General features: G+C 54.2%; 13 protein-coding genes and 1 non-coding gene across 14 annotated transcripts; 8 read left to right on the top strand and 6 right to left on the bottom strand.

Annotated features, from left to right (window-relative positions):
* Positions 1-2,430: 2,430 nt before the first annotated feature.
* On the bottom strand, positions 2,431-2,987 carry B0T15DRAFT_495237 (ankyrin repeat protein; the record flags this gene model as incomplete). The annotated part of the gene is made up of 3 exons (XM_062867086.1): positions 2,431-2,619; positions 2,662-2,906; positions 2,975-2,987. The coding sequence occupies 3 exons, from the start codon at positions 2,985-2,987 to the stop codon at positions 2,431-2,433; spliced, it is 447 nt and encodes a 148-aa protein (XP_062720578.1).
* Positions 2,988-5,600: 2,613 nt separating this feature from the next.
* B0T15DRAFT_253298 (tetracenomycin polyketide synthesis O-methyltransferase TcmP) lies at positions 5,601-7,187 on the top strand. The gene is made up of 2 exons (XM_062863213.1): positions 5,601-5,898; positions 5,963-7,187. Exon 2 carries the CDS (start codon positions 6,101-6,103, stop codon positions 7,016-7,018), a length of 918 nt encoding a protein of 305 aa, XP_062720577.1. The 5' UTR covers positions 5,601-5,898; positions 5,963-6,100; the 3' UTR covers positions 7,019-7,187.
* B0T15DRAFT_558808 (uncharacterized protein) lies at positions 7,188-8,608 on the top strand. Its single transcript, XM_062870486.1, has 3 exons — positions 7,188-7,550; positions 7,640-7,792; positions 7,867-8,608. Exons 1-3 carry the CDS (start codon positions 7,419-7,421, stop codon positions 8,467-8,469), a joined length of 888 nt encoding a protein of 295 aa, XP_062720576.1. The 5' UTR covers positions 7,188-7,418; the 3' UTR covers positions 8,470-8,608.
* A 138-nt stretch (positions 8,609-8,746) lies between these two features.
* B0T15DRAFT_537615 (putative MFS transporter) lies at positions 8,747-10,063 on the bottom strand (the record flags this gene model as incomplete). The annotated part of the gene is given in 5 exon segments (XM_062869631.1): positions 8,747-8,824; positions 8,895-9,089; positions 9,176-9,532; positions 9,589-10,012; positions 10,023-10,063. The coding sequence occupies 4 exon segments, from the start codon at positions 9,907-9,909 to the stop codon at positions 8,747-8,749; spliced, it is 951 nt and encodes a 316-aa protein (XP_062720575.1). The 5' UTR covers positions 9,910-10,012; positions 10,023-10,063.
* An 8,544-nt stretch (positions 10,064-18,607) lies between these two features.
* B0T15DRAFT_576164 (uncharacterized protein) lies at positions 18,608-21,020 on the top strand (the record flags this gene model as incomplete). The annotated part of the gene is made up of 5 exons (XM_062871014.1): positions 18,608-18,667; positions 18,734-19,004; positions 19,071-19,163; positions 19,922-20,044; positions 20,090-21,020. The coding sequence occupies 5 exons, from the start codon at positions 18,608-18,610 to the stop codon at positions 20,713-20,715; spliced, it is 1,173 nt and encodes a 390-aa protein (XP_062720574.1). The 3' UTR covers positions 20,716-21,020.
* Positions 21,021-21,996: 976 nt separating this feature from the next.
* Positions 21,997-24,853, bottom strand: B0T15DRAFT_253258 (uncharacterized protein). The gene is made up of 5 exons (XM_062863212.1): positions 24,347-24,853; positions 23,900-24,266; positions 23,613-23,811; positions 23,304-23,528; positions 21,997-23,228 (listed from the first exon to the last, which is right to left on the bottom strand). Exons 1-5 carry the CDS (start codon positions 24,562-24,564, stop codon positions 22,306-22,308), a joined length of 1,932 nt encoding a protein of 643 aa, XP_062720573.1. The 5' UTR covers positions 24,565-24,853; the 3' UTR covers positions 21,997-22,305.
* A 750-nt stretch (positions 24,854-25,603) lies between these two features.
* B0T15DRAFT_399826 (uncharacterized protein) lies at positions 25,604-29,277 on the top strand (the record flags this gene model as incomplete). Its single annotated transcript, XM_062865027.1, has 8 exons — positions 25,604-26,001; positions 26,055-26,095; positions 26,141-27,616; positions 27,677-27,859; positions 27,949-28,008; positions 28,074-28,216; positions 28,272-28,329; positions 28,397-29,277. 8 exons carry the CDS (start codon positions 25,604-25,606, stop codon positions 29,275-29,277), a joined length of 3,240 nt encoding a protein of 1,079 aa, XP_062720572.1.
* A 5,408-nt stretch (positions 29,278-34,685) lies between these two features.
* B0T15DRAFT_253204 (uncharacterized protein) lies at positions 34,686-37,438 on the top strand. The gene is made up of 2 exons (XM_062863211.1): positions 34,686-35,283; positions 35,361-37,438. The coding sequence occupies exons 1-2, from the start codon at positions 35,029-35,031 to the stop codon at positions 37,365-37,367; spliced, it is 2,262 nt and encodes a 753-aa protein (XP_062720571.1). The 5' UTR covers positions 34,686-35,028; the 3' UTR covers positions 37,368-37,438.
* A 763-nt stretch (positions 37,439-38,201) lies between these two features.
* On the top strand, positions 38,202-38,273 carry B0T15DRAFT_t164. Its single transcript has one exon. It is a non-coding gene; the product is annotated as a tRNA-Cys (tRNA).
* A 156-nt stretch (positions 38,274-38,429) lies between these two features.
* On the bottom strand, positions 38,430-40,229 carry B0T15DRAFT_253185 (major facilitator superfamily domain-containing protein). The gene has a single exon (XM_062863210.1). The coding sequence runs from the start codon at positions 39,912-39,914 to the stop codon at positions 38,472-38,474; it is 1,443 nt and encodes a 480-aa protein (XP_062720570.1). The 5' UTR covers positions 39,915-40,229; the 3' UTR covers positions 38,430-38,471.
* Positions 40,230-40,849: 620 nt separating this feature from the next.
* On the bottom strand, positions 40,850-43,131 carry B0T15DRAFT_253167 (kinase-like domain-containing protein). Its single transcript, XM_062863209.1, has 3 exons — positions 42,152-43,131; positions 41,232-42,086; positions 40,850-41,156 (listed from the first exon to the last, which is right to left on the bottom strand). The coding sequence occupies exons 1-3, from the start codon at positions 42,881-42,883 to the stop codon at positions 40,989-40,991; spliced, it is 1,755 nt and encodes a 584-aa protein (XP_062720569.1). The 5' UTR covers positions 42,884-43,131; the 3' UTR covers positions 40,850-40,988.
* A 3,825-nt stretch (positions 43,132-46,956) lies between these two features.
* On the top strand, positions 46,957-47,255 carry B0T15DRAFT_495225 (uncharacterized protein; the record flags this gene model as incomplete). Its single annotated transcript, XM_062867085.1, has 2 exons — positions 46,957-47,025; positions 47,115-47,255. 2 exons carry the CDS (start codon positions 46,957-46,959, stop codon positions 47,253-47,255), a joined length of 210 nt encoding a protein of 69 aa, XP_062720568.1.
* Positions 47,256-47,773: 518 nt separating this feature from the next.
* B0T15DRAFT_253116 (uncharacterized protein) lies at positions 47,774-48,574 on the top strand. The gene has a single exon (XM_062863207.1). The coding sequence runs from the start codon at positions 47,946-47,948 to the stop codon at positions 48,492-48,494; it is 549 nt and encodes a 182-aa protein (XP_062720567.1). The 5' UTR covers positions 47,774-47,945; the 3' UTR covers positions 48,495-48,574.
* A 601-nt stretch (positions 48,575-49,175) lies between these two features.
* B0T15DRAFT_495223 (histone deacetylation protein Rxt3-domain-containing protein) lies at positions 49,176-52,385 on the bottom strand (the record flags this gene model as incomplete). Its single annotated transcript, XM_062867084.1, has 2 exons — positions 49,176-50,739; positions 50,794-52,385. 2 exons carry the CDS (start codon positions 52,383-52,385, stop codon positions 49,176-49,178), a joined length of 3,156 nt encoding a protein of 1,051 aa, XP_062720566.1.
* Positions 52,386-53,084: the final 699 nt, after the last annotated feature.

The following is a 53,084-nucleotide window of genomic DNA, read 5'->3' as shown; positions in this document are numbered from 1 at the left end:
AATGGTAGAACTATATACAGCTTCCTCCTCTAGGTGTCCCGTACCTAGATCTTTGGAACATTTGGAACAATTGTTGTTCTCATTGTTCCATCTGGAACAACGTTCCTTGGCGTTGTTCCCCAGGAACAATCGTTCTTGGCATTGTTCCTGATTTCCTCAGTCCCCATTGGTTCTTTCTGATTCGCAATGATTGGATACGGGCACCGCCCGTCGACCGTGCAGGTCGGCCCCCACCGGCCTCTGCAGGTTAGTTCATGACAAACGCCTCGGGCAAAGGGCAAGTACCGGCTGTTGATCCTCGACGGCCATAATAGCTACTACTCGACCGAATTCGAGCTCTATTGCCAGTAGAATAATATCATTACGCTTTATATACCTCCGTATTCCTTGTACCTCCTCCAGCCACTTGATATTAGCTGCTTTGGGCTACTGAAGCAGGCGTACGGTCGCCAGGTTGAGGACTTAATACGCGTATATATCAACTATATAAGCAAGCTCGAGTTCCTCTATAGCTTCCGCGAGGCCTTCTTCGCCTCGATGATAGGGAAGAATATCTAGGGTGGCTTTGCAGGTGCTGGCCTTATACCGTACGATCAAGAGAAGGTACTATCTAAGCTGGATGTAAAGCTCCGTATACTAACGCCCCTGAACTTGCAGGCCAGCATACTACAACCTTGGGTATTCTAGACGCTATACAACCCTCGAGAAGCCAACTCGCAGTCAATGCTCATCAAGACTTGTATTGCCAACCATCAAAATAACTCCCTAACTTCGATGTTGGCTGCTATAGACTAGCTTACCAAGGGTACGATGGCTATAATATACCAGGTGGCCCTCCTTTAGGCAGAGGTATCTTCGCTCCGCAAGGCTAACGAGGCGCTAAGCAAGCGCCGGAGAGCCAAAAGAACATACGTATAGCTTAGAGGATCGCTTGCAGTACAAGATGCAAAGGATCAACTGGACTAGAAGGCCGTGGTTGGGGAGGTGGCGCAAGAAAAGGAGCAGGATAGTGGTGGTGCAGGGGGGGCTCGTACGAAGGTTCGGTGCTGTGGTGTGTGCGGCAAGCCTGGCCATAATGCCCGTACGTGCCAGGAGGTTGCAGAAGGGTCTGATTCAGCTGTCTCTGATGTAATTGTAGTTGGTTCCTAGTGTTGTTGCGTTGCAATTGAGGATAGTTATTATAGAGTGGTGGAGAGTGTCTCGCTCGCTTATATGTCTCGCTCGCTTATAAGATACGTTATATTGTCATTCATTCCGTTTCCTTCTCAAACTATTGGCTCATCTATAAATTAGTTAATAGATGAAATAAGTTACCTATAGGTTTGACTACCTTACGAGCAAAAAAGCTACTATTATTGTGTCCATTTGTAGAATAGGACGAGATAATCATCAGTAAGGTTAACACACCCCCTATCATATATGACGTACGCCACCATAGAGAAGCTGACGAGAGGTATGAGATAGTTCTCGCCATCGCGGACGTAGGTTCCAATCGCTGATGTATAGCCTGTCATGGCACTCGCGATAGTAGGCCAGGCTAGTACCAGAACCATGATTTAACTGGTACACGTCATGGCCGATCTAGAGCGGAGCTCTCATCTTGTCGCAAAGTCTTGTGATATCCGATAAGTTGACGTGACAGAAGCTTCCCTCTCAATGAAGACGGTGAAGAACGAGTTGTAGGTGATTGGGTCGGTCTGCATGCAGCTCCTGAAATAGCCGGAAACGGCTTTCCACGAGCAAAAAACCAAAAAGGCCTGTCCACCTCGTCCTATGACCTAGAGGGGTTACTCGTAGTTAGTAAGGGTACTAACCCGATACATGGTGCTTACGCGGCCCTCTTTCCGGCTCTGCCGCCGAGCAGCTTCAGTCTTGTTTCCCTTCCGGCCACGAAGTGTCGCAACTTGGCAAGGGAAATCACCGGATTTTGATCCAATTGAGCCTTGTTGGCCATGGATAAAGAGGTATACAACGAAGCAAGAAGCATGAAAAGCCGCCAGGAGGCATTGAAGGTATGGGAGGAGTGCTGGGAGAGCTTGCTGCAGGATTCCATAGCACATTGACCTAAGTATATAGTTAGAACATGAAAATGAAATACCAGGAGGGCCGAAAGGACTAAATCAATCAACGAGGTGGCGTCTTTAGTGCCTGAACAGAACTTTTGACGTTGGACCTCTATACGAGCGCACACGTCGCGTGGAAAGGATAGTGGGTGCACGCGCCAACCCAACCAAGCCCTTTTCCGTAGACTAGTTGTCGCAATGGCTCACATTGGCCTACACCTACCAGACCGCCAAAAGCAAGGTTTTCACCACTTTTAGTTTCTGCATCATGCAACATCTTCAACATTAAACACATCTTCATGATCACCACTTCCACTCGTTCCTCCCACACTAATCACAATGCAGAAGGGCACATGTAAACCCAACCCTAAATGTTCCTTCCGTCACATGCGCCCTTGTCTACCAGGAACTTGACCACCTCCAGGTGGCCATTGTTAGCAGCAGCGTTGACTGATGCCCAGCCGGCGTTGTTGGCTACCTCAAGGTTGGCGCCCTTCTCCACTAGGAACTTGACCACCTCCGGGGGGCCTTGGTTTGCAGCAGAGTTGACTAGCATCTAGCCAGCGTTGTTGGCTGCTGTAACATCAACGCCCTTCACCAGGAACTTGATCACTTCCAGGTGGCCGCAGGATGATGCAGAGTTGACTGGCGTCCAGCCGTCGTCGTTGGCCAGTGTGATATCGGCGCCCTTCTCCACCAGGAACTTGACTACGTCCAGGTAGCCATTGTCTGCAGCAGAGTTGACTGGTGTCGAGCCGTAGCTGTTGGCTACCTTGAAGTCGGCACCCTTCTTCACAAGCAGCTTGACCACCTCCGCATGACTATCGTGCGCCGCAACATTGACTGGTGTCCATCCATAACAGTTTGTTACATGGACCTTAGCACCACGCTCCAGCAGGAGCTGAACTAACCATGACCGCCCATATCGCGCCGCAGAATTGAGTGGCGTTCTGCCCATGCCGGATTTTGCTCGATATCCACACCAGTGTCCAGGATCTTCACACAAGTTCAACATTTCCTTGAGCACAACACAGGTCAAGTACGGATCTTCCAGCACAGTTCACAATCCCCCCGGGTCCCAATTTCCGGATCCAGTGGGCCGCCACCACACTTAAGCCAAGTTTGAGGGCATAGTACGAGGGGCCCGGCGGAATCTCTTCGTCTTCTGCTTCTTGCCTTTCATCGTGCATGTCAAATCACGTTCTCCGAGCAGCCCAACAGGGGTGAGCCTCGTTCATGAATCCAACAATACGTTCCAATGTGTCCGAGTCTTGTTCGAGCAGTACGCCTGACTCCACATATGCATGCCAAGATGCTGCGGAGTAGTCTCGAAGAGCTGCCTGGAACGGTGATTCGTGGGTAATGGAGCCAATTTGCCAGGTCTGGCTAGACTGAACATACTAAAGGCACGACCTGGCCAGTATGGTATATTGAATGCGTTCGCTGGATGCTCGCAGATTCTCATTCTGCTAGATGCCTCCTGCGGGCAGGTTCCTGATGAGGAATTCCCTTACAGTAAAGTGTGCCAGGTGCACTGTATGGTTTCCCGCCGCTAATACCGGGTGCGAGCCACGAACTTCGAGAAGCGGCACACAGCACTCGAGAATTTCGGTGCCGATGTACTCTTCGTCAATAGTATCGGGAAGCTCGTACGTCAGGGAGGCCTCACCGTCCCCGTCAATCAGCACAGCTTCTGTAATTTCGCCATGGTCAACGGCCGTGGAGCAAAAGCTGCCCAGCGCAGCAGCGCTACCGCACGTTCGCTGTGCTCGAGTTTGTCCCAATTTCGTTTATACACATGGTCGAGTCCCGTCGGTGTGACCTCGAGGGCACCCTAGAGCTGCCCAAGGTTCTTCCATGCCTTAAGGTTTTGTTCTTGCATTTTGAGCCAGAGAAATTGGCCCTCGCATCGATCGGTCATAGTCCTAGAAAGGCTGTTCTTATCGTGTTCGGATTTTTTTGGCAGCTTCCAATCGACGATAGACCGCTCGAACGCAGTGGCATCGGCGTAGACATCTCCGGGTGAGATTTTGGTATTCGACAAGGCAGTTCGGATCGTCGCCTCGCAATACCTGTCAAATCTCAGATTCTTCGCGGCTGACAACCAGGACACGAGTAGTTGGCTTGATTGCACTCTTGACGTCTTGGAGAAACCTCGCTACGGATTTGCTATTGTTGGTCGGTGCGGTGCATTCGTCCAGGCCATTGACGACCAGGTAGCAGTCCGGCCTGGCTTGCAGGGCCTCGTGGAGGAGCTATATGATAGTCGAACGGGCCGCAACCTGATCCTTTGTAGTTGCCCATCTCTAGTAGGCAAGTGCAAATACTTCCGGCTATGACGCGAGCTGGGAAACCCAAGATCGCATAACAATGTAGGGATCATTGCGGCTCTCATGATCGGACGAAATGAAGAAGTGGGCGACGGGTTTATCCAGAACGGCCGACAGGTGTTCGACGATGCGTGAGGCTAGATTGGTCTTGCCAAACGCAGGTCGTCCGTAGATCCACAGTATCTCGGGCGTGCCCGATGGGAGATCCGGGGCACTCCATCGGGCAAATGCCGGCCGCTTGAGGATCCAGTCGCAGGTGCCCGTTAATCTCCTGTTGCGCGAGTTATCATAACGCTCATTGGGGGAATGCAGTCCCAGGAGCCAACTGTGAATGTCCCGTCACGTGTCGGCTGCCAGCATTCATTAGCTTGAGCCACGTCACGGACGCACTGTACTCGCCTTGCGCCTCTGCCAGGGCCTAGCGAAGCTCAATCAAGGTTTGGCAAAACTCAGCCTGCAATCCACGCTCGAGTTCTGTTGCTGTTGCTGGCACATTGCTCTGTGGATCAGTACCTCGTAAAGTCTCGAAGCTCCCATTGACCGTGGTCGAGCGCGTACTCGCCGCTTGGTCAGGAGGTACTAGATCGTGGAGTTGTTGCACCACCTTTCCAAATCGCGTGACTAGGTTAGTGAGATCTTGCTTCCTCCCTAGGGCCCAAGGCCGACGATACAACGCGGACTTCATCCGGCGTTTTACGTAGCGAGAAGAGGAGAGGCGGATTGCGAAGCGACTAAAGGCTCTTACAGCCGCGCAGCGCATAGCCCACCGTGACCAGCTTAGCGATATCCAGTTCCTCCAGTCTGACTATGCCGACGATACTAAGGTCAACATTGCCTATATCGAAATCATTATGTCCCATGGGAGGCATGATGTGATGGCGCCACACCGGTTGCATATAGTCTCAGAGGCAGCGGGGGAAGCCGCAGGAGTGGATGAAGCGGCGGGGGGGCACCCTCCTCACCGCTCTGAATGAATCATTGGATCACTCTATGAAGCAGATTTTGGTGGTCGAGAATGGCTCCACGATTGATGAAATCGGAATCGGGGGAGAAGGGTATGGTTGCGAACGGCGGCGGCAGCGTTTCGGGAGGTTCTAACAACGTCCAGCGGGGCCCTCGGATGGATGGATGGATGGAATTTATTTCGCCCTGAGGCACGAGGCCTAAAGGGCCTTGGCATGCTAACTACATCCGATTCGTTGACGTTCGGTCATCAACTCGTCTAGGCCCTCTGCTCTTTTCTCCTTTTTCCACGCCACCTGTTGCCTCTTGACTTGGTATTTAGCAGATCGACTTGGAGGCTACGTTCTCCAAGGGTTCAGCGTCCTATCTCAGCAGCTAAAGCGGGATCTGACATTCATACCTGCAATCAGGCTGCAACTAACCATTAGCCACTAGGGTGCTTAGGGATATCAGAGATTTGGTACAGAGGTACGGCGGCGTGCAGGCAAAGCCCTAGGTACCTTAATGAACGCGGGAGAAACATTTATGAAACGTCTTTCTAAGTTTGTACCCGCTGTCTTAAAGAACGAGCCTCGCAATTTGGTGGTGACTATTGACTTTTACGAGCCCAAAGCCCAACTTCTAAGCCGCCTCGGACTTCATATTACTCCGAATCCGCGACTGGCTAAGCGCAATGCTTCTTATTACCTATCCAATTCCCATCTCCATCCCAAAAAGCAGTCAGCAGTGGAATCACCTCGCAAAATGTCGCCTCCATCACCAGCCGCCCCGACGGCCACAGCCTCCTCCGGAAAGATCACCCTTACCGGCGCGCAAGAGACCCTCCTCGCGACGCTCTACGGCCGGGCCCTGGACGCGACCGCCAAGCCCAAGCCCGTGCTCGGCGACCGGTGGGCCGCCGACACGGTCCGCCGCATCGACTACGACTTTGCCGGCCGGACGGGCATCGGCGCGGCCGAGGCCGCCAGCGTGGCGCTGCGCGCGCGCGCCCTCGACCGCTGGACCGCCGACTTCCTTGCGCGGCACCGCGCCGTCACCGTGGTGCACCTCGCGTGCGGGCTCGACGCGCGCTGCCTACGCGTCGGGCAGGCCGCTGCCGCTGCCGCCGGGCACGACGTTAGATGGATAGACGTTGACCTGGAGGATGTGGTGGAGCTGCGGAGGAAGCTTTTCGCGGGGGTTATTGACGAGGGCGGAGGCGGCCTGGGCGGCGGCTTGGACTATGCGCTCGCGGCGGGGTCGGCGGCGGAGCCGGACGCGTGGCTCGGCCAGATCCCTGCTGACCGGCCGACGCTGGTCGTGTTCGAGGGGCTCACCATGTATCTGCGCGAGGAGGAGGGCCGGCGGCTGTTCGAAAGTATCGTGTGGCGCTTTCGGCCGGTCGGCGGGGAGATCGCGTGCGACGCGTTCGGCAGCGTCGCGATCAGGCTGCAGGGGCTCATCAAGGCTGTCAAGGACTCGGGCTCGGTGCTGCACTGGGCCATTGACGACCCCAAGCTGCTTGAGACGTGGTGCGACGGGTTGAGGTTGGTTGAAGACCAGCTGACTATCGAGATGCCCGGCATCGAGGAGCTCCCGCTGGTCTCCCGGATGCAGGCATGGGCTGTGGCTCGGATACCGTACCTGAGGGAGGCCGGACGGCTGCTCCGGTACGAATTTTGAGACTTTAGGGGTCCAATTCTATCGCTATTAAGTCTATCCCGAGAGTGCAATATGAAGCTGGTATGTTTGACGAGTGGAATCTTGGAACTTGAGCAGTGGCATAATGCCCCTTCTAGGCCAAACTGCTGCGTCCACTCATGATACTTGCCGATCTCGTCCGTAGCGACCGACGGCTTGCATTCTTTATAACGACAAACAAATCCTCGGCCGTCAGCGCCGGTTCCTTGACCCTGTTGGGGGGCACCTTCTTCCATGTCATAGCGATGGCGCCGGGTTCGCCGCCTTCACAGGGGGTGCAGTACTCGGAGCCGGCGTGTCGGATCTGTTGCAGTGCTAGTTAGAGCTCAGGGACTAGGCTGTGGAGAAGGGGATCGCAGCGCTGGTCATTCGGGCACTCGAGATGCAGCAGCCGCCGCTCCATCAGCCACTGCACCTTAAGCCGCACGCCTTTGTCAACAAGCTGGTAAAAGTGTCGGTTCGTGTGCTTGAGGAAGAGCGCGTCCGGGTAGATGAGGTGCTGGGCGATAAGGAGGTGGAGTTCCGGGGGCAGGGTCATGAAGGTTGTCTTCGGGCAGGGCCGTTTCGGACGGCGTAGTTCTGCTGCTGGTTCTGCGGTGGCAGGGCACATGGGCGTACGAGCTCTGGCTGTACATGGCCATGGCCGTGTGGGCCTTTGACAGGCTCCTGCGACTCGGTCGCGCCTTGAAGCACGGCGTGCGGAGGGCCCAGGTGACCGATCTTGGTAACGGCTACATGCGTGTCGACATCCGCGGCGTCCGCTGGGGTTCGGCTCCTGGCCAGCACGCCTACGTCTACTTCCCACGCTGGCCCCCTGGCGCCCGTTGGAGAACCATCCCTTCTCCATCATTCCGACTCCGAGCATTCCGAAACCCGGCTTGGCCTGCAGCTCTAAGGACGAGGAGAGCCAGAAGGGCACTACACCCGTCGTGAAGGTTGAGTCGTCGCCCGAGGATCGTCCCAGCGTTGGCATCACACTCTTTATTAAACTGTCGACCGGCCTCACGAAGCGGCTGCGGGCGCACGGCGGCCTGCTCACGCTCCTGGACGGGCCTTATTCCAATAGCCATGCGGGGCCTGTCCTGCGCTGCGACAAAGTCCTGTTTATTGGCGGCGGCATCGGCATCACGGGTGTCGTGCCCTGGGCGTTTCAGCATCGGAACGTCAAGCTCGTGTGGAGCGTTGCCGAGTCGGCGCGGTGTCTGACAGATGCTATCGACCTAACCGGGGTTGCAGACAGCGAGGTCAGGGTCGGCCGTCGCTTTGATGTTGATGAGCTGGTTAACGGGGAGGCCGGTGCCGGGTGGGAGAGGGCTGGCGTGGTGGTGTCCGGGCCTGGGTCGCTGTGTGACGATGTAAGGGCTGCCGTCGCCGTAGCGGGTAGTCGAGGCAACACCGTATTTGAGTTCGAGGTGGACGCCTACTCGTGGTGAAGACGCTGATTATGGAAGCTGTTATATGTTATATTTGTGCTATTGCAGTTTTCATAAATCCTGTATCCTGGGCTTGTTTTGTGAATGGTGTTGAGTTGGATATCTGTGGCGTTTATTCCACTCAATGACGAAGCCCAGCATCTATAGTACTAAAGAGCTCCATCACCCTTCCCTTTTTCAGGCACGATCTCGCTCACATGTCCGCGAAGTCCCAAACTATCCGCTATATAGGCCAGCATTTCCAACCACGACTTGATAGGTTCGGTTATAAACACATTCAGTCTCTCTTGTTATCGACCTTCGGCAAGAACAGCCACAGCCCGAGCATCACGACCAGCAAGGCTAGGATGATCGGCTGAAGGACCATGACGCCGGCCGCTTGTGCCAACACACCCACTGCGAACGGAAGCAGCGCCGCACCGCACCCGCCAAAGGCAGTATGCAAAGCCGATAACTGTGACGTGTAGGTGCTTCGGCAAGAGCTTGCTTGCTACGATGACGACGCCGGGGAAGAGGGGTCCGAGGAAGAACCCTTGTAGCGCGACGGCAACGGCCGAAACATAGAACTGCGGGACGAACCAAAAGAGGAACTCGAGGCCGATAGTAAGGGCGAGATAGACCTGAGTAGGTAGAGAGGAGTAGTCAATAAATGGGCGTCTACCGGGAGGGTTGTGGAATGTAATTTCAAGTTGAATGGGACCCTTACCGCTATAGCCAGGTTAACTCCTACCCGTAGAGTAATAAAGCCGAGGATGATTCGTCCAAGAGTAATGCCTAACCAGAAACCCGTAGCGGTTATACCACGGGCAAATTCACCTCCATTCCGGACCTGAATTATAAAGGTGACAATCCACCCTCCTAGCGAGACTTCTACTCCGATGTATGCCAGCAAGAAGATCGTATAGATCCACGAGACTCGAGCGCCCGATGAATGCCAGAGAGCTTCCATCAGCCCGGCCTTCTGACCAGTCTCGGCGATACGGTGCTTCAGCCGGTAGGCCTTGCCGGTTGCGCTCCAGAACGACCATGTCAGAGAGACCAGCTCAATGGCCGCGGCTCCGATCTGTTGGGGAGTCAGTTGCCGAGTTTTTCTCGCAGCGGGGGGAAACGGCTGCTAACCATGAAATAGTAGAACGTATACCAACCCAAGTGATACTTCTCGACGATCAGGGTCGCCACGAGAGGACTAAGCGTGCCACCAACTCCGTAGCAGGCATGCATACAGCCCAGCAGCTCGTTCGCGTTGGCCAGGCTTCTAATCCACGCGTTCCACGCCGAGTCCCCAACGCCATTTCCAAAGCCAGCGATGATGAATGCGAGTACCAACACCACGTACGGGGGATGGGTCGCCATGATAAGGTAGGCTGCTATATGGCAGGCCGCAGAAACCATCGCGATGCCGCGTTGCCCTATCTTTTGGTGGAGGACGTTGTTGGACATCGCCGAGACAACGTACCCGGCGAACGGTGACAGGAACACCAGTGAGATGACCACGAAGTCTAGCTCGTAGTATGATTCGAGCTGTTGCGCTGTCAGGGGGTATTCATGGGGGATTTCTCGCAGTATCAACTGAACTTACGGATGGCAAAAGGGCCTACGATAATCATCGTTAGCATCCACATGATACAAAGTGACGCCGTGGGCGTGGTAGTCAACTTACTCTATAGCCAGCGTCATTGGCCCCAATCAGAAAGAAACTCCAAAATGTCGAGAAGACACGTGCAATGTTCGACGCTGTAGGTCGGGGTTGGTATTTCACCATGTTTTCACTGTTCGTCAGCGTCACCTGCGCGGCCTCAGTTTTGGTGAGTCAATGGATGGGGAGAGCCTGGCGGCAGAAGAGGTTTGCGAGACGTCCCTGAGGCGCCAGATAGCTGTCGTACAGGAACTTGATCATTCATGACATCTGGTAATAGTGATCTAAGGTGTCAATGCTCTTAGCTAGCCTATCTCTCCGTTTATTATTTTAGCTATATAGTACCATCTTGCTAACTAGTATACTGAGTATAACCTCTCGCCTAACTAGTATATTACGACTATCGATAATAGTTAGATGACTAATACTGTAGACTTTGATTGGATTAAGCACTTCGACTTTTATATAGCATCTTGTATAAAAGACAAATACTAGTTGTAGATTCTTGATAGCTATAAATGCTACTATTCGACCAAATTTGAGCTTTATTATAAGGAGTATAATATTATCACGCTCTATATATCTCCGCATTCTTTGCACCTCCTCTAGCCACTCGATATTAGCTGCTTTAGACTATTGACGTAGGCGTATAGTCGCTAGATCGAGAGTTTAAGATATATATATATATCAATTATATAAGCAAGCTCGAGTTCTTCTATACTTTCTACGAGGCTTTCTTCTCTATAATAGAGAAGAATATATAGAGTAGCTTTATAGATGTTAGCTATATACTGTATGACCTAGAGAGGGTGCTTTCTAAGCTGAATATAAAGCTTCATATACTAATACTAATATCTCTAAACTCTTGAGCTAGCACTCTATAACCTTAGTTGTTCTAAACACTATATAACTTCCGAGAAGCTAACTCGTAGTTAATACTTATTAAGACCTATATTGCTAACTATTAAAACAGCTCTCTAACTTCGATATTAGCTGCTATAGATTAGCTTACTAAGGGTGTAATAGCTATAATATACTAGGTAGCCCTCCTATAAGCAGAGGTCTCTTCGCTCTAAAAGGCAAACGAGGTACTGCGCAAGCGCTAGAGAGCTAAAAGAATATATATATAGCTTGGAGGATCACTTACTATATAAGATGTATAAGAGGTACTAGGCTAGGAGGCTATAAGTAGAGAGAGAGTATAAGAAACACAGCTAGATAGTAGTAGTATAAGAGAGAGCCGTACGAGAGTTCAGTGTGATGGTGTATATAACAAGCCTAGCTATAATGCCCGCACTTGCTAGGAGGCTATAGGACTGTAACGAGGGCGCTCTGCTCAGGTGCCCTATTCAGAGCTCGAACTTACGACCTTCTGTATCTTCCTTTCTGGTCTTTATTGTGGGGCCGGGTCACGTGACCATACGCATCCAACAAAACTCTGTAATTCCTTATGCCTGCTAGCGTGCATTTCCTTTCCTTTTCTTAAGCTTAGATCTTCGATATTAGAGGTATTAATATAGCTAATTTAACCCTATTTATATTGCTTCACTCAGTATAAGAATCATCTAATTTAGCTATTTCTAATATAATTATAACGTATCTTATAAGCGAGTCGTACATATAAGCGAGTCGTACAGTTTCCACTACTCTACAACAACTATCCTCAATTACAACACAACAACACTAGGAACCAACTATAATTACATCAGAAATACTAGAATCAGACGATTCTGCAGCCTCCTGGCAAGTGCGTACATTATAGCCAGGCTTGCCACACATACCACAGCACTGAACCTTTGTACGAGCCCCTCCTACACTACCACTATCCGGCTGCGTTTCTTGTGCCATCTCCCCAACCATGGCCTTCTGGTCCAGTAGATCCTTTGTATCTTGCACTGTAAGTGATCCTCCAAGCTGCACGCGTGTTCTTTTGGCTCTCTGGCGCTTGCTTAGTACCTCGTTGGCCTTGCGGAGTAAAGAGACCTCTGACTGTAGGAGGGCCACGTGGTGCATTATAGCCATTGTACCCTTGGTAAGTTGATCTACAGCACCTAATATTGAAGTTGGAGAGCTGTTTTGATGATTGGCAATGCGAGTCTTGATAAGGGTTGACTGCAATTTGGCTTCTTGGGGGTTGTATGATGTTTGGAAGACCCAAGACTCTATAGTGCTGAGCCGCGAATTCGGGGGTGTTGGCGTACAGAGCCTAATATCCAGCTTGGAAAGCACCCTCTCTGGATCATACGGCACTAGGCCAGACCCTATAAAACCACCCTGAACATTCCTCTCTATCATGGAGATAAAGAAGGCCTTGCGGAAGCTATAGAGGAACTCGAGCTTGCTTATGTGGTTGATATGCATCTGTATCAAGTGCTCGATCTGGCGACCGTACGCTTGCTTTAGCGGCCCAAAGCAGCCGATATCGAGTGGCTGGAGTTTGTAGGAAGAGTACAGAGGCATACAGAGTATGATGATGTTATTCTGCTAGCAGTAGAGCTCGAATTCGGTCGAGTGGTGACTCTCGTAGCCGTCGAGGATCAATAACCGGTATTTGCCCTTTATCCGGGGTGCCGTATAGTAGTCGAAGTGCTTGATCCAATCCAGACCTATGGCATTGGTAGTCCAGCCATTATCGGTAGTTGCAATACGCCAGTCGGCCGGGAGGTTGCACTCGGTATACCAGTTGGCGAGGTAGTACTGCGCAGCTAAGATGATAAAGGGAGAGATAACTCAGCCGAAGGCATTGACTCCCTAGATTACTATTGCCCATTCGCGGTTACCAGCCTGGGCGAGTTTCGCCTTGCTAAGGCCGTCAGAGGTCATAACTACTATACCCGCAGAGATAATGCCTATTATAAACCTAGTCTCGTCGAAGTTATAGATATCGTCGTCCACGATACCGTACTTGGCCTTAGTGTTCCATATAAGTGCAAACTACTCGGCAATAACCTTTGGATCTTTGTACTTAGCCCTCTGGTAGTCGTACCGACGTGTCCAACGCATCCAGAGCTCTAGCTTGCGTTTGACGAAGTTGTAGGCCGAGCTTGCTGACAGGGGGCGCGTTGCGTATACATAATAGTTGGTTGGCCATATCTTCTATACCACGTAGTCTGGGTGGAAATGCACGTGCAACTAGCTCAATGATATATTGAACAATAGCCTCCTCTTCGGAATCTGTAAGCCGGCGCGAGTTGAGTGTGATATCGCGTCGTGCAGGCCGGCCAGCGCGTCGGTTAGAGAGAGTCATAGCTAGTACGTTGTAGAGCCTAGCTGCGGCTCGGAGGCTTAATTTTTCATCGTTTTGAAGAGCTTCAATGGCTAGGAGTATCCTGGCTTCCTTTGAAGTAGGACGCATATTGGGTTGTAGAAAAGATTGGTGTTAGGTGTAAGGAGGACGCGTTGTGGTGGAGACTGTACGACTCGCTTATAAGATACGTTAGTTAGTTGATAGCCTTGTTATATTGCTATTAAGAATAGTTATTATAGAGTAGTGGAGAGTGTCCCGCTCGCTTGGATGTCCCGCTCGCTTTGATGTCCCACTCGCTTATCATATATATTATTAGAGGTATTAATATAGCTGGTCTAATCTTGTTTATATTGCTTCGCTTATTATAATCTAAGCTTTACTCTTTGCTGCCTAAAAAGGCATTCAATATCTTACCCTTTAAGGAAGATAAATCAAACCGATTATGATATCGACCTACTGAATAAATAACTGATTTAGACTGCCAAGATAGGTCTATCTAACCAAATTACAAACTATCTTCAACTAGCTCACTATAGAAATATAAGCAAGATAGCCTAGTCTATAGATATAAATCTACCTAGAGAAACCCCTATAAAATGGGGTAGAAGGAAGAGAAAATGCTCAGTGCAATTCTCTAAAGCTATGACACCCCTCTCTAAAGAAGACTATAATACCAATTTAAGCCAAAAAGCCTCGCGCTATATAAGCATCTAAGCCAATGAATCTAAAGACAAAGTATATGACTATAGGCCTAACCTAATTAGTGATATCGAGAAATCTAAGAGTTGTATCATCCTAAAGCTCTAGGGTTATTATATCTAAACGATATATCTCTTAGATTTAGATGCTGATAATAAGATCTAATGTATCAATGATAATTAGAGAAGACAAAGAGGAAGCGATAGTGCTATTAAGAACATTGGTCTAATAAAGAAAGACCTATTCCTGGAAGGTTACTAGGGTATTGAGCACTAGCGAGGCTTTATAAGCAAGCTTAGTAGAATTAATGAATTATTTAACAAGTTCTAATATATAATAATCCTCTGCTACGCTTATACTATATAGGCTGTTAAATTATATAATATTATAACAGCTCTCTCTAATAATATCGACACCTTCTATAGTTAGTTCGATTAGGTAGACTCCGCTTAGCCTACTTGTCATGAATTAAACTAATAGGCCTAGGATAGTTGCATGTAGAGGACCTAGTAGGGCAATAGAACCTAGACCAATCGGTGTAAGGGACAGTTGACAGGTGTGACGAGCGAAGCAATATGAATAGGGGTAAACCAGCTGTATTAATGCCTCTGATATCGAAGATCTAAGCTTAAGGAAAGGAAGGGAAATGCGCGCTGGCAGGCGCAAGGAATTACAGTTTTGTTGGGTGCGTAAGCTCACGTGACCCGGCCCCACAACGATGAACAGAAAGGAAAATACAGAAGGTCGTAGGTTCGAGCCCTAAACGGGGCACCTAAGCAGGGCGCCCACGTCACAACAGAGGTAAGTTGATTAGTGAGCTCAGTCGCCAAGAAGACTAAGCACACTGAGCAACCTCTGCTAAACCAACTAGGATAGAAGAAAGTAAGAAAGGTGATTAGTATGATTACTAGGCAAAAGGGACTGAGCACACTGAGCACCTAGGGAAGTAGATAGTATATAGTCATTCGTTCTGGGGGATTCAGGGAGTTCTCTAGTGAGCAACGTTTCATACAAACAGTTCCCCTACTGTTGAAACAATTGCTTGTGCATTTGTTGTGAACCTCTTGGCTTCACCAAGACCTACAGCCCGACCAGCAATACCTTCGACCGGAGAACCCTTTCAGAGGCAAGACTGCCAGGGTTTCGTCACACTGCTATTGAAAACTAGGATGTTTGTAATATAGCTCTCTATACTTATAAATTACATCTAAAGGATTCTACGATTGAGAAGCTAAAGGCTAACATTGCCCATCTAAATGAACGAATTATTAACCTAACCGACCTAGATATTATGGTCTTTATACTACTATAGTAACTAGGCCCCTAATGCTATATCTAATATAGCTTAGAGTGCTATAGAGAGTAACTCTAACCAGTATAGCGACAAGGTCCCCGACCTATCGACCTTTACTAACAATGAGTCAGAAGATAAGCTCTCCTTTGAGGACAAGTATAATCTAATAAATCGACTCTCAACCAAGCACACATCACCTCGTGCTGCGGACAGCGGGCACTGTCTCAGCCGCCGAGGATAGGGCATTGAACACCTAAAGAGTGCCCTTCATGCCACTCTACTCACAGTATGGAGATGCTTTGAATATAAGTGTTAGTTGAGCTTGATTGAGCTAAAAAGCCCAATAATTACTCATCTCACACCGCCTTCCAAAGCGGGGTTTACGGTTATTGACACTATCCCCAGTTCCCACAAACACTAAGGTTAACCTCCATCCCGCTCCGATGAAATGAAATTTGCTCGCTTCCCAGTTCCAGTGACCGCGTCACTAGGCCCTCCTCTCTTCCTCTCCCCTAACACCCTCGCCGGGATCTTAGCCCCGTCTCTCCGCCGTCATCGACGCGGCACGAGAGGAAGACTACGACCAGTTGAACAAAGAACTTGCCCAGCGCCTAAACGGGCTCCTTTATAGAATGCAACTCCGACTAACATGTACGGCGAAGCCGCCAACGAATACTCGCCCGGGTTCACCCCGGCCGAGCTAGTTGAGAAGCGCCAGAGGGAGCGGGAGGAATGGATCCGGCTAATGGATGCGCCCACTCCGTCGGATTGCTCCACCGAAGGCAGTGGCGACTACCCGGCGAGCATGATCGTCGTCAAAGATAACGTCAAATCCGTAACGCATTCTACCGCCCTTTACGAGCGAGACCGAGGGCACAAACTGCCATCACCGCCCCCTTCCACAGACGTCGCCGAGCCCAATGCCGCGCAGAATACGAGGCGGCGGCGGGTTTCTGGCCGGGGCGAAGAGGAGGGAGAAGAGAAACGGCCGACGAAGCTTCGAAATACAACCGCCGCCCTGCCAAGTCAGCAGCTTAACATAGCCGACCCGAGACGATCGGTCCGCATAGCTGCTGCCACAACTGCACGTTCAGGACTGAGGCGATCGGCCCATATCGCCGCCCGCTTGGCAAAACTAAAAGGATGAGTTTCTTGCGAGGCCTTACGTTATATTGTTGCTCCGCTTCAGCACCAAAACCAGCGAATGCGGCCTTAGAGATGGACATTAAGAGCCCACGCGCATCCCCCATCTCCAGATGCCCAAACTGCCTCGCCGCCATAGGTCGCGGTCATGGACCCCCTACGACAAACGTAGAATCGTGCCTCTTAACACGCAAGTTTACAGGCGACAAGTGCGCCCGCTACGGATAATAGCGGATGGAGTCTACAGGGCAGAGTTGGGCCTCGGCGCCTGCCTTGCGCAATCCATCGACCCGCGCGTGATTCGGGGGGAAACCAAGGGGTCGCGTCTGCCGTGGAACGGTTCCCTCAGTTCCGGCGGGGGCGTGCCCGGCACCGTTCTAACAACGACAGTCCCCGACGATGGCCGGTCCTGCAAAAGCTCGAATCTGATAGTGTTGCGGGAACAGGTATTGAATTTCTCGTCGATAAGTGGACTAGTATACTGATACACCTAAGCACGAAAGAATGTCGCCGCTGCTCCCGGATCTAGTGGCGGACAGGTACGCGCCAGAGCCTTCGTTTGCCGGTTGGGCACTACGGCTGCTCGCGGGTTGGGTCGCCGGCAAGTTCCCTGGGTGGGTTGAGCGGTGGGTTGTATAATAGGGTGTTTACAGTGGTAATATCATACACCTGGGAATCGCTAGATTAGATTCGCTATCTACCGAGTCGTTATGCTGATTCGGTATGCCCGTATATGTGTGCGCAACTTTCTTCAACGAAGATGGCTCGTCGTTGGGAAACGACAGCACATGATTTGACCCAACTAAGCTGGTCGGCGGCAGCTGGGTCGACCGTGCGTTGCTAGAACGCCGGGGGCTTATCGTTATCCTAATGATAGGCGCGTGGTCGAATGCTTTCTCTCTGGATCAATTCGAGACCGTCCGCGGATGTCTTGAGTAGTCCGTCTAAACTAAGGCTCCACGGCATCTATGTACTCCCGTACACTACTACCAGCTAGAGCACAATATCACTCATACAAGGAGGTTCCACCTGACTATATCCAGAGGTCAATCCTATCTGAACATTCCGTGCATTGCGAGTTTTTGCCCTGACAAGCGGGTAAATTACATGCCCGCCGGTGACAGGCCGCTTGCCTGTGCCACACTCGCAGAGCCTGGCTACGGCGATGACCAGGAATCCTCCAAGCTCCACGGGATCGCCCAAGCCATTGCAAACCTCCAGGAAGGAGCGGACCCGTACAAGTTCCGGGACTGCGTCGATGACGTAAGTATGTCAAGACCTTTTGTACCAGTCGGCCGATTAATGTCTGGTCAGGAAGTAGCCAGCAACTGGTTCTGCGACTCCATCGTCCGTATAGCACCGTTCCTGCATGCGGAGCATGTGGCCACCGGTCTCAAAGCAGCGGACGGCAAGCTGCCGAATGTCTGGGAACTCGGCAAGGACCAAGCCTTTGTCCAAGAGTACCACGCCAAGCTCAGCAACAAGCGCTTCATCCACGGAGCGATTGCCACGGCATGATTTCGGGAGACCACCACTACATCATGCACCACCTGTTCCTGCTCGCCTACTTTGAGTCGGACCCCGACAAGGCCGTCATCCGGCCCAGCCATTATACAAGGTGCAGGTCAAGCTGACCCAAGATCTCGATTATTGACCTCATCATTGTCCACTCTGTCCACAATGGCCCGAGATCTAGTTCAAGCCTGACGTAACACGATTGTTTGACCTCATCATTTTCCCAGTCTTTCAGCACTCTTAGCTGATGATTCGTCTGTTCTACATACCAGGCCCGCGCCGGCAGGTCGCGGAGCGCCATCTCCTCGGCCTGCCAGTCGATAGTGACGTAAGTGATTGTGACTATGAAATCACTGTCTCGTAATTACTATATTACTATCGCAATACGGAAGTGATCTACTGTGTACATTGGGATGATGGGGTCTGGACGCACCGCGACTTCGTTAAGCGTTCAGCACGCAGTTTGCCGGTCTACGGAGGGTTATGGGTATAAAGCCCGAGACAACACCAAGTTTTCACTTCCCAACTCTTCACCTGTTAATTCCTCACTTGTCAGCCACATCCTCGACCAAGAAGAGATCAGAAACGAGACGATCGAATCAATATGAGTTGCGGCACATGGGAAGCCGGACCAAGCTCATGGGGGGGTAGAATCCCGGAGATCGTATGTGTGCTCGGTGTTACTTTTGACATTGCCGCCCGGGTATTAATAATCGACTATGGTGTCCAGCTCCCGACTGCTCTGAAAGTCGACCCCAAAGCCAGCCCCATTGACCAGGTGAAGCAGGCTTACGACGACATTTACTCAAGAATCCAGCAAACCTCGCAGTTTACTAGGAACAAAGCTATCGCATTTATCGAACTCCACAAATCTCAGAGGAACGCAACCCTCGAGCAACAGCTGGGCTCCAGTAACGCCCAAAAGATAGCGGCGACAGCCGCTATACACGGGCTAGTGGTTTCCGCTAATTCCATGATCGACACGCTCAATGCAATGTACCGTACGCAGGACGATGCGCGAAAGGGCGCATAGGTTGGGGATGAGAGCGACAATCCGTTGGCTGCAGTCATGGATGTTTCTCCGGAGGACTTCGCAGCGGTGTCGAGATTCCTGCAGTATGCGGACGCTCACAGCCTGCAAGACGCAGCCGAGGCCGCCGGTTTTATTTGAAAACCTTACTCTCTCGTATTGCGGTTCTGTTCTATAATACGCCTTGTCAAACTCTATGTGATAGATGTGATCTGTCAATGTCATTCGTTGGATCTATGTAGCTAGGTATAGTTTGTATCAGGTAGATTGAAATCAAGTCTTTTGTCTGCTCAGCAAGACGGGTTTCTGCTCTGCCAGTAATCTGGGGCCTGTGAACCCAATAGTGTGTACGCGTCTGTATAAGTTTTCTCTGGGGTCTCAGGCTTGTACCTATGCGAAGCTGTCCAGGTGGCCGAGGTAGTCGCTAGTTAGAATGCATGCATGTATCCCAAATTTTGCCTTCGATAATGGCGAGCTAGAGCCATATCAGATCCCCCCTCAATTTGACTCCGCCATTTACACTCCACAGCTTCCACGTTGACTATTTCCTTGCGAAGAAGATTCAGCGCCAATGGCCCACGGAGACTTCCACCCAGAAAATTACCCTGATCGCATTGACCACCGAGACCTCTCTCTCGTCTTGCATGAAGAAGTACATAGTCTGTCCGCCAATGCGCCTGTCCCTGGAACAGGGTGGTCTTCTCCCTCCTCCGAGCCATTCTTCCTGGATGACCTCCCACCAGTCTATCACCAACTCAAGATAGGGAGTTGTACTGCCAACGCAGTCGCTGCTGCACTACGCTTCGCCTACAGGAAATTAACGGGCTCGAAGTACGAAGAATTCGAGCCCCTCTCGGCTATGGATCTATTACCAAGCTCGGATACTAGCAAATCTTCCCGGGCTCTCGGACGCAAACGAAGATCCTGACGACGCGGGCGACCTTTCTCTGTTGATACGCAAAGATACAGGCTGCTCTTCTCGCTCTGCTGTCAAGTGCCTGCTTGATCAAGGTGTGTGCATGGAAGAATTTTGGCCATATGGATCACCATCTTCAGACGCCGATTCGGGCTTGTTCCATGACGTCGATACAACGCCCAACCCATGCGCGCCCACAGATCTGGAAAAGGCGACCTTCCAGGAGAAACTCATTAGCTTGGCCAATACTACTCCCCAAACTACGAAAGGGATACTGCAGGATTCACAAGGGCCACCCAACATGCGAATAGCCTTCGCTCGCATCTTTGACGAGGCAGCGAAGGCTCGGATTGAGAATCCCACCAAAATGACTGATTCCGACTGGCAAATGATCTACGACCAGCCGGCGGTAGTGCTGCTGGAACAGAACCTCCGCGACGGCTTTCCATTTATTTTCACCACCCAGCTGGTGCTCGGGGCCCGTTTCAACAAACACGAAATAGGCCAAGACGCCGTATGGGTTAAGCCACCGATCGAGAACGTGATCACAAGAGGCAGACATACGATGCTAGCTGTCGGCTTTGACCCAGGCCGGAGACTGTTTCTTGTGCAGAATTCGTGGGGTCCCAAGTGGCCGCTAAGCTACAGCGGATCGGACGAGAGGCTGCGTGGACGGTTTTGGATGCCGTATGAGTGGTTCGAGGCAGCGGTCGATGGGAAGCCACTCACATACGATTTTTGGGTGCCTTGTACTATCCCTTCCTAATGTCCTCCTATTAACGCTCAATAGTGGACTAACTAGATTGACTTGATGAAAGACAAGGACGGGGTTATGTTCCTAGAACTGCTTCTTTGTTCATCTCAAGGTGGCCCCCACGATGCCGCGAACGGGTCATGCCGTAGGGGGATCTGCATCGTGACGGCAGATATGGCCGCAATGCTTTGGTGGGTGTGAGAGGAATCGTACTAGCGTTAATGATGTACTAGCCTGGAAGGTGCTCTTCTGATGAAAGTGGTTGGTTCATACGGGCACTAGTTTGCATACACTTCGTTGTCGTTTTGGTTTCTTCCTGACCTACTAAAACGAAGCAACTCTCTGCTAGCACGTCTCTTGCCGCCGACGAGCAACCTAGTTTCCGCGACGAAATGTATAGTCTTACTAGCGAGCTTTCTCGTCTCACCATCGACCTTAAAGCCGGGTCTCTATATAAGCGAGCTTTCGATGCGATCATATGTTATGCGGAAAAGGCTCGAGGGCGGCGAGGGGGTGCTGCCGGCCAGGGCAAGCCAGCCGACCCTGACCCCCGCCCCGGCCACGGCCCCGCCTCCGCCGGCTGTTCGTCCGCACGGCAGCGACGCCGCGCAGGTGGTATCCCCTTCCCCCTTACCTCCTTTGCTGTCGACCCCTCGCCCTCGCCTCTGACGCCCAGCCCCCCTCCGCCACCTTCCGCGGGCCCGACGGGGTTTGGTCTCCCCCAAGTCCAGGTCAATTGGGAGGGAGGCTGGGGTTAGACGCGTCGAGGCGCACCTGTGGGTTGCCGGAGCTATTTTCCGGGGGATTCGAGGTCCCTGTTGGAGTTAGTTTGGGAGGACATATCCAGGGAATATCACTGATGCATTAGATACTAGCTGGGCATGTTAGGTCCCTGACAGGTGTTTTCTCTCTTGTTTTCTCTCGTGTTTTCTCTTTGTGCTTTTTCTTGTGCTTTTTCTTGTGCTTTTTCTTGGGTTTTCTCTTGGGTTTTCTCTTGGGTTTTCTCTTGGGTTTTCTCTTGGGTTTTCTTTTGGAGTTAGGCGTTCGGCTGCTGGAAATTGGAATGGCGAGAATTGTTATACCCTAACCTCACGAGACCGTTCTGGAAATATTATGAACCGTCTGTTGACTGACCATCCTTGGGCAGTCGTTTGAAACAGACCGGATGCAGTAGCGTGCTTGCTTGAGGCTGACGATGGCAGAGAAAAGCTGGCGGTGGAGGTCAGCATGACATTGTCCCCATTCGAATGTCTGGAACTGACCGGAGGATTGCGGCATGGAATAATGCAGAGGCTCCACGAACCCAAGATCGTTTTGCTATACATCTAACCTGGTTGAAGGCACTTCCTGGCACTCGCCATGTCCCACCTCTCACAAGCACTTCGACTCGAGACGAGCTGCTGGTGCCGTTGCTGCCATCCTCAGGCCGTTTTCCCATGTTCTACATTCCGCTGTCCGGAAATTGCCATAGAAGCACCGAGATACAGATCCGCCCCAAGGCGCCGCCCATCCCCCAATTCAATCAGCTTAACCATCGTGTTTCAACAGTGGAGAACGTGAACCTAGCAGATAACAGGTCCAGATTCCGTATAAACCGGCGCCCTATTCCTTGTCCTTGTCCGATGCGCTGTAGCTCGACAGATCCTTCAGCTTGGCAACCTTGTCTCCGAAGTTCTTGTCAAACTGTGAATCCGCGAAACCAGACATGACCCCTGAGATGTGGCTCGGCATTTCGAGCTTCTCACTCTCTTCAAAATTCTCCTTGACCTCAAAAGAGCGATTTGCAGCAGTTACGAATACCTTGATCAACGCTACGACGTCGGCGCTGTGTACTAACTGGTTGATTTCAGCCACGATCTTCTTCGTCTCGGCCTTGAGTTCGCTGATCTCGAACCAGTTGATGCCGTCGATGATAACGAAAAGCGGCTGGCCCGCTGGTAGGGCAGAGACCAGCTTGCGGAATAGACGTCTCTCGTCTTGCAGACGCCATTTCGGTGCTCTGCGCTGAAGTCTTTCCACCAGTTCCTTGTCTAGGCAGGTGAGCTTTCCAAATTTCCACTGACGCACGAGCTGCGTCAGGAGGTCGTGCAGGAGTCCGCTGCTCCCCGGCCGCCGCGCCTCCGAGAGTGAGTTGTCACGGCTTGCTACACCGCAGAAATGGCTGAGAACCACGATTGAGTCGAGGGACGAGAGACTTCTGACCAGCATGGCGCAGAAGAATGAGATAGGCGTGATGCGATCAAGCTTGCTATTTCCATTGACCAGTAGTGTGGTTGAGCTCGATGAACGGAACCATTTCCCGATTGTCTCGTTGGACATCAGCCACTTGGACCTGTTCTGGTCCTCCCTGGTCATGGAGAACCCAGCTCGTAGGACTTGCTGGGTTGACTCCGAGCGGCCATCTTCTAGGGCGTCCCCTGTACCCCTCAAAAGCCGTAACAGCTCCTTCTGTGAAATGTATTCCTCCGGTTGGGGAACTTCCTCTTGCTGAGCACGCTGGTAGTTCCTAACAATTTCGGCAAGCCCTGTATCGTTCCGTGTCTCAGTTACAGTCCGGGCAACGTAATGATCAAGAGGACAAGGGCAAATTCACTACTCACAGGAGGAATTCTGGGCCTGACCCCGCAGAAAAAACAGAAACCCGTTCAGCAATCTAGACATGTCAGACTTCATGTCGACTATGCCACTGGCAATCTCGGAGAGCCTTTTGCTATCGCAGAGTTTCACTACTTCCTCTACCTTCCTCGAGGACTTTCCCACTTCGGCGATCTTTCCCTGAAGCGGGTCGTAGGAGCTTTGGCGGAACAGTGGCCTCAGCCACTCGACTAGTACCTGTTAGCAGAACACATTGGATTGGAATTGTGCGAATGGAACAGAAGGAAACGCAGGACGCGCGACGACCGACATACAGGTATGGTCTTTCATCAGCCAGAAGATGAACCCTTCAATAGCCAGCAAGATATTGGTGTACAGCTCGTTGGTCGCCAACTGGAGCTCGGGATCCGTGCTGTACAGCTCCGAGTACTGGCTGACGATCCCGATCTTCTCCGGAAGCTGCTCAACGAGGTCGAAAGCTTCTTCACGGAACTTTTTGGCGGCTACGCAAGCCTTTTATACGGTTGAGAGACGCCATGTGAGTAATGGTGTAGAGTAGCTAACTGTAGCAATCCCTACAGAGGTAGTAGTAGGATCTTACCTGGATGATGAACTTCAATCCTCCACAGACGACAGAGCCATAGTCAGTGTTAGGGATGAGTTCTAGGAAAGGCTCAACTATCTCCGCTTTGTTTGCAGCTGATCTAAACCACTTGCGCACTGTTCCGATACCCTTGGGGTTGTTGTATTCGTCAGCGGCCTTGCGCAGCTCATCGAGGACATCGTTCCAGCTGTGCGCCTGGGAAATGTTCGAACGGATCTTGGCAATCAGTGTCTCTTTACTAGACAACCGGTTTTGTCTTGTCCGGCCTGCCGATTTGGCAATTGTCTTGTCGTGCTCCGCATCCCAAACATTTAGGATGTTGACAAAGGCCTCCTTTTCGGCGGTTGCTGCTTGCTTGGCATGACTGTTTCGACATCCACCAGTCTCAGTATGCCAATGCTCATCGCATTCAGATTTCAGCGTCTCCTAAACGGCACCACTTACTCTGCCTTGATCTGCCTTCCGCTGTCGAACCGGTCGGCCACTTCGTTGTATTGTGTATCATGATTCTGAAGCTTCGGCAGGACATCCACCCACAGCTCCGGCCGGTACAGAGCTGCCAAAGCGGGGTCAGAAGAGAGGCTATGATCAGGCGGGAATCCAGAAGTAGAGTTAACAGGAGCCTCGACGTGAACTACTAAGGCAGTCTGTTGAGGCTCCATCTTGGTTCCTCCGGTGTGTGTGAAGCGATGCCCTCTTCGCAAGTAGCTAGGTCAAGTAGCGGTAGACCTCCAAGTCTTGACTAAAGCCTGACTTTGTAGAACCACACCTTAGGCGGCCAAGAAACCAGCGGACAGACGAAACACGGCTCGGCCTTCCATGACAACAAGCGCCCGAATCTCTCGAGCGGCACGCGGCAGCCCAGCACCGCTGCAAGATAACCAAGCGACCAATGCGCAACGAATATCCGCATTCGTAATCTGCTGCGAGAACAGTGAGCTGAAGCCGCTGTGGTAGCACGGCAGGCAATGCAGAGGGCCGATCCCATATTTCCATTGGGTCACTTACGAGGATAGCGGCTCAAAATTTGGGAACGATGTGCAAAAGCGGTCACCGAGAATTCCAACCCGCAGCTCCAACCGTTACACAGATGCAATATTGGGCTTTGGGTGGATAGAAGACACGAAGATTGGTTGATGTCATGCACTGGAAAGGAGGGGATGATTGGAGTACCTCCCGTCCCGAGGTACCTCGGAGCGCAACCCATACGCGGCTCCCCGGTAGCTCCTTCCTTCGACGTCAACAGGTAGGTTCAGCTAGGTACGCTCTAAGACTCCGAAATCACCGGGTTCTCGTTGCCGATTGGACGTTCCTCACATCCGAAACACCACCTGCAGTGAACGATCATGCATCCGACATATCAATATCCAAGTCCGGTAATTGTATTTCCCGACTTGCCTCCCGCTCTAGGCGCCAAAGTTCCCAACATCATTCCTTCAGTATCGCTCCCTGTCTCGCGTCATCACAGGTTGAGTTCAAGGCAATGGGGCTCTCGAGATGAACACATTTCCAACCTTGCTCTTGACAACAAAGAAATCAAAATAATTGACATCAATGATCAACAAGATGGCTTCGGTTACACTTCAAGTTCCCGTCCTGACACCCGAGGAGCCAAGCTTGCTAAACGAGCTCCTCAGCGAGACCCCGCAGCCACGCAAGCCGGCCCTTAGAGACGTGGCAGATGCGCAAGACCAAGGAAAGATGGCGTGTTCTGAAGAAACAGCTGTGCCTTCTGTTCCTGAGCCCGCAGGTTCCGCAGTGAATCTGACGGAGCAGTCCCAAACGAATGGAGATCCCAAGGCTGGCGATTCCTTGAACGACGGCGAGCCTCCGAAAGATGAATTCCATCCTGCGCAGGAACAGTCCGAGATTGACGACGAAGACAGGGTGAAACAAGTATTGGAGCGGGCCTGTTCTGACTTCGTTAATACTGGGAAGTTTAGTGACATCTATCCGGAAGACCATGAGGGGCGGTTTGCCCAATTTTATTATGAACGCAGTCGGCGTTTGGAGCACCACATACCTATACGGCAAAGGGTCAAGCGGGCGCGGGATCTCAGCTTCATATTTTATGCCTACATGCGCTTGATGGAGGATAGGTAATGTTCCTCCCCACTCCTCGCTTTGGCGGCTAGCCAACCTCATAATTTAGGATCGTTGTCCTAGAGCAACGGCAAAGGAACAATGAACCCAGTACTCGCGACCACTCAGCGGATCGCTCCACGGGGAATCCCACAGCGGAGCATGAAGACCACAAAGTGCCGGGAACCATCATCGGTCTGAACAGAACAGCCTGGTCAGGATTCAAGAGGAGGTACGATGGCAAAAGAGATGTCGCTGAGGAGCACGCCATAGACGTCCTCGTAGGCGACGCTGTCATCCCTCACGAAGTCTGGAGGGACCGCTTGGCGCGAAACCATCCGGAGCATATCCTCGACAGGTTGCGTCGTCTCCAAGCCTGGGGTCTCAGTGGTCCTTTGCAGGAGGTCCCGGAGCAGCAGCAAGACGCGGCCGACGCCAAGGCTCAGAAGGAGGTTGTGCCGGTCACGGGCGACTCTTATCCACCGGTTCCAGATCGCATCCGCATCAACGGCGAGCCACTGAGACAGCTGCTTGAAAAGGCCCTCGAGCTGGACTTCAAATCCTCCGGCAGCCCTGTCGTCCTGCTGAGGCCGTTCAAACTGCTGGTTCACAATGAAAGCCAGATTCGGACGCTGTATGAGCAGCTCGAGCAGAAGTTTACGAGTGGTGGGAACATGACCCAGACTGGAAGCGAAGCAGCCCCAAACGAACAAGGAAAAGGCCTACTCGACACTTACGGCACAGAGCAGGCATATAAGGAGCTAGGCTGTCTGATTGAGTTCATGGATGAGGGCCTCAAGGTCCTTCGACACCTCGAAAATGCGTCCGTGAATAGGATTGCCTTCTCCGAGCTCTGGCACATTTTCCAGCCCGGCGTCGAGGTGATAACAGCGCAGAAGCCAACCAGTGCCTACCGCGTGTTCCACGCCACAGGTGGGCGACCATACCTTTCGCCGCCGGAGGACAAGAATGAGGAGGAGGAGGATGGCTTCACGAAGCCGTATAGGATTCCCGACAAATCCAGTGACTTCGTCGTTTATTGCTACCAGATCGACTTCGACGGCACTAAATTTGGGCCAGTGAGCCTTTCGTTCAGCATTCAAAAGTTCGACGGGCTTCGCGACATCACGACGCTGCCCATCTACCCGCTAAAATTCGCCAAGGACTCGGTGGCGGTCCGGGAGACCCTGCTCAAGAATGGTACCACATTCCTTGAGGTCTGCGGCGGGGAGCATGTTCGCTACCGCGGCCCCAATCTACACGAGGCAGAAGAGATCGACAGCGAAATTGTGGTTGACTTCCACGCGGCGCTTTGGGACAGCCAGGACAAGGACAAAGACACCTGGAAGTACAAAATCGAGTTTGGCCTTCGCTCTCCTGCCAGCGCAAAGCAGGCTGAGGTTGTCATGGTCTCCAGCGGCGGCTGCAAAGAGACCAGTTGCTGCGAGAATGACGTTGTCTTTAGCGACCTGACGCTCGACCACCAGCGCATGGAGGACTTCCTCACGGATAGGCAATGGCTGACCACGGATGTACGCTATCTCAATGATGACCGCAGCCGGATCCCCAAGGAGGACATCATCCTGTTGCCACACCGCCTGTTCGCCTTCGTGCTCAAGGAAAGAAAGTGGGGTGAGTGAACTGGCGGTTCAATGTCTCGTAATGGCAGATTGTGCTAACTGTGTTCAACAGCTGTAGTTGACATCAACAACGTTACCAGAGTACCAGAGCCCACAGGGGAGACATGGACCTCGCTTACCCTCCCGAGAGGCCACAAGGAAATGGTCTACTCGCTTGTGCAGTCTCACTTCAGAGACCGGAAGCGCTCCACCGATGATGAAGACGACATGCAGGCGGACCTTGTCCGGGGGAAAGGTAGCTAGAAGCTCATTCTGCTCTCCGGTTCTTACCATTTCAAGACCCTATTGCTCGAATTGAAGCTAACGATGCATCTTAACCTCTAGGGAAAGGTTTAATCATTCTCCTTCACGGGGCGCCCGGAGTCGGAAAGACCTCCACTGCGGGTAAGGACATGCAAGCCAAAGTATCCCCAGCGGGTGGTCCACTACTGACTGACATCCTCCCACAGAATGCGTGGCTGAGCTGTGCAAGCGGCCACTGTACCCCATCACATGCGGAGATCTGGGCATCACCGCTGTCGAAGTGGAGTCCCGGCTCAAACGCATCTTCATCCAGGCTCAGAAATGGAAGTGTGTCTTGCTCCTGGACGAGGTAAGAGTATCGCGGCAGACATTGCCGTAACTAGATTGGCTGACGCAACGTGCAGGCGGATGTCTTCTTGAGCGAGAGAGAGCACAACGTCAAACACAACAGTCTAGTCTCAGGTAAACTAGCACCCACTCTCCCCTCCTTATAAGCTAGCAGCATAACCACTAATGCACGACACCACAGTCTTCCTACGCGTCCTAGAGTACTACCAAGGTATCCTATTCCTCACGACAAACCGCGTCGGCAAGATGGACGAGGCTTTCCGCTCTCGCGTGCACATCAGCCTGTACTACCCGCCCTTGGATGAAAAGTCCACCATCGAGATCTTTGAGACGAACCTGAAGCGCACGTCCCAGCGCAAAAAGGACAAGCTGAGGATCCGGAGCGACGAAATCCTCGAGTTCGCCAAGTATCACTATAACGACAACGAGCAGCGGGTGCGTTGGAACGGGAGGCAGATCCGAAACGCCTTCCACATCGCTGTCGCTCTTGCGGAAAACGAGGAAGCTGAGCGGGCCAAGGGTGGCCACAAACCCCGCACGCCCAGGCTACGTGTCAGGCATTTCCAGATGGTCCAGGAGGCGACGAGCAGATTTGACGAGTATCTGACGTCGGTGCTGGGCATGTCACAGGCCGAGCGGGCCCGGCAGAGAACCTTGCGCCAGGACGACTGGGAGCAGCAGCGCAACCGCAAGCGCCGGCACGAGCGCGAGAGCGAAGCCACCCGTCGCTCCACAAAGCGCTACTACGGCGATGATTACACGTCCTCGGAGGAGGAAAGCGACGATGATGATTCGGACGGCAAAGGTCGTGGTGATGGTGCTGGTGGTGGCAAAAGTAGTAAGCGGTCTGACTCTGAGACGCCGCGGCGGAGGAAGAGGAAGGGCCGAAGTGTTAGTGAGAGTAACAATAGTGACGGCTCCGAGCAGGAGCTAACGGTACAGGAGAAGAGGGACACAGACGGGAAGGACTCGAGGGACAGGGACAGAGGTGCGAAGTATAAGGAAAAGGACAGTGAGCGTGAGCGGGATCGGGATCGAAGGTCTAGCAATCGGATGAAGTAAAGGGGCGATAGCTTCCAAGCTTTGGGTATGGTAATGACGCTAATGACCACTCTCCGTCAAGTATAACATTGAATGTTGAGCTCGATAACATACAATTGATAAAATCACTGGACGCTGATTGCCCGTTGTAACCGGAGTGCGGGTAGTAGCCTTATTTTCACAAACAAAAGCAGCAGACAACGACCGCAATATCACGCTTCCAAGGTCTCCAAGTGGCATGTATAAGTCGACCACCCCCCATTCCGCCCACCCCCCATTCCGCCCACTTTGTAAGTCCACACCGCTTTTTCAACCCAACCACTTCAACTTACCACAACTCACTCAATCTCTGGCCAAACGGCCTTTTTTTTTTTGGATCAAACTGATTGCCAGTTCAAGATGGCTTACTTAGAGCAAGATATACAAGATGCAGTTGAGCAATATCGTCTTGGGCGCCAGTCATTGCGAAGCATCTGTAGTGAGTTCGGCATCCCACGCTCTACTATTTGCGACCGCCTTCGTGGTACTCAGACCCATTCAACTGCGGCCGAACCGCAACAGACACTTAGCCGAGTATAAGAAGATCATCTTACGCGATGGGTCTTAGCCCAGGTCGCTCTAGGTGTCCTACCAACCCATGCGTAGATCCGGGAGTTCGCCAGCCGGGTTCTATAGGCCCAAGGAGCACCCGAAAAGACTATCGGGAAGAGCTGGATCAACCGGTTTATCCGAAGGAACCCGGTCCTCTATACCTAGCGAGGCTATAAGATCGACTTAGCCCGTATCAATGGCGCTATTGACTTGGTTATCTATAGCTGGTTCCTACTTCTGAAAATCCTAGCCATCAAGGATATCTCACCGGCTAACCGCTGGAACTTTAACAAATTCGGCTTTATAGAAGGTCAGGGTATCAACGGCTTGGTAGTTGGAAGTGCCTATATACGCATAGTGCAACGGAAAGTCCCTAGTTCGTGTATATAGACCTCCTTCTTAGAGTACGTCTCTATAATAGGGGTATTACTCCCACTAGCTGTTATTTTCAAGGGTAAGAGTGTTCAATAGTAGTCGTTTCCTATTGCCAAGGACAAACTAAGGGACTGGCTATTCACTGTAAGTGAAAAAGGCTAGGTAAATAGGGTGGTTGCGTTAGAGTAGCTACAACGGGTCTTTATCCCCTAGACCCAGCCGCAAGATCCTACCCAGAAGCGTCTGTTGATACTAGACGGCCACGATAGCCATATAAGCACGGAGTTTATATATGAGTGCTTCAGCAACAATATCCAACTACTCTTTTTACCAGCCCCCACCTCCTACGTCCTCCAGCCGTTGGATTTATCAGTGTTCTCCCCCCTAAAGCACACCTACTACAAGCTCCTTAACCAGTTAACCAGCTGGTTAGAAACTACAGCATTAGGCAAGCAGTTGATATTATAGTACCTCGTCAAGGCTCGCAGGGAGGCAATTACAGCTCATAATATCAAAGCTGGGTGGAAGGCATCCGGGTTATAGCCTCTTAGTATAGCGAAACCACTGATAAGCCCTCTTTTGTTGGAAAATTCGAACCAGGCGCTTGGAAAAGACGATCTACTACTACTACCATAGACCCCGGCATCTAGGCTACCTAGCCATACTACAACTATAGTTCAGGAGGTCGAATTCCAGACACCACGCAAGAAAGTAGACATTCGCGGTCACCTAACCAACCTGGCTATCCGGCGGCAAGATCTTTCTACACGACGGCTTTTATCCAGGAACGTTGAGAAGGCATTTGACGAGAAGGACTTCCAATTGGCTCAATTGCAACAGGAAAACGAGGCTCTGAAGGTTCAGTTAGAGGCAGCCCGGCCGTCGAGAAGAAAGAGGGTGGTCCCGGATCCGAACAAGCAGTTCGCTTCCATTGAACAGGTCTACCGGGCTCAAATTGAGGCTGGCCGTATTGAAGAGTCTGGCATTGAAGAGAGCAGGCCAGAAAGCCCCGAATCAGATGCTTCCTGTATTGTGGTGGGTTGAACAGACTGTAATAGATGGTGTTGAAGAAGATGGGTGGTTTAGACGCCAAGACTTACAAAGTGGGCGGAATGGGGGGTGGGCGGAATGGGGGGTGGTCGACTTACGCCTACCGTATCCCACCGTACTTAGAGTCTTCGACTATACGGCACTAACCGTCGCGGACTCTGCATCACCGCCACCAGGTTTGCGACAACCCCAGCTGAGCAACATATGCGGTAGGTACGTGGATTCGAAAAAAAAAAAAAAAGGTATCGCTGTGATCTCCCATATCAATATGGTGCTATCTAGGCAACGCATCCTTTTACCCCGATACTGCTTTGAGCGTTCTGGAAGCGGGTCGTTTGTTGGTGACAACAAGGCAGGAAGTTCGACATGGTCGTGATCTCGGACAGTCAGCCCCCTTTGGCAAGACTTAGGTCAGTACCGAGTAGAAGCATGGGATTACTGGTGAAGCGTAAAGCCTGCGATGGCGAGAGCCACTTCCCGTACTCCGACACTACCTTTTCCGTTCCGCCTGAGCGGATCAGACGCTCTTGCGCTCTTTGGCTATCGCTGCGAAGGGAGCCCCAGTGGTACCTTACAGCAACACCCATACCCAACTTACTTGGCGAGATGACCCGGCTTAACTTCTGGGCTAGAAGATATGCCACACTAGAAGTTGATCTCCTAATCCGACGCCCGGAGCTGGCTCTCTGACCCCTGGCGGAATGGAACGGTCTCCCCACAGAAGGTATTCCCGTGGCTTGATCTAACTCCGATGAAACTCGATGACGGTTGTTGAGCCTATCAGTCTCGCACAGAAGGAACTTGTATCGGTCGTATCGAAGCGATTACATCTGAAAAACTTCGGATCGTTGGCCGATCAACGGTCATCATCAACTTAGCAGCATCGCATCCCTACGCCCGGTCTGGTTCCGTGAAACGCCGTGCTTCAACTTCAGGAGCCATAAATAGCGGCATAAAGGCCGAACAAACACCGAATGCGCATTGACAACTCAATGAATTCTGGAGCAGATAACATCCATCGTGTATCAGAGGACGTGGACTCCGGCGGCTTTCAGCTAGAAAGCTTCATCTTCAAAACGGTATAGCTTGGTATGTAGATCTTGGACCCATGCATGCTATGATGAGGCATCGGTCCTGCTCTGACAATGCGGCTGCTGCCGTGCTGGTGTGGTATGGTGGTGTGTTGGTGCGATGGTGCTTGTCGTCATAGTTCCACCTTCTGTTTCAAACACGATCTGAGATTCATGCTTCCAGAACCCTTCTTGTCTTGGCAGGGGTGCCTAGGGATGCTGCCGGGCACGGTGTTCATCGGTTTGGAGCCAAAACGGCCCGGAACTAAGTGGGTCCCGGTGACGCCGGTCTTCGGAGCGGCCGCCCGGCTTGTGTGGAGCATTAATTAAACTGTCAATCAGGTGTTCGCTCGGTCTGTCGCAGTAGCCAACATCAGGTAGTGTATGACACGCAGCATGTGATGGCATTCCAAACCGGTGATAAGGAGTTCTGAGTGGGTGTGGAGTGAGTTGACAATTCTGAGTCCTTGGGTTTGCCATTTGGCCCCGATCCTGCACGTAATCAGCGAGAGCCGGGCGTTTCAACGCTCACCGGCTGCGTTCCGTCCCTCGTGTAGGTAGAAAAGGAGAAGAAACAAACCAAGATAGAGAAGATCCCGGATCCCGGTGGGCAGCAACGTGTCACTGCGACAGCCAACACAGACAACTCATCAATTGGTGGTCAATGGTCATGCACCGCTGCCCCACGCGCGAGCCACCAATTGAAGCCCAACCCCGAAAGAGCCGAGTGCGCTCAGCCATTGTGACCGACGACCGTGGGCTGTGGAAGTGGGGAGACAGGGAGGTTCCAAATTCCCATCAGATCGGATTCGGGTTGCAGCGCCTGAGAAACGGAATCCTCCCAGCCGGTGATTGCTGTCCACTCGAGCGCCGTCGCCTCACTCGTAGGCCTGTCCAGCCAATCATGGCAGCCGTGGCGGTCCTGCAGCAGCAAGGGATGGATGTCCTTACACTCGACGAGGCGACACATGCATGTCCCAGAGACCGATTTCAATGACCACTCCATCGAGCCTGCAAGGAAACCAATCTGTGCAGTTGGGGTATGTTAGCGGACGATAGAGACAAGAAGCCCATAGCTTTGGGGTGCGTCAGTTGCTGATTTGGTTCTACATGAGGTGCACGGAATTGGAGGTGATCGAAATCGGCTCTCGATCTTGGACGTTAGCTTGTCACTTTAGAGGGATTACTGCCTAGATGTCCCTCATAACGTTCGGTGAGTCGTATGGATTTTGATTCACCATCGAGCCTACACAGTATTCCGTACACATGTGCCTGTTGAGGCACGCACGGAATCCGTACATACCAGTAGTACTGGACCTGAAATCAACATGGCAAGCGGAAGTTTTTAACGAGCGGAAGTTGCGAATGGGAACTGTGGGGCACACTACCTTCCCAAAATTACGTCTTGTCCACCGGCGTAAGATTGCAATTAACTGTAGCCAATGAACTCGGCGCCAGACTGGCAGGATCCTGCGTGAGCACCGCGTGAGCACGATGAGTCCGTGCGACAGGCGCAAGCTTTACTGGTTGAAGATGAGTGCCCGCTGGTCCCATCTCATTTCGCCCACTCAAGTCGCGGCTCAAAGCCCATTGACGGAGCGCGCAATTGTCCCCCGCGAGCGAGACGCCGTGAAACGCCAGGCCCTAATAAGGGGCCTGACGCTCCATGGGCGAGCGAAGCTGCAAGCCGCCGAAAAGTCCTCGGCCAATGGCCCAGTTCACTACGCAGGAGCTCTGCATATCCTCCAAAATTGGGCACAATGGCTGCCACATGCACCGCCATCGGCGGGAGCAAACAACCGACCTATGTAGAATTGCATCCGCAAAGCCCGACAACGCAGCATTGACCAAACGCTCCAAACAGTCCTTGGGCAGAATGGTGACATTTGCAGATCACACTTCGGCTTACGATTAACTAAGTGGGGGGATTCACTTACCGGATGGGGAAACCGATCTCTCTTCATCTCTTTCGAGCAGGCATCCTTACTGCTGCAGTCCATCGTCCTCAAACGTCCGCGGAATCTTCCACAAGAAGACCCAGGACCCTTTGAGAACTGCTTACCTACACATCGAGCCACTTCCAGGGGCAATGAGAGGCTCCCCGAAACACCCCTGTCCGTCACACCGATGGGATCCACTCGTGCCCACTGACAACGATCGTCACCGTCTCTCCTTCGGTGGGGGTATTGGTGTCATCAGTGTGCTTGGGCACCACATCCATGCCCATGTCTTTTCCCCAGGTCTCCCACCATCATACCTACCTTACCCACCACTCTAACCCGGCCTGCAGCTTGCATCTCGACCTAATAATCCCGACTCGCTGTTTCCTTGTGAGCAGGCCCAGGTCTAGCTTTTCTAGCTTCCATTCGACGGTACCTCTACTGTGTAGCTCTGCCGAGCATTTATTGCATGTCCGAAGGCTCGCCGACTCAACTGGATTAAATAACTATCATTTGCTCGCCGTCAGCGTGCCCAATCCCTTCCTCCTCCTTCCCTTGTTTTCGATCCCATCTTGCTCCGCATTCACATCGCTACTCGATAAAGGCCCGACGCCGAGAACCCAAGCAACCTTCGACCAGCGATCCGAGTCCAGGGTGTTCGACCCAAACCCAAATATCTCTCTACCTAACCTGCTCCTCGCCGTCACTTGCACTAGCCACCCGCCTCACTTTGTCTCCCCCACAGCATGACCCAGCTCAGCGAAGTCGATCACCTCAAAGCCCTGCTCGTTCGAAGTGAGCAAGAGAAGCTTGAGTTGATGCAGAGGCTCAACCAGACATACACAATCCCCGGGCTCGATGGCATCCCGGCAAGCCACCAAATATCGCCGCCATCACATTCTCCCCTCGGAGACAATGGCTGCTCAAGAACCAGCGCAATGCCCCGCAGCGCCACAAACGGCCCGTGGCCTCAGCTCAACCAGGTCCAGGTGATGCAACAGGTAGGTTGATAGGATCCCCCTCCGCCCGCGGCAGCCGAGGGATGCCGGCCATGTCGCTCATACTCACCCCGCCGCAGCAGGAAGAGGGTCCTCCGCCCATGAAGCGCTCAAAGACGACCCATGACGCTGTGTCGTCGACGACGGCGCCCATGATGCGGTCGAGGTCGAACAACCTCTCGCGCCCCGGTCCGAAGCCAAACCCCTTCAGTGCCAGGGGTCCCTGCCCAGCCGCGCCACCGGTCCCAATCAAGAGTGTTCCGGCCGCCAGCCCGGTCATCTTGGACGAGTTCCAGCACCTCAACCAGACCCCGTTTCAAAGCCCGATGGATGCTGGTATTACGGACAGCGCCTTCTTTCTCGGGCAGCCACAATTCGGCGGATTTGGCCGCGAGATCCCGTTTGAAGAGTTGATGTCGATGCCCGACGACCAGCTGTTCGCGCCCGGCGGCTCTCTCTCCTCTCCCATCAACATCGCTCCGCAACCGTACCCTAGCGCCACGGTCTCGTCGGCCTGCGGATCACTGACCTCTGGACCGACGTTGGACACGGCGCCGATGTCAAGATGCAACAGCTCCATGAACGACAACGCTTCGCTCTCGGGCCAGTTCAGTGAGATGGTCCGGATCCAGTCGCAACAGTCGGTGCAAAGCCCGGTCCGCCCGGATAGCCTTCGACCAAGTCCCATCGCTGCCGCCGCTTACTCCCCGTTTCCAGGGGCCGCGACCGCAATGGGAGCCGGCCCATTCGCACACGGCTATCCCTCGTCTGCTCCAGTGGATTCGACGCTTTCGCAATACCGGCACCAGCACGAGCACCAGCACCCGATGAGGCCGTCCCTGTCGCAGTCAAGCATACAGTCCACGGCGTCTTCTGCTGACGTGCCGTCACCCCGCGACCTCGGCAACTCCTTGAGCCAGCACCTCACCATGGAGCGATCCGTGTCCAAGGACAGCATCAAGTCCAACTCGTCCTTGCAACACCGTGCCAAAGAAGCGCTTGCTCGGCAGAACCATGCCGCCAAGTCTCGCCATCTCCAGCCCAAACCGGCCGCCAGTGCTATCAAGCAGGAGTCCGCCGGTGCCGCCAGCAGCTCCACGAAGGACGGAAAGGCCATCATCAGCAAGACCAAGTACGAGCGGCCCAAGCATCCCAAGGTGATGTGCGGTCTCTGCAACGACCATCCCGACGGCTTCCGCGGAGAGCACGAGCTGAGACGGCACCAGGACGCCAAGCACAAGGACATCGTGCAAAGGTGGTTCTGCTGCGATCCCAGCGTCCCGGTGGCCGATGGCGTAGCCAAATGCGCGGACGGGCCGGTTGAGGTACAGATCCTCAAGCCGCTCAAGGATTGTAAGGCATGCTCCCAGGGCAAGCACTATGGCGCGTACTACAACGCCGCCGCACATCTCCGCCGCACGCACTTCAGCGTCCACGCCCGGAAGAGCGCCAAGAACGGGGCGGCGAGTAAGGCGGACGAGGACAAAGGAAAGCGTGGCGGGAATGGCGGCGGTGACTGGCCGCCTATGGACGAGGTGAAGAAGTGGATGCGGTCCAAGTGGGTGAAGCTCCGCGGGGACGAGAGCCCAGACGACGACGCCGAGGAGGCCGAGGAACTGGAGAGCGGGCTCCCTGCCGAGCTGCAATACAGCTCCCAGCCGCCGGCGTTCCCCACGGATGGCTTCGACATGGCAACCGCCTTCGCCAACATCGGCGCGGGCTTCGCCAGCCAGGGCATCGACATCCCATTCCACGGTGCGCTCGACTCGCAGCAGGCTGCTCCGGCCGGGATGTACTCGTTCTCGGCACCGCTGGCCCTGCAAGGCACTGGTTCGCCTTCGTCCGCGTTTGACTACTCGATGCAATCAACCATCGTGCACGGGATGGGATTTGATGGCAACGCCGGCAGCAACGGCTACATGTCGCCTGTCTCCTCGAACGCCACCGTCACGGACGCGCCCGTCGGCGTGTATGGGCAGCAAAGCCTGCTGCCCCCCGCTGTTCCCATGCAGATGCAGCCGAGCTGTGGGGACGTCGCGGATGCGGATCTGCCTTTTGATCTGACCTTCACTGGAATGGGCCAGTGAGCAGTGGTCAGCGGCTTGTCTGTCTCCATCACTGCCCCATGGGCCGGCATGGGCAGTCTTATTTCCGTCGGTGGGGTTTACGTTCATGGACTCCAACCGGCATTGGATACCTCATACCTCAATCCGGTACTCATGGGTGCATTCATCGGTGTGCCTCTGGCGGAGGGCGAGGCCCTTCTTTTTCAATGCTGGTTCGTTCATCTCCTTTTTCTTCGTCTATATACATTTCATCTTCTACCTCATCAGTCATAATCAATTTCAGCGAGGCGCTGGCGGTAACGTTCTTGATTTGACAAACGGCAATGGGTTGCCTTCGGAATGGGAATTTGGATAGGTGGTTATAGTGTGGATTGTACATGGACTTTATGACTTGGGGCGTTTTGCATACTATTATTGCTGCTGAGCAGTGGAAGGCCGAGTGGTTGGTTGGATGCATTGGACGTACACCGGCTGGACTGGATAGTGCATACCTACATAATGCCCGTACGATGGGGAGAAGATGTGAGCGTATCTTGTACTATGATAAACCAGCCCAAGACCGTTGAGCTGTTGGGTTCAGGGCCCGGCAAGTGAATTTAACGATGACAATTGTCTGTCTTGAAGCCCCGAATCTGCTTTAATGAAGGTGGAGCAAGCGTACCTATCTATTGCCCTAGAGCCAGTTTGCTTATGATGACGCGGTTATTAACACCCAAAAGCGGTCCAGACAGTTGAGGGGACTTGTCTGCAACAGCATTTCAGCATGCAAGGAACTCTGGGCGTGGATGCGCTGCGAGAACCCCTTACGCCCCGTTCTTACATAAGGGACGTCTTGACCCACTATTATTATCAATTGGACGAGTAGCTCAGGGGTAGAGCAACCGGCTGCAGTCCGGTAGGTCACGCGTTCAAATCGCGTCTCGTCCTCAACTTTTTCTTGATTCGTGCGGCCTCTACTTTTTATCTTGCGTCGATGAGTCGAAAGGAAGAGAGCCTAAAGTGCATAAACATAAAAACCAGGTCATGTGTCTTCATTATTAGAGTCTACTAGTTATAGATTGTTCCCCCCTCAACACCTTTTCTTTCGACTTGCCTTCATTAACACTCTTTTGCCTCGTACTCTTGTCATGGCTCAGGTTGCTCCGTCTCTCTTTCTGGCGACGTCTCCTCTGACACCTCATCTGCCTCCACCCCCGCCTCATGCTTATGCAACTTGATGTTGATGAACAGCGCAAACAGCCCGACATCGTACGCCAGCCTCAGCCCGCCAGCCACGACGAAGGCGATCCAGAACCGGTCGCTGCCCGCCAAGACGCCCGTGATGCTCGGCCCCGTGGTTGAGGCGAGCGTGCGCAGCATGCCGGTGATGCCCATGACGGCCGTGCGCTCTTCCGGGCGCACCACGGCGGCAATCAGCGCGGCCCGCGGCGCCTGGTCCATGTTGTTGAGCCCGACGCGCAGCAGCAGCAGCGCGAAGGTGAGCGGGACGTTCCGGGCCAGCGGAAACAGCAACACGGCCGTCGACGAGGGGATGTGCGTGAAGACCATGGTGTTGACCAGCCCGATGTGTCGCGCCAGGGGCCCCGCAAAGATGCTGGAGAGCGCCGACAGGAAGTAGGCCGCCGAGACGATGTCGCCCAGCGCCGACTTCGGGAGCCGCGCGAATTTGCGGTCCATGTAGTAGGTCGTCAGCGACATGTTGGCCATGCCGTCGGCCAGCGAGTCCACCATGAGCAGGAACCAGAGCACCGCCACCACCGAGAGCGTCTCGCGGGAGATCTGCGCGACCCAGCTCGTTCGTGCCTCCTTCTTGTTCTTTCGCTCCACCCGTCCAAGCTCGTCCTCCTCCTCCTCCTGGACCTCCTCAAGAAGCGGCGCCGTCTCTCCCCCTCTGACCCTCAACTCACATCTCTCCGACAACATTGCAGCACACGCCAAATTGACCGCGCCCATAACCGCATACAGCGCAAAACAGCCATGATACGCATCTACCAGCGTCCAGCCCTCCCTCCGCCCCAACCCCTCCACAATCCTCCCGCTCATCTCGGTGCCCACGGCCGACCCCAGACTCGCGAGCGTGACATACCAGCTTAACACATCCGGCCTCGTCTCCGGCCCGGCCAGCTCGCTGAGGATGCTCTCCTCGACCGCCCGGAAGGGCCCAAAGTCGCCGCCCGTGGCACTGACGACCCCAACGACGGCCGCGCCCAGCAGCACCCAGAAGGCCTCGCTCAAGGCGAACGTCAACCCGGAGAGGATCATCAGACACGACCCGAGGAGCAGCATGCGCCGCCTGCCGACGCGGTCCGCGATCATCGCGCATAGCAGGCTCAGGACCACGTCCCCCGCCAGTGTGAGGGTCATGAACAGGCCGATGCGGGCGTCTGGGATGCCGAGCGAGGCGAAGAAGAGGGCGAGGACGAGCGAGCTGGCGCCGTAGGCGAACATGCGGCACGCGCGGGAGAGGAGAATCAGGATGGCGTCCCGGCCGGTGGCGGACACGCTGGGGAGGCCGGATTCGGCGAGGAGGGTTGAGCATAGCTGGCGGGGGTTGGGGAAGGGTGGCATATTGTGGATGGGTGGGTGGATGGATGGAGAAGGTGAAGGAGGTGGTTCTGGTTTGGTTTGGTTTGGGTTGGTTTGGTTTGGTTGAGTACCTTGGGGGTTTAAGTGCCAGGTAAGCAGAAGGAAGCTCTTACACCCGCGTCGGGTGGGGGAGTACGGTAGGTGGATGGATGATAATGCTGAGAACGGGAAGGAGGAAGAGTCGCCAACGAGAGAGACTTATATCGGCGGCTGACAGCTTAGCACTGGTCACACCCGAGTCAACCACGTGGAGGAGAACGAGAAACTTTCGGCCCCTTCCGTGCCCGAGTACTCGGATCCGCTGTCGGCTTCTCCCCCACTCTTCCTTTTGTGGGGCAGATCCCGACCCGCTCCGGTCCAGCCTCGTATCTCCGCGTACAGCCCGGTTGCCTTGACTGCTTTGTCCTCGTTGCTGTCCTTTCTGGAACGATTACTGCCTGTTCACTGGCTTGGCCGGGTGTGGTCTCGTCTTGTAGGCGGCACCGTTCCCTACACTGATCGTGTCGGTCCCGTCTGTCTCAGTACCAGTAGTAAGGACTCGGAAGGGAGAGAGGAGAAATGCCATGTGAAAACTCTAATGTGAGCAGAAACATAACCACCAGGAACACTGGCTAGAGCCGCGCTTCTTCATCATATAGAACGTAGCGACATACACAATTTATCCTCGGGTCCCTCTCAGGGGGTCCGTTCTGGTCACCCTCCGTGCGACGATCGACCAATCTGAACCAACCACGCCAATACCCCCAAGTGTTGACCCCTGAGACCCTGACTGACTTCATGCATCCTTTGGCGGAGCGGCAGTCTTCTCTGTCGTAACATGACCTGGATCCTGTAGGCTCTCTGAACCAACACAAAAACGTATTCGAGTATTTCGTCCTCCTGGATCTGCTTCAAGTCTAGCTGCAATGCTGTAACCCTGCCGTAGCTGAGATGCGCCAGAGACACAGTCGAGCGTTAAAAGATGCGCGAAAAGGAAGAGTCCGATGCTTCGCCGTGACTGTCGAGATGGGATGCGCAAACAGATGCTAAACGTTAAATGCAAGGGACGCGGATGTTTTAGACCTTGCTCTTCCCTTTATGTCTTCCCGACGGCTCACCGTCCGCCGATTCGTCATCACCGTTGACTGTGGGAGCAGTGGCCGTCCATGTGTCTGGCACGGCCGTCCCGCTGCCCTCGGAGCCGTCGGGCGGCCCGTAGGGAGGCTCGTAGGGCATGACCCATGCCTGAATCCGCCAGTCGGTCAGCACTACGAACGAAAGCAGGTTATGCAGTAAGCACGAGGTGATCGGGAACCATACCCCTTGTCTCGGAGCATCCGCCGGATTGGGAGACGGCGGCATGTATCTCTTGCTCGGCCCGGCCTGGGCGCCATAATAGTCCTCCAAGATCCCGCTGGCATAGGGCTCGTAGTAGGCGAGCTCCGGCGACGTGACTGCGTCGGAGCTGCCGGATGCGTACGTCAACCCGGGCGGGTCCTGTAGGCTCAGACCGTTGGCAAACCGAGCGTTTAGGTCCTCGCCAGCCTCGTCCTCGCTGTTGCCCGCGTAGCTTCCCGTGCTCCTGTAGTCTTCCACCTGGCCGTCGAGGATGGCAAGCTGCTTCTTTGCCGACGGCCGCTTCTTGGGTTCCCAGCTTGCCATCCCCCGTATGTTTGCGTACTGCTCCAGCTTCGAGAACTGAACAAGCCACGCGTGGAGGTCGGGGGCGTGCAGCTGCGAGCATTGCCGTCGGAACTCGGGAGTTCGCGTCCAGACGATGGTGGCGAAGAGCGACCAGATGTCCACCTTGGTGGTTTGCTTCTGCCGGTGGAAGACTTCGGGCGCCATGAAGGGCTCGGTGCCCGCCGCCGTCCTCGCTAGGCTCGGATCATTCGACAGGCCAAAGTCGCCCAGGCAGAATCGATAGTTGCCGGTCTCGTCGTACTCCCAGAGGATGTTTTCGGGCTTGACGTCGCGGTGGATGATCTTGTGCTCTGCGATGCACTGCAGGGCCAGGAGCATCTGTCGCAGGACGATATCGGACAGACGTTCGTCCGGCACGGCTGCCTTCTCGACCAGTGTCTTCAGATTACCCTGCATCAGTGGCATGAAGATCTCGCCCCAGTCGTCACCCTTCCCGCCGCCGGCGCAGTCGAGGATTTTCAGAATGTGTTCCTGGGAAAAAGGGAGACGGTGAGCAGGCTGCGTGGCGAACGAGAAGACATCAAAACATAACTCACGTGTTTTATCGAGTCGTCTCTGTTGATCTTGAACAGGTTGGTCATCTCTCTGGTCGCAAACTCGAGATTCTTCCCGGCTAGCTTATGGAACCTTTTGACCGCTATGATCTTCCCATTCGTGGCATCTAATGCCCACCACACAGTACCGTACGAGCCCGCACCCACTTGCTCTCCGAGAAGGTACTTCTTGTGTCGTGAGTTTCTCGGGCCCATGGTGTATGGATCGTGCTTCGGGAACCGATATAGCCCGTCCGAGTGCCATTGGATCTCGAACTGGTACCACTGATCTTTGCCAAAGGCGATGCGGGAGTTGATGCCTCGAGCGACAAGAACGGATTTGGCGTTGGAGCGGAACTTGACCGTGTAGTGCTGGTCGCGCGGCAGTGGCTCGACGGTGCCATTTCCCGAGTGGTCGAACAGCAAGACAGCGCCCGTCTCGAGCACTACCTGGAACGAGGCGTGGAGGTCTGAGATGCAAGGCGAGCCTTTACTGCTTGACGTCTTGTCTGGCAAGTGTATGTCGGTATCTCTTCGCCCGAGGGTGAAGATCTTATCGGGATCCGAGAGGTCTACCCACAGACCAATGGTATCGTGGGACTGGCAGCGCAGGTGGCTGTTGTTGGCATGGCCGACCACTTTCCGCGCGGCAGGGTTCAAGGGCGTGAGAGCAAAGGCGGGCGCGGTCGGCACGGTGTAGGGTTCCTCAGCATCGTCATAGTAGCCGTCCTCCATGGTCGACCGTTTTCGGTGGTTGGTAACCGTTAGAGGTTCATCCGTGGAGTGCGGGGCCGCTTCGCTAACGTCGGGTGCCAAGTCTGTTCTCTCCCATGCGGTGGCATCAACTCCGCTCTCGCTCGGGCCTGCCTTTGCCGCTTCTCGTTCGGCGGCGTCTAGTTTTCGGAGCACGATATCGGCCCGGCAAGTTCAATGGCGAGTTTTGCCGGATGGTTGTGAACAAGGCTCGAGCCCGAATCCTGGAGTCGCTGCAGATGGGGCTCATCACGATCCTCACATGCTCCGCCGCTTGTAGGTATGTACTGTGTAACGCGGGGCTAGCCGCACCCACTGCATGACCAAGGCTCCTGCACTCATGGTTGGTGCAACCGTAGAACTGCTCATTGGTCTGGGAGGTCATCGGCACGACCCACGTAACAGCCTTTCAGGCATGGAGATTGCGTGCAAATTTGGCCCTTGTAGCGCAGACTGGAGACGCGGCCCCCTTCCGTGAGATGGTCGCGATGCCCATTGCCAAAGACAGACTCGTGCCAACGTCATCCAGGCCTCAGCTCCAGTCGGTCGGGCTCCAGCGTGGCGGTATTGTGCTGGCTATGACCAAGGACTCGAGAAGGAGTCGGGAAACCCCATCGTGTCTGCTGGTGGCTGGCTCAATCCACGGCCACTGGGTCCACCACCACGTGCATGGCAATGCATGCGATGGCTAGACGGCACGGTGTGGAGTTCAACGGTCGCGGAGACTTCGTGAACATACCGAAAATCATCTCAGCGGCTTTTCAATCGCCTACTGAGTCATGAGTGGTAAGACGAAAAGAAGAGCGTACCTCTTGGAATCAAAGTGTTGTTGTTGGCACCCGACGACGACGGCATTGAAAACCAATCGAGGATCATCTTGGCTCTTGAAGAAGGCCCCACCTCCAGCTTTTGTGCCTTTGTTTACAGGGTTAGGGTCAATGACAACAGCTAAGGCCAGGGGGACTTGTTTGGACTTAGTTTCTCATTCTGGCACCTCCCTTCCATGGGTAACTTAATGCGATGGCTGGGAACCCAAACACTCCGCCATAATGAAGCCTACAGGACGCCTCCCTGAACTCTTCGGTTTCATCACTCGAGCTGATGACAGTTTATCCGAAAACTACTAGTACGTATAGACGCAGCCCTTTTCAGCTGTCATCCAAGTCCGTAGGCTTCCCCATCCGGTGCTTGTGCGAACCTTGGAGACGGCGATATTTACGGCCGGGGGGTTCCGGATCGGCCTTTATCTGCTATGGGCATCCGGCTTCATTTTACGTCAACTCGGCTCCTGGCCAAGAGTCAATGCAGTAAGAACCGCTAATAACATCCGCTGCGGAGCCTTGCCACTTGCTGAGTTCAATCCATATTATGGATGGCTCTGCCCTATCCACCGATTATCTTCTATCCTACTATCTGACTGTCGTTTTACTCTACGCGGAGTCCTACAATCTCGTTCGTGTGGAGAGGTTCGTTGGACAAGGGAACGCAGTCAGTGTGAAAGCAAGGCCAAGAATCTTCGATATAAGTGAGAAAACAGCAGTCTATACACTCCACCCGGATTCCCCTCTGGTGTTTCAAAACGTACTCTTCGCGGTGTACACGCTCTTCGGCGCATGGTTCTGGCAGGTCGGCATCAACTGCACTCTCAGGACCACTTGTCCTGAGAGAGCGGCCATTGTATTCGTTTTCCCTCTTCGTAGTCGAAGCTGGGCCACTGCGGCGGCGATTGTCTCGTCGATCGGCGGAGCCATCTTCACGCTGATTCTACTCATGCACCTGAAGAGCCTCAAAAGGGGTGTGATTTCCGGTCCGGAATTGGTCTTTGCTTGGATCTTAGCACCTGCATCGGCCCAACGACAATCATCAGTTTCTCGGCATTATTACGACCCAGACTGCCTCGCCCCACGGTTGGTATGTTTGGGACATTGTTATGTTCCTTTTGCAAGCGATTCACTTCGCCCTCGTTAACCTGGTTGGGCCGGTTGTTGCGATAGTGTCGGCCGAGAGGATGATCCAAGCCAACGACCTTCGGACTCCTAGCATTCGAGAAAGCACGGGACAGATGATTGCGCTGTTTACTGGCGCTACCAGCTTCATGGTTGCATTATGGGAGTGCTACAGGGCTACCTGGGGCAGAGGCCTGCAGGCTGCAGCCCGCAGCTGAACATCCTCGGCCTGAGTGAGTGCTCCGGTAATCAGCTTTCATTGGCGAGGTCTGGGAATGGCCACCGGGCGTCATGGTGAGCCGAACGTGGTAGGACGGACGGCCTGGTATCGACAAAGTGCACGGGTTACGTAGGAAATGTCCTGGGGGGGAAGAGGTGGAGTCGGTGGAGGAGTGTCAATACATCTCACAAGCGTCAGGTACCGGTTTTCCACAATTGTCGGTACTAATCCGACGGTACCATCGGTAAAGCTGCGCCGGTGAAGTGCACCTTCAACATCGGGCTCTACTAGGGTTCGGTATCTGCCTTCCAGTACCAGATGCGACATCAGCTTTCAGTGGAAACTCAATCGAGAGACGCGGGCGAGTGCACGAGCCTCGCACCGAGTTTGTGGATTGACATTCGGGAAATGAAGTTAAACGTGCCATCCCGTGAACAGCCGTAATGGAGGAGATGGTTCCGCAGAAGCTAAGAGGATGCAGTTGCTAGGATTCTGGATGGCATACCGAGGACTTGAGGGACGGAAGAGCAAAATATTCGTGGAGACACAGATTACTAGCTCGATAGACGACTTTCGCCTGGCTACTGGACCGTCAAGCCCCGAGACCTTTGGGAAAGCTCTCGCAAACCTATCACCAGTGCATTGAGGGTGGCAATGTAACGACAGGATCTCCCCACCACTAGCACCCTAATTCGCATAACGCCAAATCAGATGTTCGACCAGACCTTGCTTAGATCCAGGCGTCAGCGTGTGACCCAGTTTGCCGCAGCTGCCAAGGTGCCATTTAACACATTGGACATTCACTACGAAGAGCAACGGAGGTATCTCAGATTATATTTTCCCCCTAGGAATACTAGACCTTTGCCGGTTGTGTGCGCAATAGGGAGAATGACAACATCAGAGTTTACACCTTGAACATAGCAACACTGAAAACCGGTGTCTAGATCGTCGATCTTACCACAAAACATTCTGGAAGATGACTGCATTAGTGGAAAATGGATGACACTCTTGCACTGTGACCACCGGCAGCACAAGTCCGTCCTGGGTCTTGGAAGCCACCGAGACATTGGATCGATCCGAATTGAAGTAGCAGTTCAAAATTTTCAGGGATATCTGATATGGAGTCAGAAAACTCAGAACTGAGTGCCTAGTAAGTCGGGAGTGCTTGTTCCACGTTTCCTAGTATACGACACAATACATAGGTAGTTATTAGCCACGGGCGGGGTCATGTTGTCACAGGAACTCCTGCGACCTATATAGTATAAGATCTACAAAAGTGTAGCGTGACTCGGCTCCAGCGAACATAGCAGCTCCAAGAACGCTTCGCCCGCTACGCGCTCATCAGCCCCGTTGTGGAGCAGAGTATTCCAACGTAAGCTCGCGTATACTTGCACAGCGCCTGTGCCTCTCGGCATATGGACAGCCTCGACGCCCATTCGTTAGCCGACATCTTTTCAATTTAGAAATGTCATCCACCTTGAGTGCCGTTTCTCCACAACTGCATGTTGTGTCCAATGTCTGACGTAGCCGTAAGAAGAGGGGACTAGGGAAATATACAGCAGGAATCGGAAGATCGCGAGACCGCCAACCACGGTCTACGACAGCTGCAGATCACTCGGTCTTATGGCGCCTTACGTGTTTGGAGGATTGTGAACCTAGAAGAGACCTCAGATGTCTAGGCATGTAAGGATCTTTCTGATGGATGGGGTTGCTGAAGAGACCGGCTCTTACGTCTCCTCAGAACCACAAATAGGCCTCGATGCGTCCTCAGAGACAACAGACCTCAGACCTCAGACCTCAGACCTCAGACCTCAGACCTCAGACTTCTACCCTTCCCAACAGTTCTCAAAGAACAGTCAGACATCTCATATCCAATACCCACCGCCACCATGCAACTCACCAAGCTGATCGCCCTCACCTTCGCCGCCCTGGCCACTGCCAGCCCTCTTCTTGAGGAGGTATGTTTCCATGTTCCCATCTTGTCCTCCCCAGGCCATTGCTTCCGTGTAGGTGTAGTTGGACAACACGAGTTAACGCAGGATTTCAGCGCCAATGCGTCGGCAACCTCCAACAGTGCAACAAGAAAGCCAGCGCAGTCCTCGGCAGACAGTGCTGCGGCGGCCTGTACTGCTGTGGTGTGGTCGGCTCCAACAACGTCTGCCAGACCAGCAACAACTGCGGGGAGTAGGCCGACGGGGATTGTGGCTCTCACTAAATAAATCGGGTTGGGTAACTGAGGGTTCTGAATCGGCGCCTACCGGGCGTTGCTAAGACCCTAGCTAGGTGAAAGCGAAGGACTCAACTTGATGTTGGCACAAAGTTATGATTTCTTGATGGTGATGTACCTAGCAAATGCCAAAAGTCAATCAACACTCGTTTCGTCCGCGCGCGGTAACCGGCCAGTTGATGGAGATATGATCACAATCAGCGTAGAGGGCCTGATATGCACATAGTGAGCTCACGCTAATGCCCCAAAAGCTGCGGCGGCTCCTAGCAGCGGCTTTAATCTGAAGAAGCTGGAAGGCGGTCACTGGCGGGGTGAGAGTCAGAGGCACGAAAGAAGCGAAGTGATGGGGCGATTGTGGAGTGCTTTCGATCTGCATTGCTTTGCCGGACCCACATTTCCACGGGAGCGGCGGACGGGAGCGCACCACGGTCCACCTCGGACACCGTTGCATTTTCGTCCGACTTTGCTCCGGCCTTCCGCGCCACGACCAGTCAAATCACCTCGACGCCTCAAGAAGCAGCATCGCCAACTCACCACCAAACCTCGAACAAGCACAACTCCTTAATCATCTACCAAAAGACCCAACAAAATCTTTTCAAGAGAAAGGAGATCTCCGTGCCAACAGCACCAACACAAAGCCTGCCTTTCGCCATGTCCCGCCTCCTCCGCACATCCATCATCCTCACCCGCTCCTCTCCGAGGCGCATCCAGCCCCAAACAACAGCCACAATAATTACCGCCCCGCGACGACTAGCCTCCTCCTCCTCCTCCTCCTCTTCCTTCCTCCAAAACGCCCCCGCCCCACCACGCCTGCCCGCCGACCAACAGGCCGAGTTCGAGCGCCTCCAGCGCGTCGCCGAGGCCGCTCTCTCCTCACACACCGCCGCAGTCCCCGCCGCCGAGCAGGCCGAGTCTGCGCCGCTGACGACTAATGTGTCGCGGCATGTTTCTATGCCGTCATCATCATCACCATCATCGACATCAACATCAACAACCCAAGCGCAGGGACAGGGACAGGGACAGGCGGGAGGAGGAGTGAGCCCGGGAACATTCAGCGGCGGGGTGAGAAAGGGCGCGCCGCCCGAGTTCGAGGGCGACAAGAACCCGCGCACGGGTGAGGTGGGCGGGCCGAAGAATGAGCCGTTGCGCTGGGGCGGGGAGGGGGATTGGAGTTATAACGGGCGGGTTACCGACTTTTGAATCTGCTTCATCTGCCTTCCTTCCCTCTGATAGGGAGGAGGTGAGGGGGTAGTTTGTGAGTTGAGGATTTGCGGGTGGTAGGTGTGGTGATGGAAGCCGGGTCTGTTCGGTGGAACGGAACACCAGCTCCGAAGCGCTTGAGGACGTCTAGATCTGTGATATGAGATGCACAATACAGAGGCATACCCGGGGCTGTATGTCTTCGAAAGGAAGGAGGTGGGATGGGCTATGGACTGGGTGGATATGGGAACACGGGAGAGGGGAGTGGTTGATTGAGCGTCATGATCAAAGGTGGATGGGGCTTCTGCCTGGTCTGAAATGGAATGGACTACCTGGGTATGGAACGCCCCTCTCGTGTCACAGGCCACGCAGGATACAATGGCACGATTCTCCGACATGTCGCCAGCAACTAGCCGGTACTAGGGGGTGAGTTGCTCAGTGTCGTCACCTCAAAGAAACCTAGGCGCTGGGACGGGGAACTCAGGCATTGACAGAGTCCTATCCGGGTGCGGGGAGTTTGTAAGTTTGTATGTATGCGCTATACTGTTATCATCTTGTACCCTCGCAGCGCTGTGCAACCCAATCTATACCTATGACTGTTGGGCGACACATGCTTAATGCCATAAAATGAAACGCGGAACACATGCATCAACCGAGAAGATTGGGACGCCAGCACTACTCTCAAGCCTCAGTAACCTTCTCCGGCTGAGCCATCTCGTGGCCCACGCTCTCCGACCCACCCTTCGCCAGCTCTGGCTCCGTTTCGGGTTTGTCCGCGACCGCGCTATTGTTGGTCTGCGTCTCCGAAGGCCCGCTCTCTTCAGCGAGATTTTGCGCCTGAGCTCCCTCCGATTGCTTCTCGGCACTGGCGGGCTCGGTATCTTTCCGGGTCTCGACTGTATCTTCCACTTCCCCTTTCCCGTCGGCTTGCTGCCGACTGCTTTGCTCTTGGTTCTTCTCGGCCTCCACCTGCTGGTCCCGCTGGTCCTCCTGTTGGTCCTCCTGCTGGTGCTGCTGCTGGTGCTCCCCCTCCTCCGGCGACACGCGCCGACTCCTATTCTCTTTATCCCCCTCACTAGGCGGCTTGCTCACGCTCTGCTGCTTCCACCAACCTGGGGAGATCTCTCGGCTCTGCCCCTCCTCACTATTCCCAACGGAAGGCCGGCTGATCCACGCCGGCGCCATCTCAATCTCGGCTAGCGCCTTGCGTATCCTCTCCCGCCTGGCCTTGCCCCGGTACTGTCCTTGCAGCTTGGCCCCGTTCGTGACCCACCGGAGGCCAATAATCATGAAACTGATCCCGTCATGGACGACGCGTTGGCGGGGCTCGCCATTCTCCCCGCCGACGAAGCCGCCGAATTCGCGGGACTTGATACCGAACCGGGTGCTCGACGAGTATTTCTCCAGCCGCGGCAAAATTAGCAGCGTTACGTGGAGATCACGGTTTTCAGGCACCGGCATCGGCCCGGTCTTGGGCGGTTCGGTTAGGACCGCATTGGGTCCCGGTTGCTGCTGCATGCGCCCAGATTTGTTGTTGTCCTTGGCGCCGTTTCGTTGGCCGCTCAACAAGCGCGGTACGTCCGACACGCTGTACCCCTCGTCAAGGCCCAACATGCTTACATCCACGTCCTCGGGCCACTCGCCCCTGATCCAGCCTGCGTGGATGCAAGCCGCGATCACGTCCGAGTCGTCTGTGTACACATCCGTACCCCAGAGCGCACGTCTCGATGTGATTTCTTCGCGCGCATCCCGAGTCAGATGTTCCTTGCCGATCTTCATCGTCAATGTGCAGTTCTCCTTGCCCTCGATTAGGTCCCATGGCAGCGGTTTTGGACTGGATTTGTAACCGCTGCGGGGCGGGCGTCCGGTACGTGGATCTTGTAAGCGCGCTCGCTTCAGAACTGGCTCGTACACGACATCGCCGAGGTGGGTTCGCGGCCGGTCAGCCACGCTCTCGAGGACTGCCTTGGAGGTGACGATCTGTTTCGGCTTCGGCAGAATCACCGGCGACGGACTCCGGGCCGGCGGGGCAGCCCTGGCACTTGACTGGGTGGACCGAATGGGAGCGTGATGGTGATGGTGATGATGATGGTGCTGCGGAGGATGGTTCTGTGGTAGATCTTTGGCAAGGCCCGATGTTGAAGGAACTGGTGTGGAGCCCTTGAGGTTTCTGAACGGGGTCCCGCCGGCAAGTGCGGGGGATGCGACTTGCTCTAGATTATGATGATGGTGGTGATGGTGATGGCTATGTCGTGTTAGAGACCTCAACCGCGAGCTACAAGCAAGGAGCAGAACATACTGGTGATGGTGGTGCGGGTGCGGCTTTGCCTTCTTCGCTCGGCCTCCTACTGGGGTCAGCCGTCCGGTGCTGCTCTCATCGTCCTCCTCTTTCAGCTTCTTCCGCTTCCCCCGCCCGGTTGCTTTTACCACTTCTACTGGCACCTCTTGAGGGGCGTTATCTAAGTCATCGCGGCGGAGCAATCCGGCAGAACCGTATGCGAGCTGGGCGCCTGCCGGGACAGGGCTTGAGAGCGTGCCGACTCCGGTTCCTATACCGGAGAACATGCGACCAAATTCACTCTTGATGCCCGGTTCACCGGTAGGGCCGGCGAGCTGTGGCTGAGCCCCCTGCACGGCTTGCGGAAGCGGAGAGATCCGGCCTTTGCGGTTCATCTCCTGAACCGAAAGCAAGCTCCGCTGGTGACCGTGCGGTGTACCGATCTCCTCGATGCTTCGGTTCCGTGGTGGCTCGTATATCGAAGGTCCTATGCCACCGTAGGCGACGGACGGAGGGGGGACGGCGGAGTCATCTCGTGGACGCACAGTCGCCTGCTGTTGCTGGGGTCTGTCCATATGCATTACGCTCATGCGCTGCCGGTCCGGGGACTCGTACACTTGGGCGTGTGCCGGGCCCGGGGGAGGAAGGCTGTGTTGATGATGCTGGTGAAGCTGTGGATGCGCATGATGGCGGTCGCCTGGACCGGATGTATATGGATGTGGTCCGTTATACTGAGGCCCTGTATTTGGCGGATACTCTTGAGGCCTCGAAGGTTGCATAGCAGGGTCATAAGGAGCCCGTCCCGCCTCGTAGCCCGGCCTTGGCCAGTGACTTTGATCTCTGGGGTCTGGCGGGCGACCGTATTGCTGTGTCCGCTGTTCCATCTGCGCGCGCTGCTCCATAAGTCGTGCATATTCCTGTTGATGCATTTCTTGCGCCCGAGCTGGCTCAACCCCGGACATGCCCATATTACGTCGCTCTCTCTCGCGAAACTCCATTTCCCGCTCCTGGCGTTCACGTTCCTGGCGTTCACGTTCCTGGCGCTCCAGCTCCTGCCGCTCTCTGTCCGACATGTACCTTTGGTCTTCATACTTCATCACCCTGATAGGACGCTCGGGGTTGTACTCCTCCGAGGGCCGTAGCTCCTCCCGGCGCGTATACATCTCGGTCGTGGCCCTGCCTGGGTCGCCTGCGCGCGACGGGCCGACGTTCGGGTACGGTCTTGGCGGGCTCATCGGTCCAGGAGGCGCTGTGCCACCAGCCATTCGTGCCTGCCCCTGCTCTCTCGCTTGTTCCCCCGGCGGCAATGGAGGACCTCTCTGCGGATACGCCTGTGGTGTGCCATACCGTTGTAGCTCAGGGGTGGAATGGTATGCGGGAGGCGATGTGACGGTAGATGCTCTAGGGTCCCGGTTCTCGTAGATCCTGTGATGTTCCGGGGTCTGAGGTCCCCGGTATCCCGGATACTCAGCGGCTGTCGTTCGAGGGGATGCGTGGATGGGTTGGTTGTACGGAGGGCCAGGAGCAGTCGATGCCGGTGCTTGGTGGTACGAAGAAGGTGCAGCTGGCTCGCGTGCTGTTGGGGGGCCACCCAGCATGGACGATATCGACATGCTGCTACCGGAACTGCCTGCACGAGGGAGCGAGTCCAGAGAAGGTAGCTCGCGTCCCCGAGGAAATGTAGTTGGCGGTCCGACCGAGACAGGCGGCGGGCGCGGCTGCGGAATGCCATAAGGCCCACTCATCTGATGGGGATTTGGTCCTTGGCTTTGCTGGTGTTGAGGCTGGGGCGGTGAGGTAGGCGGCGGCATACCGCGAGTCATGGTGGGCCCGGATGTTACCGACGAGTTGCTCTGATGTCGGGAATGTGTTGAGGTGGGCATCGGTGCTGGGCCGTGTTCGGAACCGTACTGTCGGGAGGCAGCGTAGTAGGGATCGGACGGTTTTCGCGCGTGCGCGTCGGAGAACGGGCCGGCGGTCGTAGGTGGATACGGCGGCGCCTGAGAGTTTGATGGGCCGGAAGCCGACGGAAACGACGGCCGGCTGAAAGGTGAGGCGCCGTTCCGCGAGAACGGATGTTGTGCTGGCTGCCTCGAGTCCATCGCGCGGGTGTGGTCGTTGCCCGAAACAAAACGTGTGTGCGCCCGAACGGTTTACGCGAAGTCGGGCCGGCCTTTGGCCGATGCTTCGAGACCGCAAAGACTGCGGCTTTGCGGTCGAAGAGTAAATCGAAAGCGCGTGTTACGGTGCGTTGCAGTGCTGAGCTATACTACCCGATCTCGCAGCTCTCGATGTTTGTGGAGGAGGAGAAA

This window comes from Chaetomium strumarium, assembly GCF_033439665.1.
Source record: "Chaetomium strumarium strain CBS 333.67 chromosome Unknown B0T15scaffold_5, whole genome shotgun sequence".
Taxonomy (NCBI): domain Eukaryota; kingdom Fungi; phylum Ascomycota; class Sordariomycetes; order Sordariales; family Chaetomiaceae; genus Chaetomium; species Chaetomium strumarium.
This window is presented reverse-complemented; position numbering and strand designations above follow the sequence as displayed.

Excerpts from the sequence above, each read along its gene's own strand:
- B0T15DRAFT_253167 (XM_062863209.1), bottom strand. The coding sequence starts at position 42,883 with ATGGAGGACGGCTACTATGACGATGCTGAGGAACCCTACACCGTGCCG. Across the intron at positions 42,087-42,151 it reads GAGACGACTCGATAAAACAC|GAACACATTCTGAAAATCCT; the intron begins GTGAGTTATGTT and ends CCTTTTTCCCAG. Across the intron at positions 41,157-41,231 it reads CGGATGCTCCGAGACAAGGG|GCATGGGTCATGCCCTACGA; the intron begins GTATGGTTCCCG and ends TGGCGGATTCAG.
- B0T15DRAFT_253185 (XM_062863210.1), bottom strand. The coding sequence starts at position 39,914 with ATGCCACCCTTCCCCAACCCCCGCCAGCTATGCTCAACCCTCCTCGCC.
- B0T15DRAFT_253116 (XM_062863207.1), top strand. The coding sequence starts at position 47,946 with ATGTCCCGCCTCCTCCGCACATCCATCATCCTCACCCGCTCCTCTCCG.
- B0T15DRAFT_558808 (XM_062870486.1), top strand. The coding sequence starts at position 7,419 with ATGCAGCAGCCGCCGCTCCATCAGCCACTGCACCTTAAGCCGCACGCC. Across the intron at positions 7,551-7,639 it reads AGGTGCTGGGCGATAAGGAG|GGCACATGGGCGTACGAGCT; the intron begins GTGGAGTTCCGG and ends CTGCGGTGGCAG. Across the intron at positions 7,793-7,866 it reads TGCGTGTCGACATCCGCGGC|AACCATCCCTTCTCCATCAT; the intron begins GTCCGCTGGGGT and ends CGCCCGTTGGAG.
- B0T15DRAFT_253204 (XM_062863211.1), top strand. The coding sequence starts at position 35,029 with ATGACCCAGCTCAGCGAAGTCGATCACCTCAAAGCCCTGCTCGTTCGA. Across the intron at positions 35,284-35,360 it reads AGGTCCAGGTGATGCAACAG|CAGGAAGAGGGTCCTCCGCC; the intron begins GTAGGTTGATAG and ends ACCCCGCCGCAG.
- B0T15DRAFT_253258 (XM_062863212.1), bottom strand. The coding sequence starts at position 24,564 with ATGGAGCCTCAACAGACTGCCTTAGTAGTTCACGTCGAGGCTCCTGTT. Across the intron at positions 23,812-23,899 it reads GATTGAAGTTCATCATCCAG|GCTTGCGTAGCCGCCAAAAA; the intron begins GTAAGATCCTAC and ends ACCGTATAAAAG. Across the intron at positions 23,229-23,303 it reads TCAGGCCCAGAATTCCTCCT|GGCTTGCCGAAATTGTTAGG; the intron begins GTGAGTAGTGAA and ends GGAACGATACAG.
- B0T15DRAFT_253298 (XM_062863213.1), top strand. The coding sequence starts at position 6,101 with ATGTCGCCTCCATCACCAGCCGCCCCGACGGCCACAGCCTCCTCCGGA.